This window comes from Chenopodium album, chromosome 1 (assembly GCF_948465745.1).
Source record: "Chenopodium album chromosome 1, dcCheAlbu1.1, whole genome shotgun sequence".
Classification (NCBI taxonomy): domain Eukaryota; kingdom Viridiplantae; phylum Streptophyta; class Magnoliopsida; order Caryophyllales; family Amaranthaceae; genus Chenopodium; species Chenopodium album.
The window spans coordinates 84636639-84708727 of record NC_137834.1 but is presented as its reverse complement, the minus strand read 5'-3'; the positions used below and the strand labels follow the sequence as shown (position 1 = coordinate 84708727).

The window sequence follows — 72089 nt, the reverse complement described above, 5'->3', positions numbered from 1 at the left end:
CATAGATTAGAGACAAAGAGATAAGTGGTGATGGTGATCAATGATCATACATTCATAAGTTCATAGATATTTCTGCAGCTCTGATGATCTTATTCAATGCAGACGGCTCAAGAGTGAAGAAAGTTCTTCAATGAAAGAATTCAAGTTTGTACTCTATCGTCAATAATATTAACATTGGGCCTGTCCTCAAAAAAAAAAAAAAAAAAAAAAAAAAAATAGCATTGGGCCTTCTCGTACGAGCATCTTAATTTTGGGCTTTCTCTTTTGAAGTTGTAACTTCTAAGTGTGTATTTTGGGCCTTAGCAGTTCCATTTGGGTCCATGTTTAACCGTAATATTTTTATTTTTATTTTTATTTTTATTTTTTTTTTGACAAGAGCTAAGTGTCATACAAACCTCTACCCCTTTTTCAACAACTGGGATTGCAAACGGCTAACGCGTACGATACGTCCGCCATAGCTAGTCATATTTAGAGAGTTCTTTCTGTTGTTGCAACATTAATGATGTTATACATAAAAAAAAAAAAAAAAAAAAAAAATATTTTTAATGGTTTAAATATCTGCTTACTGTTCTTAAGAGTTTCAAAAACATAAATAACACTAATGAGAACAAGGCCTTGTTCTCTTCAGATGATTTTCAGTTGAGTTCAGCTCTAATAAGTTCAGTTTAGTTCAGCTCTAGCTAATAAGTTCAGTTTAGTTTAGTTCAGTTCAGCTCTAATAAGTTCAGTTCAGTTCAGCTCTAATAAGTTCGGTTCAGTTCAGCTCAGCTCTAATAAGTTCAGTTCAGTTAAGTTTAGCTCTAATAAGTTCAGCTCATTTCAGTCAATGAGAACAAGCCAAACACTATTCATAAAAGTTAAACCATTAAATCATACAAGGAAATGCATAGATGTAATTAACATTATCTAAATAGGGCCATATTGGTAAACAAACATGTTAAATATATAATTGTCCTCATACTTCGTACTATTTATAAGTATTTTCTCATACATGTAGGGATAATACTTTCTCTTATTAATCTTGACTTCAACAGGAGCCACTCACTCTCTCTTTTGTTTTTCTTTCCTTTTATCAAATTATATACATTCTCTATTTTTTCAATAGTTTTGAATAAAATTATATCTACATGTTTCACCTTGACAGCCTTTAATGATTTATATATATTCAAAAATAATTATACAGTATCCTGTTAAATTCATTTTGTTTTATATCATTTTAATATCAAATATTTATAATTCCTACATATTGGTAATTAAAAATATCGACTTGGGTAAAAAGAGAAATATTTCAAGTATATAGTAAAATTTTACAATTGTATTTCGAGGTCAAAGCACGGTTTGTACACGCACTAGTTATAAAATTAGAAACTCGTCTATCTATGATTTGGGACTAGAGACTAATAGTTGTCCACTTGTCGTCCCAAATTAATTTAGGCATATTCTCTTCCTTACTTTCATTTAAGTTAAGCTTCATATCTTCATATAAGATAGGAAAAATTATACTAACTTCTGATAATGGTTACTCAAATTCAAAATACAACTAGATTTTATTTTAATTAAGCCTAGTAAGTTAAAATAAGTTTATACCCCAATTAATTACTTGTATTACTTAATTTTAATTTCATGACGAAACTTGATGTGCTTAGGTGGAATTTACATGCATTAGTTGAACGTCTTATTACATTGATGAGCATTTGATTTTAGCCTATTAGGGATATCCATCTTAGCTTCCATCTGATCTCATGACATAATTTTTTTTTTTTTTTTTTTTTTTACTGGCCTAGTGGCAACAAATTAAGTCATCTGAAATCTAGGAGTTTACATTAATTCAAAAATCAATCAATACTAATGATCAGCTGTGTACAACCAACAGTTTCCTTTTTTGCTAATCATACATGCATTATTGTCCTATATATTCCATTCATATATATATACACCATTATTTATAATGAACATATATAGATGTTACATATTCGTATGTAACCACTATTTAATCAAGGGTTGAGCAGAATGAGCACATGCGCAAGTTGGACATGACAAGCTAACTAGCTAAGGTTTGCCTTATTATATACCTAGCTAGCCTCTAAGCATGTATAGCTTGATGCCTACTTAATTACTAGACCAAACTATATATTATATTATTCCTTATAATCTTACTTGTATAATATATGGTCTTAATTTCGACTAGGGACATCTCGGATCCGCTGCATAAGGCGTAAAGGTAAGGGTGATAAACAAGGAATTTAGGAACGTTCCATTCAGTTTAGGTGTTCATGTGCTATTATATATGGTCTTTATTGTTGTATATTTCATATATCTCCAATTTTTTGCACGTTCCAGTTGAAACTGTCATTAACATGTACTCCCCTCTTAATATTGTCTTCCAAATTATTTATTATTTTTAAAGGTACTAAAGTGAATTTAAGGTGAAGCTTTATGTGTTATTTCCATAATAATAAAATTGAATAGAATAATTACGAATTATGATTATAATTGGTTGATGATGATTGTATTTACAATTTATGTAGTTGATTTTGCAAAAAATAAAAATAAAAATAAAAAAATGATACTTTGTAAATTTGTGATAAATCGTCTCATTTATTCGATCACTGATACGGAGTAATAATATTGTTCGTTGTATTATTGTTTTTGTAAGATTAGTTCATCCTATTTTAATCTTTTGTAGTTTTGTACGTACTTCATAAAAATTGTTCCCAGGCCATATCAAAATTAGGTTATACGCCATTTTAATTTCATATTTAATATATTTTAATAAAGAGAGTAGTTCACAAACCATATGATAATTGAAGAAATAAAAATGCAAAGGTAGCCAACAAACTTTATAAACTAATCCCCTTCCTACGTACGTAGTACCATCTTCCAATGTGGGGTACTCGACTACTTGCTCATCACCACACACACATGAGATTCCTAACACATACCTCTTAATCGAACCAAATAAAATTACAAATATATATGTTGGAAATAAAACGTGTTTTCAAAGCTAAGCTACACAACGACTTTTTCATCACCAAAGGTCACAACTCACAAGTAATAATGACAATAAAATAGTTATCATCATTGACCTGAAGAATAATGAAAGGTTTTAAAATTTATTTCCAAGTAATCAAGAGATTAAATAATCCAAATATAATGGAACAATACTCAATTAATTAATGATACATATATATTAAACATGGCTATTATAAAGGATAACTAGAGAGAAAAGATGAAAGTCAATAATTCAGTAAACAAGCTCATCTAGGCCACAAGATGGGGAAAATTTTAACCACCAAAATTCAACTTTGTTATATGGCCGACATGTAGTGGCGGATCTTGACCGAAAATACTCCGTATTAGAGGGATGGGTTTTAAATATTTTACCACTTGCTCAAAACTAATCCTGTACTCCAATATTTTATAAGTAAATATAGGTTATTTAACTTTATTTACTAATTAATTACAATAATTTAAAAGGGGCCTGACTCGGAATGGCCCCAGTGAAAGGTCCCCTCTGCCGACATGGCAAGTTCTTGCAGTCCATAGGGCAAGTAAACAACCTTTTATTTTTTCATCACCAATGAACTGATTGTTGTATGTCCAATAAGGCAACTTCGCCCGGTCATATATTAACTTTTTCAAACTTTACTCCAACAATTTACTATTTTAGTTTTTTTTTTAAAAAAAAATTGGTATTTAGACAGGACGATGAAAATCGAATCAGGATCTCCTGAAATCGGGGAGGAAGCTTTAACCACTCGAGTTATCCCTTACTCACAATAAAATCAAATTTATCACATTGTCCTACATGCATTAAATTATATGGGAGAATAATTCGTTCAGAGATTTTACAGCATGCATGCACCAAACAGAAGAAGTTGAACAAGTAAGCTAAGGGTTTCCTTAAGCGTAGGCTAAGGTATGCTAATCTGACGACGCCACTAAATATATAATGCAAATTACATAATTACGTTACTAAAGCAGTGCCATTTTGCATAATAGCATATGTACCAAAATTATACTTACTTGAAACTCAAATAATTAAAGTCTTTTGCTTTATACATAATGACGATTAGTAAACTAAAAAATGACACTTTTTGATAATTTTCTGACAATTGGAATAGAATATTAATGAGTTTAATCACCTTGAATTTGGAATAATTCAATGTTGTTGTATTCTCCTGCATTATATTTGTGCTAATTGCTTTTTTATGCTTTAATTAAAACAAAGATTCAAACGGCAAGTGATTACCACAAAGAATATAGATCCACCAACTATTATGCTTTGCTTGCACCATGATTAGTGTGTTAATGCGGAGGTTAGTATCCCATAATCAGCTTTTTTTAATGTCGCTTTTCTAAGAATATTCATATGCTATTTGTTTATCAATAAGTTTTATATATAAGATCAATGTTAATGATATTGTCTTAAATTTATATAATTATATATATATCAATGTAAAAGTACTTCATGTTTTAAAGTAGTATGCATTATAACTTTACAAGAACTCCTGTTAAAAAATAAAAAAAAAAAAATAAAAAAAAAAAAAGAATAAGCCCGTCAAAAAAAAAAAAAAAAAAACAAAAGAATAAGGTAATCTAAGTTGTTAAGGTCATATATATTCAATCGGTTCACCTTAATTAGTTTCACTTATTTTGGGATAAGGGTTAGTGTAAGAATTATTCAAGTTCAATTTACAATTTAAATGAGTTTTAATAAGGCTTGATAAAATTCAGATAAGTATATATTGTATAAGTTTTGATAAGATTAGGTAATAAGTTTGAATACCTAAGTTTTGATAAGATGGATGTATGTATGTTAAGCTAAGGAAATAATCAAGAAAGCACCCAAAATACTAAAGGATACATGGAACGTTATTAGGAGTACTTTTTTTTATTATTATTATTTACAGAGTTTTTACGTTATAATGATGTATGTAGAGCCTATTGTAAGGGCAAATGCAATTCCTAAAATGGTATAAATTTGATTATTTATGACAAAAACACATGTTGAATTCATCGTATACTTAATATTTCTCTTTTTAGTATCTTACATGTAGCCACCTTTAGGGTTATATTTATTATTACTCTTTTAATTTTGTCATGGCATATAAAAACAATTGTTAGTATGTAGAATGGATTTATAGGGAAATAAAATCATATATGTGCATCATTTAATTTGTTAAATCAATAATTCTATAAATTCAATCTGATTAAGATAGTCACTCGATTAAAATAGTAGTGCTAGTTATATTCTTAAACAGGAACAATAATAATGGAATTACAAACAAATTAGTAAGATTTCTTGGTGAACTTGAGTAAGCATGCAACAAGAAGTGCCCGATTTAGACGAAACAACTTTAATTTTATAAAAGGTACATAAAATATATTTCAATGATGAATTTGTACAGTTGATGTAGAATAAAATTGTATAAAATAGTGACCTTCGATCCTCTAATGAAGCAACAACAGTAGTAATTTGGACACTTTAGATTGACTCTTCCACTAGAACAAACGAGGTGTGGACAGCGTTATCCTAGATCTAGTAATGCAACCTTTGTCTAGTAGTAATCAAATTAATCGAGGACCCTTATATGATATGATAAAAGATAAAAGGTAACAAAATTATATATATATTTGTTTGATAAATAAAAGATGCAATGAACATGATGTTATGGAATTGATCCATAACAAATGCACGCCTCTACTTTACAATCGGTTAGGGTTTCTTTTGCATTTCCATAAAATTCTATTCATTATGAAGTTTTTTTTTTACAATTTTTTTCTATAAAAGAATTCCCTTTTGTAATTGAAAAGTAGTGGAATAAAATTTTTCTTTATTTTAAAAAAATAGACTTAAATTTAAACCTCATATGAACAAATTCAAAAATAAAAATAAAAATAATAATAATATTAATAATTAAAAAAGGATGGTTGAGATATGTGAATATAATACTTTGCATATGTACATATACGTTTAGTTTTTATATGAAACTTGTTCTTTTTTTAGTGGTGAGTTGCATAAATTGCATTAATCTTAAGTTTAGGAGACCAATTTCTAAGCAAAATTGTTTTGGAATTGAACATAGGGACCCTTTCTTGGAATAGAGACATAAAGTGCTAGAGCTAGCTTATACCTAATCTACCATGCACCATACAAATAAAATGTGTGATAAATTTAAAGTTGAAACTTTTTATTTCTAAGGTTAGTTTCTATATCTATCAAATATTCGACCTCTTGAATTTAAAGCATAAGATGGCGTATACTTTTTTTGTTAAAAAAGAGACTTCTGATTGGAAGGCGAAGAGGGAAGGAGAACCACTCAAATAATGAAGCATATGTACTGCCACTTAAACACTATAAGCTCATAAAACTATTTTTCGTTTACTTCTATCAACAATATAACAACCACAATTACCTTAAAATAATGATTCACAAGCTTCCAAACATAGAGGACTTTTAGACATACATAAATATAAAGTACCCCTTATTAGTTATTACTAATCATATAATATAAATTTCATATAATTCTTGATTAAATTAGTATGTTGTGTAATAGGGTTTCTTTGTCCAATAAAAAAAAACATATGAATTTGATTAGTTAAGAACAAATCACGTATAGTACATGCTGCTGCCGACCAAATGTAATGGAGAAATAATCATTTTTGGGTACCATGAATTTGGGAAACTTTGGATTTGTACAGTAAATATAAAAGTCAACGGGATCAAACAAATAATTTTAAATTAATAAAAAAAAAGAAGGCAAACGTGGGAGCCAGATTAGCAGAAGGACCCATGCATGTTGTACATTATTACTCGATCTCTTCTTCAATTCACTGGATAATTTTTATGTTTTTTTTTTGCCATTTTCCCATGCATTTGTCTACTGTTTTCTTCTTCTATATTACTATAATAATACATGATCAATTAATTATTTATATTATTAGTCAATTAGGATATTTTTGATTGGGGAGAAACTGAGAAGGAGCCAACAAAAATTGGTCGTTGTACCTTGTAATAACATTGGAGAAATTAAATTATGATCAAGTTGCATTGTGTAGATATTTTAGTTATTAGGATTTTGCAATCATGCAAATATGAGGACGTTCACAAAATATTAATAAAAAAAAAACCTCAAGTGTCAAAATTCAAAAGTTTACAAAATTAAATGTAGTGATAATAGTTTCATTAGTTTTAAATTACTTACATTTTTTTACCATTTAAAAACACGTGTCAAATGTTTAAATCTCAATAGTGAAATAGTACTAGGTTATGTTCTCTTCAAGATTATTTTCAGTTCAGTTCATTTCAGTTCTTAATTTCATTTTCTCATAAAATATTCAGTTCAGTTTAGCTCCAATAAGTTCGGTTCAGTTCAGCTCAGTTCAATCAATCATAACAGGCCCTTAAACTACACGAGTACTTATTATAAACTAGTAAAAATAGGGTCAAATCTCAAATGTAACTTCACATAATGATATAGGACAGAGGGAGTATGCGTATATATCATACAAGGACATTAATGGTGGAACCAAGTTGGAAAATGTGCATCTATGAAGGTAGCAGGAAGAGAATTAAGTGAAGATGTCGCGGATACGTAAACAAGATGAGAAGTGTACATACACTAGATTGGTGACGGATTTAGCAAATCAAGAAGTGGCATGAAATAATACTAATAGATCAGATAGATGGAGTTAATTAGAACGAAGTTGTCAATGAAAATAAAAAGTCAGAGGAGATGGAGTGACATCAGGTGGCGGACAGTGGAGCATTGGCAGTCGCAGCCGACAGTGCTGGTGGGGCTAATGGTGGTCATGGAGGTGTACTTATAGATAACTGTTACACCACTTTTTTTTTAAAAAAAAAAATATATAATAAAAAGTCCAATATTGTTTACTCCTTTAACTTTTCTCATTTTTTCCACTTTCTTTTTTTGGTGCAAAATATTCTTCCCTTGCCTTTTTAATGATCTCATTAGTTACCTTTTTATAGAAAAAAAAATGATCTAAGGGTCTGTTCTCATTGACTGAACTCAGCTGAACTGAACTGAACTGAATATTTTATAAGAAAAGGAAATTAGGAGCTGAACTGAATTGAACTGAACTGAATTTCAACGTAAGAGAACAGACCCTAATTTTGTATTAATTAGCAGGGAGTCACATATCTATGAGATGCAAATTACTTGTATAATTTTAATGTTAGGATAATTCATGTACTCCTTTCGGTGTCTTTAAAATTCATCATGTTTCGACGGTAATTGGCTTATAAAAATTTAAAGTCAAAACAATAAGCTACAGAGTATATTATTACTTTTAAGAAGCTTTGATTATATATATTAGGTATTACATTGAGCTTTCAATTTTTTGCAATATGCAATATTATACACATAAATTTGCTCCCAGATTCTTAATTATTACAATTAACATGTCAATTTCAACTTTTAAAACAAATAACAATAAGAATTTATCTTTCTTTTTGTAAGAGATTTTTAGTTAAACTTACATTTTTTTTTTGTTATCATTTGTTGATAATCTTAGGTGCATGGGGTTTGAGGAGAGAAGTATTTGTCATTAAATGAGTATTAACAAAACAAAAAAAATTCAAAAATTAAAACTAAAATAATAATTAAGCACTTGTTTTGGCAAATAAAATAGGGTTAAATGTCACATTAGTTAATTTTTATACCAATTTGTCACTATTTGCTAACTTTTATACCTAGTTATTTATCGCCGGTGCTAATTTTTATACCAATATGTCACCAAGGTGCTAACTTTTATACCAATGACACTGCCTGACACGAAATTTACTGAGAAACTCAAACATTATATGGTAAAACCCAACCCAATCTAATCAGATAATGAAATAAATTTGTTTGTGCAATGATCCTACTTTAACATGATATTGTATTTTTCTATATTTGATTAACATTCCGAAATTAAACAGGAACACAACTCGTTTATCCATTTTTGCCATCACTAAGTTGACCTACGGATAAGTACACTACACAACAATACGTACTTAGGTATATCCACAATAATTTTATGTACTTTTTGCGTGTTATTATTATTATAAATAATACAGTATCATTTTTCGTTTAACAAAATATCTTAAAATGAGCAGTTGAGCAGATAGGAAATGTTTATGATTGGATAAACCCATATACTATTACAGGCTAATACATACCAGGAGTACATATTGTCACATACTTCGTATATGATATATTAAACAAACTTGTATAATATGGATAAAAGAAATAAACATTATCCAATACAAAATTATAACATCATCTGTCAAAAAAAAAAAAAAATGATGCCATCATATATTCATACCACATTTCCTAATGCTTTATTTTTTTCTTACCATTAAAAAAAATGCATACCACATACCTCTTCAAAACTCTAAGATAAAACCACGATAATTTTATTATCTAATTTTCATATTTTATCCGTTTCATAATAATTAACACAATTTTATACGTATTGTTTTTTTTCTTAACTTTAATATCAATATCTTTGATTACACATTTAAAATCATATAAAAAATAATTAAAAAACTTACTTATTACTCGTAACACTTTATTTTATATACTAGCGAAAAAAAAAAAGTCAAATCATGTCAATTATTATATAGCGAATAAGAGGAATTATTATAAAATAATGTTATGCTGATGAGATAAATTCAAAATCACATGCAACAATAATTTAATTAGATAGAAAAAGTGGTTAAGAAAAGACGAGAAGTCATATAATGTAATTTGGACCGAAGAGGTCATATAATTCGATAAAACAAGGGCATATATGGCCTACAGAATATGTATTTAGGGGTTTAATTATTTTGGATGGACAAGAGCTTTCTATTCCCCACCCTGAAACTGAAAAGAACATGAAAGAAAAAAAGTACTACTAGACCTAGTTTTATTTTGGTTTTTTCTTAAAGTGGGGACGACTATTATTAGTTCTCAACTTCGCAACAACATCATTACAATTATTATAGTGCTCTTCTTTAATCGGAGAACGATATATATTATACATGGATTTGGTATGAATGTATTTTTTTTTTCTTTTATAATTACATGAGGTACGTTATGCTAATTGGATTTTTGTATAATTGAGTCATTTTGTCAATTAGCCTATGTACACTTAGAACGTTAATTTGTTTATGGTAATAATTCAACTTCATCCTCTAGTATACTCTTTTTACAAATTTATGTATGTGGCTGGCCACATGGTGCGGCAAGGGTTACTGGTTTTGTCAGGGGTTACTTGTAGGTGTTACTTGTATTCTGGGGTTACTTGTATGGGTGTTACTGGTTTTGATCAGGGTTACTTATAAGGTGTTACTGATTTTGTCAGGGGTTACTTATAGGTGTTACTTGTATTCTGGGGTTACTTGTATGGGTGTTACTAGTTTCGGCCGGGGTTTCTTGTAGGGTGTTACTGGTTTTGTCAGGTGTTACTTGTATTCTAGGGTTACTTGTATGGCTGTTATTGGTTTTGATCAGGGGTTACTTGTAGGATGTTACTGGTTTGGTATGGGATTTCGGTCTGGAGTTACTCAGAATACAAGTAACACATACAAATAACCTCATAATACAAGTAACCGTGCCGCACCATGTGGCTTGCCACACTGAAAAACCTTTGTACTCTTTTTGTTTTTGAATAATTGACACACTTTACTCATTTGACAGTAACTAACATAAACGAAACGAGAGTATTATTTATGTTTGAAACTACGAGTAGTTATCATATTATAACTTTTTTTTTTTTGAAACCTATCATATTATAACTCATTGCATTTTTTTTTTAACTTGGTATTATTATTTTTGTTGACCATTGTTTCAACTCATTGTAGTTCATATATATTATTCAAAATATGACTTAAAATTTTTTTTAAGGGTAGTAAAAATGATATATGATGTTCTTTTACGCAATGCCATGCGTTAAAATTCATGATTATAAATATATAAGATATAAAATAAAATGAATTAATTAAATGCCAATATGATTTTGTCATCAGTCTCATCACCAACTATGAACAAAATTATAAAAGAGGACTAAATATGGTTAAGTGGGGAACGTGGCCTACTCTCATAATCTTGCTTCAAAATCACACTTCACATACTTAAATTGACTTGATAAATGATAAACAAACACAATCTCACCAATGTATCATCAACTAAACTACAGATTATTAGTTTTAAAATAGTGAGGAAGTTATCTACTAGTAATTAAGATTTGAGATCAAATCTCGTGTTTATTATTGTAATCCCTTGATATCTCTTATTAGCAAAAACCCAGAAGAAAATATGGAGCCAGTGGAATAATTTGGAGCTCTTTTAATTTCCAAACAAGTCAAATAAAATAGATTTGCATAGTGCACATATACCAATTCAATTCAATGAACAAGAACATTATTACCTAGCTAGCTTACTTTAAAAAGAAAAACTTCATATACCTAGCTTACTACTATAGGAAAAAGAACATGGAAATAGTTTTGAGTACAATAAAGTCAATAATGTAGTCTATAAGTGACTCTTTCAATTCTAAGGTGGAACAGACAAATTAATCAATCAAGTGTTGATCTAGTGGTAGTAAAAGATCGACATTTCAATTTTTTGGTTGGAGATTCAATGGATTTAAATTCCTATCACGGTTTGAGGATGGGGATGCCCTTATATTTCCTTACTCTCAAAGACGCAAGTATCTAAGTGTGTAGTCCGATCCATTAATTTGGATTGGATTGATGTATGAAATTAAAGGTTCTAAACCGGTGAGTCGGTATATTATGTGCTCTTAAATCTAGTAAATATAATGAAAAACTTTCAATAAATGATGAAATCATGTGCATTTCCCTCATTCCATGGCTAATAATTGCTTGAATAGATGTGGGGTTTAATTCTTAATTGCACCATATAATATTTGATTCATTAACCCTTAATGGAAATATTTGATTCTTATTTATTTGATTTGCAAAACTAATCCCTGTCTATCGACCTTCAATAAATAATTAAAAAAAATATATATAAACAAAAAAGAAGAAGACGAAGAAGAAGAAGGAAGTTTTAAGATCCAAGCATGTGCATGTTCTCGCATGAAGGAAGAGAATGAGTATATAACAAACAAAATCGTGTAAGACTCCTATATTAATACAAAGTATAAGTAATTAAGTATTGCAAAAGGCAAACGCAAAGTAAGCAATAAGTACATTTTTTTTTAATCCTCAGTTAATGAAACACCTAATAAGATCATCAGCAAGCTAATTTTAGAGATTAGTTACACTACGATATGATTTTGGTCGCACATACAAGTAGTGTTACAATTTTCCTCAAGATAATAATTAATTGTAAAGCAAGTAATAACAAAATTATACTTCCTCTTTTTAAAATATGATGCTAGCTAGTCATGCTACCCTTTAATTTGTAAATATTTAACTTTGATTATTAATATCCACACATATTTATGGAAAAAATTGATTTTTTTTTTTTTTTGACAAAAGGAAAAATTGATAATTTTAAAGCATAAGTTGAAAATAATTCCATTCTCATTTGTATATGAATCGATTAACGATTTCTTCAAGGGGAAAAAAAATTAATCAATTAATAACTAGGTCAACTTTAGTATATAAATAAAGTGTAGATTTTTGTTTTTAACCGAAGAATAATTTTATTGATTTATGGAGAGCTGTATAGTAATATCAATTGTTCTGGACCAGGTGAGCTCCGGTTACTTGAGTCTTAGGATCCGTAAAGGTTTATCGGCCAATTAAGTACCTGCACAGTCAATGCAAATCAGCTAATCCGGGGGATTATTTAGGGATAACCGCTCCAATGCTAAAGTCAGCAATTTGATGAGAAGAATAAGAGAAGAGATAAGAAGGTGTTTTAAGAGAAAGAGAGAGGTAGAGAGATAAAGATCGATCGTACCTTAATAATGAATTATGCTTGGGTATATATGGGAAAACGACCAAGCTAGTGCCACCTATCAACATAGGTGGCAAGTTGACTTCGTAGGCCACAGGTGCGTACGTAGTCGAAAGCAGCTCTGAGCTCTCCATGTGACCGTGATTAAGGTCGTTATGGAGAGTAAGTTGATATACGTACGTAATAATGGATAACTAACAGTGTAATGTATTTTAGTGGACAAACCCTAACGATGTCGGTACTATCTTTACATCAATGTTTACAACTTTTAATTGCATATATATTATATATTGATGATTAGAATTATATATGCATTACATAAGTGACCGCTTGTTAAATCAATAATGTACTCGATCTAAAACTAAAAAATTGTATATCCAAATTTACCAAACCCAAATGTTAATGTGATTAAAATATCATATAACAAACATTTAAATTAAAACTTTGCAAATTGAAGTACTGCATGCAGTGTGATCAACCCAATGTTCAAGCAAATAACTTATAACGGAATAAAATAAGGCTATGTAAAAAATAATATAGTAGAATCAACCTAAATTGAAACGAATTACTTATCAATGGAATAAATAAGACTTTGCAAAAAGCAATATATACAGAGGAATCAACCCAAATTGAAGAGAATTACTTATCAATAGAATAATTAAGACTTTGCAAAAAGTAAAACAATGGAATCAACCCAAAATCAAAGTGAATAACTTATCAACGGAATATAACCCCAAAATAAATCATAGTACTTGGTTTTCGATCATTTATTTATTAGCATTGATGATACCAAGAGCAATTTTTTTTTTTTACTCTGGTACTCTTATTTAGACTATCTCATCACTCATCTCTCGTATTCAATTAGAATGTACCGTCATATTATTTCGCAACCATATACTATGTATTATTTTATTTTATATTGGTGTTCCACTTGATTCATCCTTTAGGCTATTCCGATTTCAAGGATCAATTCTAGGTGGTTAGGTTCCAATCCCCTTTCAATTGTTGTTGCGGGAGATCGGATCAAACACGCAATCTTCATTCCCTATCAAGTGCGTCAATCTCAATCACCACTACACTAACAACCATTAGGTATTTCACAACCATTAATGAGCCTAATTCCTACAACTTTACCCATTAAAGCTCTAATTTGTTTACCATGCATTTTTACAGTTTACACTTCATATATGAATGAAATAATAAGTTCAAATATAAGTCTAATTTAAGTATATAGTCATTGTTCTAGTAATAAGTGAAATCAAGTGAATATATATTAGTTGCATATTATATTATACAAGTATTAAATAAATTATTATATAAGTAAAAATCAAATGAATAAAACGCACAATAATTTGTCTAATAACCAACTAATAACCATCCATACATTACTCATAATAATAGAATTGAATATACGTGTATATAATATTATAATAATACTCTTAGTACGTACTAATACAAGGATAACAAGGAAAGGTGGGAGGAAAGAAGAGAGTGTTACAATTGACTTTCCAGATTGGAGGTTTACATTAAATTAAACAAAATTAATAATACAATGAAAGAATCCATCTCACTTTTTTGATTGATTTAAAGACACGAGAGGTTCACCCTTAACATCCAGTCACATCATTTTGCTAACCCATTTCATTTCTTATTACAACTTCTCGTCAACTTCTTCCTCCTCTCCCTCACTCTCTTCGCTTCCTCAATCTTTAGCTTTATTGATCATTATTTCGATCTACATGCTTGTTTTGTTCGAGTTTTCATATCCATCAATCAAATTATAATCCTCGTTCTTCGCTTTCGATTTGAGTTAGGTCTCCGTGGCTACTCTATCTTTCAAAATTAATACACCGTAAATCAAATTTAATAAAAACCCTTCAAATTATGTAACTTAAGTTTATATCTTCTATTTGATCTTACCAAAAAAAAAACCCAAAAAAATATTTTTCTTTTGATTATCATCTTGACATTATGATTATGTCTATCTAGCTCTAAGTCGCTTTTATCTTATTTTCATTGTTGTTCGCGGTGGCTAGCATTCAAACGAAGCCTTAAACAAAATTTTATAAAAACCTTCAAATTATGTAAATTTAAACCCACAATCCTTTAGTTTTCCCATCACCCAAAAAAAAAAAAAAAAAAAAAAAAAAAAAAAAAAAAAAAAAAAATCCACCAAAAAAAACACACACACACACTATGAACCCTCAAGCCGAGCCACCGGCGGAAGTGTCGTTATCGGTGCCTCCGACACCGGAAGGAACACCGGCGCCGTTGATATCGAGTCGGCGAGTTGACTCACTGTCGTACGAGCGATCTTCGATGCCAAGGTGCAACTGTTTTCCGGATGGCCCGTTGGGATTCGGGTCGGGCCCAGCTTGCTTCACTGATTTTAAAGTTCCCGACGTCACCCTCACCCGAAAGGTATCTTTTGTTGGCCCCACTTTAACGGCTTATGTTTTTCTTTTATTATTTTAATTTTTGAAAATCATAGTGTAGTAAAAAAAAAATTATATACGAGTTAAATTGCTTGCATTATAATTTTGGTTTTTTTTTTTTGTTAAAAATAACTTCCGTTAATTTTAGAGTATAATTTTGTTGTATTTCATAAGACGGGCGAGGTTTAGTGATTCACATTTCATAATGATAGAGTAATAAGTCCAAGGTCGTAAGTTTACGTATGACATAAACTCATCTATGATTTTTTTTTTTTTTTTTTAATTTCATTCTTGTACTAAATTATTTAAATAGAGTTAAGTAATGAGGTGGTACAACAATATAAAATTTTGTTTAGTTTTTATGTCACCTTCAATAATTTTGAAAGAAATGCAAATAGGTGTACGATTCTGAATTTCTAATCAATTCATTGAATTAGAATGAAAAAAATAATTATATTTCGATATAAAATTGATAAATTTAGACGCTTTTTGTTGTCTAACCTTAAAGATTTAATATTTTATAACACTTAAAGTTAAAATCAATAGTGTATCAAGATTGTGGCCGACGGTTTATTACAACTAATAGAAAAAAGTCGTCTCAATTATCACCAAGTAATAAAACCATGACTCATTCACAGCCATACATATAATGAATATATATAATACAACTATACAAGTAGTAAGTAATGCAAAAAAATAATTCTATTTTTTAACGGTGAAAATTTTAGTTTTGATGGTGTCATGTTTAGTACTTGATACTAGTTATAAAGGAAAAGGTGGCAAGAACTAATAAAATTTAACATTCTACCTATATTAGTGTTTAATTATGTCCTTAATTACAATTTGATCATCTTTATCACCAGATTCAGAGTTTCAATTATTTTAAGTAATAAAGTAAAGTCACCCGATTTTTGCGCTTTGTGTCTAAACATTGTGCTAGGTAGTAGCTACCACATGAACGCGCATTATTTGTCTATTGTTGAGGTAAAAGGTGTGAACAAATGTTGATGAAAGAGACAGCCAAGTAGCCACAATAATGATACTATGATATTATTTCGTTGTATTTAAGTATACGAATGTATAAAAATAAAAATAGACGCCTAGGCAGAGAGTGCGGAATAGCTTAACTGGTTAGAGCTTTCCTTTCAGATTCAACTTATCATGGGTCCATGGGATCGATACTATATTATCCAACGGAGAGATCTATTGTCATGTATTAGAGGATTGAACACTTGGTGTCATATTTTTGTAGTTATTATAGGAGTTGTTATATCATTTAAGCTAACGTAATGTTGAATTATTCTTTCGTTTCTAAGCATTTTCTGTTCGTAATCAGATGACTTATTTAACTAATACTTGGTGTGAGGATTATATGCTTAGCATTTAAATTAGTTCCGCGTGACGTAACGTGGGTACTGTGTAGCGTACATGTATATGCAACTTTATTGGCGGCTTTCTAGGCTTCATATATAAATGTACATAAACTAAGTACTTCTGTACTTGTTTGGTTACCCATAAAATTAAATTTGATGAAATGAAAGACTTGAAAAAATTGAAAGAACCAATGTTGGGCACGTGCAGCTAATTACTGCTTTGAGGAACTTGTTCATACTTGCTTAATTATTATTAGTATCCATTAGGAAATTAATTGGAAGAGTGGAGGGTTTATACGAGGGAGAGGGAGATCAAACATGACTTGATTAGAAGGAGTTAACAAAGATATGAAGTATATGGATTTGCATGAGGATGAGACATTGAATCGTAGGGGAAAAGGAGGAAGCTTTTGGTCAATTTAGATCAATCTCATATCAAATTTGGTTATAGCCAACTCCACTTCTGGGATTAAGGCTTTGATTGATTGATTAGGAAATTGTTAACTTTTCTAATATTCACTGTGAAATCAGATGTTATAACTGCAATTTAGATGATAATGCATTGTTGGATTACTATAAAAGGGTACAATAGATCTTCTATATTGTTAACTTCCTCGTAGTCTATCGCGAGTGTTAAGTGTGTTTAATATATGAATTATGAAGTCACAATGTCTTTTACTTAGTACTAATGATGTTGGTGTTCTAGAGAATACATTGTCATCCATGAAAATTAATGTCAATGGCTTTAAACTACTCCCTCCGTCCCTAAATTACATTCCTCTTTCTCTCTATTATTTGAGGAATAAATGCTAGAAAGAGGAATGTAATTTAGGGACGGAGGAAGTAGCTGTTATAACTAGTGTTCCAAAAGCGTTAATAAAAAAAATTACATTCGGGAATTGGATGTTACAATTAATAAGCCTTATTCAATGTGAGATTTACTAATTTTTGGTCATTTGTGTAATCAGCTTGTTGCAGAGTTTGTGGGAACTTTCATCCTAATCTTCGCGGCAACAGCTGGTCCCATTGTAAACGAGAAGTACAATGGTGCAGAGACATTGATAGGAAATGCTGCTTGCGCCGGACTAGCAGTCATGATCATAATTCTATCAACAGGTCACATATCAGGAGCTCACTTGAACCCGTCTCTCACCATAGCCTTTGCAGCTCTTCGCCATTTCCCATGGGTCCAAGTTCCTGCCTATATTGCAGCTCAAGTTGCTGCTTCGATCCTGGCTTCTCTCGCCCTCAAGGGTGTCTTTCACCCGTTCATGTCAGGTGGAGTTACAGTTCCTTCAGTGGGTACTGGACAAGCGTTTGCCCTGGAATTCCTTATTACCTTCAACCTCATGTTTGTTGTCACTGCTGTTGCTACTGACACTCGAGCAGTAAGTTATTATCATATACAATATTACAAGTTTTAAATTTGTTTTGATAGTATTAAAAGTAATTGTTAAAGAGTTTCATATACTGTTAAGGCTTCATTTGCTTTCCCTCACAAAACCATTATCTGAACTTATTTTAACTCATTGGAGCTTATCGGAACTTATATGAACTTATTTTAGCTGTAGATTGAACGTTAGTAGCCCAACTGCGAAATTGGAAATTAGTTTAACTTGTAGGAAACATATATCCTTAGGGTGGAAAGAACAAAGCCTAAATTTCATCAATGTAGCAAATGATCGGATCTTACGTCTTGCTATAGTAATAGACTTCTTTCTGATGCTAAGTACACCATCTAGGTATCTTTTGCCACATGAGTTCTAATGTAAGGAAATCTTCTAATGAGTCGTGGTTTACGTTGCAACAGGTTGGGGAACTAGCTGGTATTGCAGTTGGAGCCACAGTTATGCTGAACATTCTTGTTGCAGGGTAAGTTTTTATGCATTTTTTTTAACAACTATTGATTCTGTTGCACAATTATTGATTTAGTCAATTGGTGCAAGTAGCACGCAGGAAAAGCTATGTAATTTTTGTGCAACTTATAAACAGATTAGTTAACAGGACAGTATAAGGACAACGCGAATTATTGAACATGTGCTTTTCTTAGAAACAAGAGTGAATTTCTGAAATTGAGTATAAATTCTGTTTAATGGTGCAGTCCATCAAGTGGTGCGTCGATGAATCCTGTGAGGACTCTAGGCCCGGCAGTTGCAGCAGGAAACTATAAAGAAGTGTGGATATACTTGGTAGCGCCAACTCTTGGTGCTCTTGGAGGAGCAGCAATCTACAAGCTAGTGCAGCTTCAGGAGCATGAGGTTGAGCCAGCACGCCCTATCAGAAGCTTTCGCCGCTAGTTGAACCTTGAATTATTGTGCACCTCTACGGCCTGGCCTCCTGCCGTGTTAATACTACCCCAAAGGAACATTTGTAAAAAATAAGGCACTGAATATTTGTGCCATGAAACTTTGAAGCATTATATAAATTGACTAAGGATGACAAAAACTTGCTATGTCTTACTTAGTGCTATTGTTGGCCATCTACATTTCTTAAGGCCTTTAATTTTCTTTTATGTGCATGTGTATTAAAAATGCGGTGTGGGTTGGTTTGTAATTGTACAACGATGTTTGTAATTGTAATGTGTTGCACATTTATAACATAAAATGGTAATATAAACTTTTTTATACGTACATATTATCTATTGTAATTTTCATTTAAGTCTGGCTAATTGTCTAACAGTTAAGCAACTAACATTAAGCTAATTGTTCCTTTAACTCTACGGCCTGCGATTTTTAGCCCCACCATGGCATGCAGCTAAGCTGGATTCCAAACATAACAACACCACTCTTCAATGAATATACATACACACTTTCTACAAGAATCAAAAGTCTTTTCACATACTTTTGAAGAATCTACTTTTGTTTGACTGTCTAAATCTAGAAAAGGATAAAGTAGGGCAAAGGAGAATATATACCATGAGGCCCATAACCAAACTGAGCCACAAATGGAAGACAATATTTTCCACGAGTGATGAGTACAAACTCAGAGAAAGTAATTTAAAGTAAGTAAATGATGGTAAGTGCTACTTTGTTGTCTGATTGATGACAAATTAAATGAGTGTAACAGTAAATAAGTATTAAGTCCACAATTTGTAAGGTTTAAAGTCAACTAAAGTTTTGTTCTTTTTCATTTGAGGATGGTAAATGGGCCCATATTGCCTTGTTGGTTGGTAGAATATGGTGACCATGATAGATTTGGTTTGGTTTGGTTTGGTTTCAAGTTGTTTTCATTGTTCATACATCTGATTTTGGTGTTCATTTATTCTACCATTGTACAAAGTCACTTTGATTTCTAATCAGGTAGTGGATGGTAAAGTGGTCATAGTGTAGAGGACTTTAAGAGGATAATCACATTTAACTCGGACTTATGGAGATTGTGGAAATTAATTTTAGCAAACTACTAATTGATTTTGGCACATCCCTACGTGAGAAGACCATAGAAAATTGTGATCTCACATACAGGTGTGCCAAAATCATTTCCCAGAGATTGTATATGGAGATAACACGACTTTACAAATATTGTTTATGAACATGTCAAATCCTCACATTGGATCGTTTACTAGGATTATTCACACATGAATCCATGGCCTAAGCATGTTCGGAGTCACTTTGGCCGGTCATCCATAAGGTGGGAGTGGTAAAACACACTGAAAGATCCAGCTTGTCATATCGGCCATGTCGTGTTCAGGCCATGCTCAGGTTGTGTATGTCATGGGAGCTAATCAAACTCAACTTTCTTTCACTCTTAACACTATCCTGGTCATGATAAAGCACCATATCTTAAGTTTTGTCAACCGCTACGATTCTAGCCTTTGGCTTAATCGACAAGCTAGTTTAAGCAGATTCAAGTAATCAAACCAAAATACTGAAGATCATTTGTCTTGTTGTTATTTGATAAACCTAATCAAATCACATGAAAATCAATCACTGATTTCAATCAATCTTGTTTCATGACCTGTTAAATCTAGCAATGCTCAATCTTTGTCTTACTGATGAATAACGACACATGTAATACCAGACAAATAAATCTCATATCAAATGATAAAAACAAATTTCATTATTTTATGTCTTAAAATATAAAATTAATAAAGAACACATTAATTTCATTTCCAAACTAAATAAATAGATAAAAATCACTACATTTACAAAAGTGGAGGCTACCACTTTCTGTTCTGTACTTCCTAAAACTACCCCCTCTAATAATCTCCTTATCATTTTGTACAAAACCGTAATTTATACTCAAAGAACAAAATAACAGGATGAAATCTCCTACTAAGAACCAAAAAATTAATTTAGTACTATCGACGAATAAGAAGGTTGTCAAATAAACATATCACTTTACCAGTTCTTTTGATATTAAGTAGCGGAAGGTGAAATTGTGAGGCATCCATTCGATGATGCTCTTGCGAGATTTCCCAGATTGGCACTTCTTAAGACTCTTCTTTAGTGGATCGGGGAGTGATTGTTGGATCATTTCAATGATACCGGCTGAGCATAAGCCAGTGTCCTTGGCATATGCCTCCACTACCTTTGGCAGGACAACCTTTTGGTCCTTGCGTACACCAAAGGTGGCACGAATGTACTCATCTTTAGCAGATTCGAGATCTTGCAAAACTCTTTTCGGGGTATATACACGAAGCTATAAATTACAAAACAAGAAAAAACAGGTAAATTTTTTCAGATAATAACTCATAAGTTGGTTAAATGGAACATAAAGAATGAGTGCTGCAGTAGATGAAAAAATGGTTTGAGATAAGTAATGTACCGCAGGATCAGAGTGGCTTCCAGAACATAGTGAAAAGTGTAGTAGGGGTTCTGGATGCTCGATTGCATAAGCCTGGCGGGCATCTCCTGTTTTGAATTTTGTCCTAGGGGAAAGCAGCATGCGTAGCCACTGGAAAATCACGAATAAGAGAAAAATAAATTGAATACTCTACTAAGATTGCATAGATAAAATCTAGTCTAAATTACAATCTGATTGTCACAAAGATAGTTCATGCTGAGGCTGACACAGGAACGATAGGGGTGTAAAATAAAAGAAACGATCAACTGATAAACACACTTGAAAAAAATGTATTTGTTTTACAGAATGCCCAACCAATATACTACCCCAAAAACCTTTACTCTTTCCTGCAACTAGAAAAGGATGAATCCTCTGAAAGTTTTTGGCCGGGAAGTCTATGACAGGGTCGACCTATGATACTTGGACATGCAGACGAGTATCAGTGATTTTCCAACACTACTTTCAGTTTTTAGGTCTAGTTTAATTGTTGTATGATTTGTGTAAGTGCTAATTGTAAAGAAACGAAAAATGCATTCAAGCAGCACATTCCATCATAGAATCAGAACCCATTAATTGAGAATCTACTTGCAGAATACTAACAATTGTTGAAGAAATTAAAATATCAAAATACTGTGCTCAGATGTGAAATTTTTAGCTGAAAATTTTGGGAAACTTGCAGCTATAACTTGCTATGGGAACAAATAAGGTCCCTGCATTCAAGTTTTAGTCTAAAATAAGTTGCCTGCATAACCCTTATTTTCCAAAGGAGCAAAGATTTAGAGGATGCAAAACTAATCACACTCATCATCACTTAGTTCAACTATTTAATGACAGCTCAAAATATGAGATGTCAGACATCTTTATGCAGGAACAAAAACCAATCTAGGAACGAACCTGCCCTGGACGAGACATCCTACACCCCAGGATAGAGCTCTGAATGGTGTCAGCACTTATAGTATGACCCCCAACATTGTAAGCAGCCTGCATAGATGCAAGAGAAATTAATACAACAAAAAGTTACAGCTTCTCCATCCAAAAGAATTCTATTCACTGTCTTTTACCTTCAAGAGTAAGAAGACTCTCTTCACATTATTCTGTGGAATTCCATACGCTAGAAATGCCTACATGCACAGAGCATAAAATGTCATACAGTGTACAAAGGTCAATGTTAATAAAATTAAATAATCAAGTGTACTGAAAGTGTGATCATTACATGCATCACCAAAGCATTGTGAACATTAATCCAAAATGCAACTTTCTCCTCATGTTTCAACTGCTTCGGATCTACTTCTTGTAATTGGCAAATGAGTGACCTTAATTAAGAAAAATAAACATAATCAAGTTAGAAACAGTTGAGTTGTAAAGTCCAATTCTTTAAATATTCCCCTGTTTCCCCATCTTAGCAATGGGTAGCATACATATCATGGAAGCCTAACCTGAAATTCTGTAACATATGTTCCACTTCTCCCAATTTCTGGCTCTCTCTATATATACATGGGACCTCAACCATAGTACTATAAGGACCACTAAACTCCTTAAGCCCGTCCACATTGAATGGATTATCCAGACGCGCATCAAAAGATGAATCTTTTCCATAACCTGGACTCCATGCATCACATTGATACTGAGGAGAAAATGCACCCATCGAGGATGACGAAGAATTGGGTGATGAGAGGCCATTGTTTGCTGTAGGTGACTCTCCCAACTTGCAAAATATGGCTGCCATGCACTTCACCATATCTTCTGAAATTCTGTTAGGAGTCTCTGGAACATGGTCTGAGATACGTGTGCCAAGATGCTCAGCAAGGCTAATGACATTTGAGGCTGCAAACTGCGCAAAGAAACATATGATTATGTTATGCACAAATAAGTACTACTCCTTTTACGGATCAGGTTTCTTTAAATAATTCAATTCATGTAATTCAGAGAACAGCTAAGCAGAATGCTGCAAGTAATAAGTTCACCAACTTCATAGAAATTCAGCTTATATTCTACTGGGAAGTACATTCTGATTGACAGTCACAAGGCAGAAAGAGCTACCTCAGACATGGACAATGGCTGAGAATGACATGCACGCAAAGCTTTAGCTACAGAGTCCGGAGAAGGCCTAGTAGGGTGTGCTGTACGATGTGATAAAGAGGAGTGGCAGCGATGAGCATTAGAGTCAAGTATCTTGCTTTCACCGGTTTCTTTGAATGTGTTAGAAAGCGTCCTAGGAACTGGTTGAAATGTTGATTGTTCAACCTTTGTTGCAGTTTCAGCTGCATCTTCATCTACAAAAAGTCGACGTGGAATAACTGGAGGAGACTTGAGTCTTTGATCTTTGACAGTTGGAGACGTAGAGGATATTTTCTGATTCTTTACAGTCGGAGAAATTGATGACGCTTGGTGATCCTTAGCATTTGGAGATACCGTAGACACCTGCTGATCAAAAGCTTTTCTGTACAGTGACAGAAGGTACTGCTCCAGATACCCAACTTCCAACTCTAGCACTGCAATTTCCTTTATCAAATCTGTTGCAGGCTGAAACCAAGTAATAGGCAATTAGGCATAGAGTGAAGAATAATTACAAAAAAAACATCAAACTTAAAGAGAATTTCCTTTTGATTATCATATAATTTGTAGTACCTACCTTTGGAACTGTAGACGGTTCATTTTTCTCATAGGAAGACACTCCAGAGCCTAATGCATTTTCTAAAGCACGCCGAACAGCGAATTGGTCCTGCAACCTTTTCTCGAGTTGTAGAATCTACAAACAATGTCAAGACAGAAAATAAGTAACCGACAATCTGATAGAGGGATTATTGAAGAAAAGGGACCTCAATGCAGAAAGTTTAAGCAGAATTCACTTCTGAGCTCTGACCTCTTGTTTCAGTGAATGAGTTTCAACCCTTGGAGATTGCTGTTTCTTAGCCTTAACAGAGCCTTTAAGTCGTCCGACATCCTGTTATCCAATCAAATTAAAGCATCAAAATCAAATAAGAAGTGGTAAAACAAGAACACAACACCCATTGAAGTAAACTAATCAAGCCGCTAACCATTTATTGAGTTAATATGGCAGCTATTTCTGAAGAAACATAGGGAAATTCACAATTTGCACGCTCGAAAAAAGAAATTACCACTTTATACAAGCATTGGTAGTATGATACATCAAAAGATAACCATATCCAAAGTTACATAAAAGAAATAATAACATGAAAAAAAGGCATAAAGTGCACATCATTATCATCATAATCCATGAAAATGGAATCTGATAAGATTCATGAAAGTTTATAGTCAAACAAACAGTATATAATAAACCAAACTAAAGCATTATATACCAAGCTTCTTTATTTATTTTTCATAAAGAAATTATGGAAAGGATCAAAAAATCAAACTGGAAAGAAGAGAAACTAAAGAAAGAAAAAAGGTGAGCTTACCAACTTTAGACGAGGAGACTCTTCAAGGGAATCACCATTCTCAACTCTTCTTTTATCCGGAAAGCTGACAATTAGAAAGCACATTAACTTCAATTTAATTCCAGATGATTAAACTCTTTAGTATCAACAATTTCACCCATTCACAAACACAATATACAAAATATTCTCTCCTCAATTTCTTGAATTCCTTTTTCAAAGCAAAAAAAATAATAATAAAGCAAAAGGTAATTACTTTACAATACCCTTTTGAATTTAATGAAACACCCTTTTAAATTATTGTAAAAGAGTTTTAAAATGGTGATAAAATAATTAAGCAAGAATCATTAGTGTATATATCCATAATTAGTGAACTCAACCTGCTTTTCCAGCATCTCATATCTCTAAAATTTGATTCTTAATTAACAAAATCTCCTTTTTTGTACTGAATCTTTATTTAGGATTGCTAAAAATGAAAATCTCAGCAATTAAATGGGGACCAAACCAAAGGGTAGTAGGCTAGTAGCAGACTAACAGGGGCAAATTAATTAGGGCATATTGTAGATAGTGAAATTAAATGGGGTCATGAAAGACAAGTACTTGAATTTAATGAGTATTCTTCCAATCTCATATTGTCTGTCTTAATTCCTCTCACTAATTTCAGTGCCATTACTCACTTGTAGCAACACCCACTTCAACAACTCATTACTAACCCACAACAACATTGCCAAAGCCTTAGTCCCAATAAGGCAAGGTCAGGTCGGGTTGGGTCGGGTCAAATGCATGAACCAAGATTTTATCTCTGAATAGTCGTCCACAAATATACTTTCCATCCATTACCTTTTATGAAGTGTCACTAACACAAAATAAAAGTTACTTAGACAAATCAAAGACTTCACACCTAAAAATTGCAAACCCATAAACCAAAAACCTAGAATATTACTAAATATAATGCAAAATTGAAGATTTTAGCTTACCTTTTTGAACGTTTGTGTCTTGAAATCATTCTGAGTGCCAACATTTGCCCATCTCCAATATCTTCCAAACCCATTTCTGAAAAATAAAATAAAATAAAAATTAACAAAAAAACAAAATTGTGCTAATGAAAAAAAAATGTGATTTTTGAGTAATAATGGTCAAAACAAAAACTTGGAAAAATCAGAAATAGTAGTAAACCAAGTTACCAACCTAAGTTTGAAAAATCAGAAATGAGTATGAACTATGAACCAAACAGCAGAACGAACCAAAAACGGGTCAAAACCCGGGTTCTCAAAAAACCCACCAAAATCAAACTCTTATACTTCTCTAAAACATTCAATTTGCTGTTTTCATTGAATTTACAGCAAAATCAAACACCATTAGAAGCAAATCATGTGAAAAAAATCAGAGAATGCAGAAAAAAGAGAGTGAGGGTGTAATAATGAGTAAATACAGGTGCCACTAAATAAAGATTATCCCTTTTGACCAAGGATTTTATATCTCTAATATAGTGTATTTCTCTACTTCTCTTCTCAAATGAATGGAGAGAGTTTACCAAATCTTGTAAACTTTTTGCAAATACTGCCCTTTTTGCATCAAAAGATGGTGAGCAGATTTTATTTTTTTATTATTGTTTTAGTACAATAATCTATGTTACTATTACCAATGGTTAAAATGTCAAAGGATCAAAAAGGCATCAGTTTTACTTAATTGGAATTTGGAAAGGAGGAAGGGAGAAAAAAAAAAGGTAGTAGATGACAAATAAGAAAGAAAATTAGCACTTGGCAATGAATTTCTGTTTAGTTAAATACAAATGTTTTTTTATGTACGCAATCCTAGCTCTTAAGTGTATGCTACAAGTTCGACGGGTTTTCTTATATACAATCGGTTGTATCAAGTGCATAATATATAAAGTATGATACTATTTATTTACCAACTCGGAGGAGTACATGCTTGTACATTTTGAATATGTAGGCAAAAAAAAAACGATATTGATTGTACTACGTATAACATAGGAGATAGGATACAATCATACAATAGTTATAATAAAAATAGTGAAAACTCAAGACAGTTTAATGGAATAGGATGATAGGGTGCTAGCAATTTAACAAGTATGTTTTGTTAGTACGTATATAATTGGATACATTACTAACATTGGTAACGGTTTTACCTTATGCACGGTGTTACGTCTGACAAGCCTATAGTTAGAATGATTATGCAATGTTATGTTAAGGATTAGTTAAGTTAAATTAGATTAAGGAAAAAGATTAATATGACAACAATGCAAATAGAAATAGCCCACATTCTATTCCTTGTTAGGAAGCAAGTGGGAGTTGGTGACCGTCCCTCACTTCTCTGTCTTGTCCTCTTAGCATGGTTTCTTGCATTTGTATTGGCTTTGTAAGATGCTACTATTTCAGGGACTTGGACCCCTAGTCTTGCCTATGTACTTCCAACTCATTTATCTAGCTAACCTAGTACTTTTGTATTTATGGTCACTAATTATAAAAACATATTTAAGGGGGAAATTTTTCTTTTTTTTTTATAGGATTTAGTTTATAATTTTTTGGAATAAAGCTAATTGTAGAAACTGGTGTAGGAGTTGAATAAATAACATACTTATGGAGGGAAAAAAAGGGTTAATTAATTTAGAATTTGTTATCATATACTTAGTAGGTTTATACATGTACGTCATTGAGGTCTATATAATTGATCTAAAACATAATTTATTCTGTTAACGTACGTAATCAAGTATATTCATACTCAAGTGTTAATTAAAATGTATGATTATGATCAAAACTTATTTAGCAGTTTTAGCGTATTTTGTGAACATGTAAATATGCAATTATTGGCAATTAGTGATGCAACTTGTTGCTTTGGTTGGAAGTAAAAATTATGGAGTACATTAGATCTCTTTAATATCCAATCAAGATACTCAAAACTTTAACTTATGCAAGTAAATAATATTTTGTTAATCGATTAACCCTGAAATCATAACTTAAACACAATACATGATAAGTGATATAATTTCATGTACATGTTAGAGTGTAAAACACGTTGTAAGACTTGTAACTTATTATGTTAGTCACAAACTCACAACTTAAAAATTACGTAGTAAAAGAAATGAAAGAGATGAAAATACTACAACTGGGTGATTTAATTAATCCAATCATTACAATTTATATACAATTTGTTGAAAACTAAGGGGAAAGTGAATCACCTTTATAAATTTAATAGTAGAAAAAGGACAAGCACTAACAAGATGTAAATATGGTTATTTAATGAATTAATTAGAACTAGTGATTCATCATCTTTTATATTTGGGTACAAATATTTCCAAGTATTATTCAATGTGAATTATTTGATGATAAAGAGTCCAAAGTGACAGCTTCAATGGGATCATTTTTCTACACTAATTTAGTACAAAGCAAGCCAACAGTGGTGTTAGTTAAGTTAGGATACCACTTCTGTCGTTGACTTTAGTTGCTTTCTTTTACCTGAATTGTCAAAGAGTCAAATCACTTAGGAAATCTATAGTAGTCTTTGTCGCTCAACTTATTTCATCTAATAAGTTGAATTACAGGCCAGTAATTCAGTATTAGTGGAACTACTGTATAATTTCTATATAATTTTAATTAGTATTTTTACCTAATTACATACTCCCTTGGTTTCTCAAAATTTGTGTTAGTTGACTTTCTAGTTGTCAACACATACTATTAATCATTAATAACCTTCAATGTAATCAACCCAAGTCAAGCAATTACATATACTTCGGGCCTGTTCTAATTCAGCTTAATTTCAGTTCAGTTCAGTTTAGTTTAGCTCTTAATTTCCTTCTCTCATAAACAACTCATGGCCTGTTCTGTTCAGTTCAGTTCCTAATTTTCTTCTCTCACAAACAATTCAGTTCAATTCAGCTCCAATCAGTTCTGTTCAGTTCGTTCAGTTGTTTTCAGTAAATCGGAACATGCCCTCATTTAAGCTCTATTCAGTTCAGCCCCAATCAGTTAAGTTCAGTAAATCAGAATAAACCTTTCGTATTAGAAAAGAAGGCAAGTACTCCGTAAGTATTTTGGTACGAATTAGTAATAGTTTAAACGGCTATTTCACCAAATGCCACTAAGCACTTTAAAAAATCACCAAATGCCATCGGACTTTTCAGAATTCACCAAATGCCACTGAGTTTTTAAAAAATTCACCGAGTGCCATTAATGACTAAAGGCAGTTAACTCCGTTAGTCATTAAGGCTAATTATGTCACGTGGTGCATTCTAATTGGTTCACTTTATTATTATTATTTTATTTATAAAAAAAATTAAAATCAGAAGTTTTTTAAAAAAAAAATTAAAATCGGAAACAAACAAAAAAAAAAAAAAAAAAAAAAAAAAAAAAAAAAAACTAAACCCCAGCCACTCTTCCCACGGCACCACCGCCCCTACGCCAGCCCAACCCCTTGCCCCCACCCCCATCGGCGACCAACATCCTCTTTGGTGTCGGCGGCCACCCTTCCCCCTACCCCTACCATCTCCATCATCCACTTCCCCCCCTTAAACCACCATCCTCGACACCCTAAAACCCCAAAATTGAAATTTCCAAAATCGAAACCCTAAATTTCGATTTTAAGGTTTTCGATTTTGGGGTTTAAGCGAGGTGGTTCAGGGGTTGGAGATGGGAGGGGGAGGGGCGGTTTTGGTTTGCCGGAGCGGGGAGGGATCATTGGACGCCAACAGTGGGGAGTGGAGGGGGCTTCGAATTTGGGATTTAAGGTGTCGAAACCCTAGATTTTGATTTTTGGGGAGTTTAATTTAGGGTTCCGGCGGCGTGGTGGTTGAAAGGGTGGAGCTCAGAGGGGATGAACTTATTTGAGTTCTCCGGCGTGGGGAGGGGGGATTTGGTTGTCGGCGGTGGGGAGAGGAGGGATTTTCGAGAGAGAAATAGAGTTTGCAAATCGCAGGAATGGTGGCTGGGTTGCGTCGTCGGTGCGGGCTGGCTAGCCTGGGTCGCCGACGCGATTCTTTAGGGATGGTCGCCGCCGCGGTGGGGACTGGCTGGAGGCGGGGATATGGTGGTGGCAGTGACAGACGGTGGTTGGGGCTGGGTCATGGTGGGTGGTGTTTTTAAGTCTTTTATTAAGTAAATAATTTACTAATTTAATAAGCAACCAATCATAAGCCACCATGTGGCATAATTAGCTTTAATGACTAACGGAGTTAACTGCCGTTAGTTATTAATGGCACTCGGTGAATTTTTTAAAAACTCGGTGGCATTTGGTGAATTTTTAAAGTGTTCATTGGCATTTGGTGAAATAGCCGCAGTTTAAATTACAATGTTAATCAAATATATACTTCGTAGTTTGAATAGATAAGAAGTAAGTATACTACAATACCTTCATCCGAATTTGCAATTATACAACAACAACAACAACAACAAAGCCTTAGTCCCAAAATGGTTAAGGGGTCAACTAACATAAATCGTCATAAGGAACCTAACCATATAAAAAGGGACATAATAAGATAATCCGTCTGGATTTGCGATTATATCAATGTTTATTTATTGAAGACCAAGTGAACCTATTTTAAATTATAACTACTTTATTTAATTTAGTCCATTAATCATATGTTAGCAACATTAATAATCTAAGTGGTAAAAGAAAGACCTTCTCCCAGTCGAATGAAAATATGATTTTAATAACCTTTAGTAGATCTGTAGATTTAGGTGAATATTGAATTGGATGGGAAAATAAGAACCTTTATTAATGATTCTAATTTAAATATTTTAAATTAAAATTTACAATATACGCCTCTTTTTGTATTATTTATTTGTTTTTCACTTTTATTATTTTATATTTATTCTAAAACATATGTTGTGTTTCTCCTTAGTTACTGTGCATTAAGAAACCAAACTATAGAGTTCATTTCAGACAAAAAAAAATGAAACTTCATCCAATCCATTTTAGTTAACTTCTAGTTAGACACATACATCAATTACATCACAATTGCATTTAATTTGTACATTCATCATTCTTGTCCACAATTCTTTTGAGCAAAAATAATTTCAAATAGGCCTACATTTTCCCTATACAGTCTACATAACAAAGTAATCCAAGTAAATCCATCCAAAAATCAACACAACTCAAATTACCCTACTAATTTATGAAAGGTTTACATCTCAAATTATTAACTTTGTTGAATAAGACTCAACATTTAGATCTATAGAAAATAAAAATAATAAAAACAGAAAAAAGGCAAAAAAAACTCGAGTCCTCCTTATCAATGTGTCACCTAAAAAGGGCTGAAAGAAAAGGAGGTTAAAAGTGACATTGGATGCTAGCAAATGTAATCAAGTTTTGTGGGGTTTTCTTTTGTCTAAATCTCATTTTATCTTATTTTTCACCCTTTTTCTTAATTATTTATTAATAATAAAATATAAAAAAAATAAGAAAAAGAAGGGAAAAAGGTTAAGTAGATTCCGAAATTGTCCTTGAGTTGTAAGTAGAGTAACGTTTGTCATAGAATCCTTAGAAATAAACAAAATGAAAAAATGTAAATAAAACAAAAAAGTGTTATAATAAGGTTCTGTTTGTATTTTGGTTAGTATCCTCTTTTTGTCGTCATGTTTTGCGGGGGATAAATAAAGCTTCTTTTTTGTTTTACATTTTATTTTTTTATTAAATTTTATTTAATTTTTTATTAATTTATGTTTGATGCACCCACGAATGAAGATTGATTTTGCAATTGGGTGCAGTATCAACCACATGATGTAATAATGTTATATTGGGCTCCATCAACAGCTCTATAATCCAAATTATTATAGGATAATTATTTTTTGATTGTTTAATTAATACAAGTATGTCTTAATACGTTTATTTTTAATGTAAGAAAATTAATAAAGTAAAGTAAGATATTGAATATTTGGCAGTTGGGTTACCTTTCAAATGGTATTTATATAATTGACTAATTATACATGATAATTAAACATTGAAATTTTGTTTGATAATAAATTAATAAAAAGTCCCTTGATTAGCTAATTATGGACATAACCACCCCATGCTCTAGCTTTGATTTGATTCATATTCTTTGCATTTCTGGTTTCTCTATTATTGTCTACAAGGTTGTGTAAACATCATACTTGACAAAGATTTGTCCATAATCAAAGAGTACGTAGCAAGTAGAATTTTTTATGTACACCCGGGTACACGGTGCATCCAACTAAACAAAGATTAAGTTTTGTTCTTAGCTTGATGATTTAATAATCAACAATCATCCAAGTGACTAAGGGCCTGTTTACATTTACTGAACTAAACTGAACTGAATAGAGCTAAAATGAATATTTTACGAGAGAATGAAATTAGAAACTGAACTGAACTGAACTGAAATTAAGCTAAAGTGAACAAGCCCTAAAAACTACACTTGGATGTACCGTACACCCGAGTGTATATAACAATCTCTTCAAACTCATATTATTAGTCTTTATCATTATTTTATTTTATTTTTTAACATGAGCTCAATAATTAACATGCTTTTTATATAATACAATTATTGCTGCATGTTGAATTTACTAGGTATATATCACACGGTCTTATTTGATCATTTATTTATAAACTATACTTAAGGAAAAATGTAGTCAATCGAGAGTAACCTAGACTCCACATGGTGCAATCTCCACGAACACATTATATGAAATTTACTTAGGGCCTGTTCACATTTACTGAACTAAGCTGAACTACACTGATTGGAGCTAAACTGAACTGATTGGAGCTAAACTGAACTGAAATGAATTGAACTAAGCTAAAATGAATATTTTAGGAGAGAGGAAAATTAGGAGTTGAACTCAACTGAACTGATTGGAGCTGAACTGAACTAAACTGAACTGATTGGAGCTGAACTGAACTGAACTGAATTGAACTAAGCTGAAATGAATATTTTATGAGAGAGGAAAATTAGGAGCTGAACTCAACTAAACTGATTGGAGCTGAACTGAACTGAACTGAACTGAATTTAAGTAAATATAACATGCCCTTAATTTACGTAGAAAATACATACCACCTATGTTACATATTATGTGCAACTTTGGAAATTTTCATATCTAATAATAGCCAAAAGTTAAACATGATAGGTAGTAAATTAAAAACTAGCTATCAGAGTTCTTAATGGCCCGGTATTACTACAACAAATGGAGATGAAAAGGACTTTAGCAACTAAGATATTACACCAATTGTGATCAAGATATAGCAAACTTTTTTGGTTTTCACACAATTTCAAAGTATATTCCTAATAAATTTTAAAAAATTGGAAGAGCATAGAATAGTCCAAATATCATAAGATACACTCATGAGGTCATACCTCAATTGCTTCAAAATACTTGAAAAACTTTTAGTTTCTACTTTCTACACCATTTATAAAGTAGTTATATTTTACCATATATTTTTTTCTATATTATTATTGTACAAAAATACGAATGTTATCAAGTACGAGTACTACATTGATGAAATTCACTATAATTCCATTTATAAATGTCTCACATAGAGAAAGAGGAGAGAAATGACCAGGGAGTTTCTCTTACAATTACTAATTGGTTATAAGTTTGGAAGCTTTATTTTTAGACTTTATTTGTACATTTTTATTTTTTATTTTTTGGAAAAAGAAGTATTATAATTAAATCCCTTAATTTTTGAGGTTATGAAATGACCAATATAAACTATATAGTACATAATACTCCGTATTATTTTTGAGAAGACATCATTCAAATATAATTAATAAATTTTGTCATTCAAATCTATAATCTATTATCTATTATACATACTAAAGTAATCACCGTAGGAACACTTGGCATGATTTTGTGAAAATTTTTCCCTCCAAAATACTTTACTTTTTTTTTAAAAAAAAAAATCTATTGAAAAAATTAAAATTCTTTTAATAAATTCTTTTAAAAGATAGACATTAATAAATTCAATTTTTTTCTTAAAAAAAATTATTACAAAAGCCATTTAGTTTTAATTAATTGTTATTATTTATAAATCATATTTTATAAATCCGTGCTTGCACAGGACTAAAACTAGTTAATTAATAAGATAAGAAAATTAAATAAACAAATAATATTAAATTTTTTTATGTATTAACAAATTTCGTGAAATTAGGAAACAACTTCAACTTTTTTCTTTTTTGAAGGGATGTATATGATTTCTCCGATTTATCTACATTAGAAAATGAATTGGTAAATATCAATCAATTTTGTTAGATCAAACACTGAAAACCATTTATCACTTGTAGCATGTTCTAATCATGTACACACATCATTCATAACTTTATTTTTGTCGTTTAACAATTTTTTATCAAACTCGTTTATTCTCTCCATCAACGAATTTAATTGAGGAATCGCCTTTCTTTCACAAATGCCGGAAAATATCGATTAATGCTAATACCAAAAATAAATGGAGCCCCAACATCTTTAGCATGTCCGCCAATTAGTATTGTAAAAATCTTTCCATTTTTATCCAACAACCTAGCTCCCGATGATTTTGACGCATCTCCAATACAAAATTGCATATAGTCAGTTTAAACGAGATTGGTCTAAAATTTTTGGACGACAAAAATAAGGTTATGGATGATGTAAATCCACGATTATAAACTGTTACAAGTGATAAATGGTATTTAGTGTCTGACCTAACAAAATTGTTTGGTATTTACCAATTCATTCTCTAAATGTAGATAAATCGAAGAAATCATATACATCCCTTTTAAAAAAATGTTGGAGTTGTTTGCTAATTTCACGTAATTTGTTAATACATAAATAATTTTAATATTATTTGTTTATTTAATTTTCTTATCTTATTAATTAATTTTTTAAAAATATCTAGTTGTTAGTCATTATTAGTGAAATAAGTATGCCAATTTTCTGAATTCCCACTTTGGTTCGAGAGTAATGCCGCTTTAAATTCACCAGTCGCGAATCAAACCGTAATACGATAATTTTCATAATCAAAATAGGGTTCGAGCATATGCCCACAAGTAATTATAATATATAACACACCCCATATTGTTGAAAATAATTGAACCAGTGCCACAATTCTGATCCAAGTAACCATTCTTCATGTCACTTAATACTATTTGAACATATTTAGGACGAATGTTATTGAAATAATAATTTAGTCATTCTTCCTTTTTCACCAAAACTTTATCATAACTTATCTAATTATATGAACAATTTGCAAATTACAACAATTTAAAGTTCGTATTTTGCAAATTGCAGCCATTTTATTTTATTTTATTTATTTATTTATTTTTTTTGCAAATTGCAGCCCAAAAGTTCGTATAAATTGTAAATTGAAGCTCAATTCAACTTTTTTTTATCGGTTAACATGTCAAAAAATCTTCGTTTAAGGTTTTAGGGGCCATTTTAGTTCTTAGGGGATCGAATTGAGCTCAGAATTAGCAAAAAAATAATGTAAGTGTCTCATTTTTACAGTTTCCCACAAATCGAAATATTTTTGTTACGCAAAACGAGGCACTTACGTTATTTTTTTTGCTAATTTCGAGCTCAATTTGGACTCTTATGAGCTAAAATGACCCCTAAAACCTTAACCGAAGATATTTTGACATGTAAATCGATGTAAAAGTTGAATTGCGTTGCAATTTATATGAACTTTTGGGCTGCAATTTGCAAAAAAAAAAAAGTAAATTAAATGGCTGCAATTTGCAAAATATGAACTTTAAATGGCTGCAATTTGCAAATTTTCCTTACTTCATAGAAATACTCATCCTCGATCATTAGTCGGTACTTATTTTTGTTAGAAAATACTTCGTACTGTGTCTCATCCTATGTACCACCCACCATTATTGGTTCATATCATTTTAACTATCCCTTTTCTTGATTTATTTTATAATAGAGATCATAATTTGTATTCTAGTTTTTATCTCTCTTTCTTTTCTTATGTTTTTATTCAACTCCATCCTTTATTTTTCAATTTCTTTTTTCCTTTCTTTTGTACAACCTCCATAACTCTACAAGAATCATATTTTTTGTGCTTAATTACTTCAATTCATTCATTTTCCATAAATTAAATATCAAAGTACAAAAATTTCAATTTAATGAAAAACTACATGACAAGTAATCTGGCTATGTTGTCATATCCAGTTCTACTAAATCGATGATATAATTTGAGTGTACAAGTGTTGTGGCAATTATATATATTGTAAAGAAACTGGTGTCTCCATTGTGAGTATTTAGTAGGGATGACAACGGGTCGGACTCGGAGCGGATTATGCTAAATCCGACTCCGACCCGACAGGAAGTCGGAGGTTAAATACGACATCCGACTCCGACTCCGACTCCGACATCCGACTTCGACATCCGACTCCGACTCCGACTTCAGTATCCGACCTCCGACTCCGACTCAGATCCGACCCGACTCCGAGTTTTTTTTTCATTATTCAACATACTTTGAGATGTTGGGCTATTTGGGCCTTCACAACCCACACCCAATGCCACCATGACCCACACAAAAATCCACTATCTATTGGAGTCGGAGTCGGAGTCGGATAATCCGTTAAAGTCGAACATTTGTCGGAGTCGGATTTTTTTCTCGGATTTTTTTATAGGATCCAACTCCGACCCTCCTCCGACTCGGAGTCGGATTATTTTAACAGAGTCGAACTCGGATTACTTTTTTCTCGGACTCGAAGCGGATATTTTACCTCGGATCGGGGCGGAGTAGGGTCGGATCTGGACTAGATTGCCATCCCTAGTATTTAGTTAAGTATAATAGTGAGAGAATGACTTATGAGAAGCAGCCATCAGAACTTAAGGTACTCCGTAGAAAGAATTATTTAAGAAAAATAATAGAGTTGAATCAAACGTAAATGTATACAAGAAAAGAGATATTAGTACTTGAATATAAATTACGTAAATTCTATTTAATTTTAGGAAAAATACAGTTTAATAATCCCAATTTTACTAATCTTATCGTATTTGGCAAGCTTTTGAAGATTTCTTAGCTTGAGAAACAATCCTTGGGCCAAACAAGGAGTTCTCGAGTAATAGCCTTGTTTAGAAGCCCATCCTAGTTATAACTAAAATAAAAACCGCTTACATCATCACTGTACACATGTCAGTTTCTTATGAAAAAATTTTCCTTCAAAATTGTTTAGGACATCATTTATATTATATTTTTCTCCTTCCAAATTCAATATTAGGAAAATAATTTTTAATAAATAAATTAAAATGTGAACATCAATTAACCAAAAGCGTATTAGTGATATTTCTCTTTTAAAAACGCACATTTTGTGAATTAATTATTTTATATTGTATTGAATTTTTTATTCTAATTCGTGCATCGCACGATTAATTACTAATCTAGTATAATTAATAAATTTATCTTACCCCACTCATCGAAGAATAACGAACAACATTCAACAAGGAGCAATTCTTTAATTAGTTTATCAAAGAACAAAAAGAGCAATTCTTTAGTACTTCAAACAACATTCAATTCAATTGTTTTTACTTAGGAGTAATTCTTTAATACTTCAAAAACTACAATAGAAAATATGGTGTTTAATTGTTTATGATCGATAATTATATGAGGAAGTTTTGGATTTATCCAGTGCAAGTTTTAAAAGGTTTTGGCAAATGAGCAACCCAAAGCAATAGCTACCATACTCCAACAAATAAACAAATAATGGATCTTCTATTTTATGCTTTTTTGTGGGAGTCAGATTTGTGGTTTCCAATGTTTCCTGTTGAAATAATCCAAATCTTGATCTACTATAACTTTTTTTTTTACTCTATGGTTTTTATTAAATTTTTCAAAGAGTAGAGCAAATGTAACGTCCATCTTGTTTGTTTTCAATAAAAATTTAAACTCAACGTCAAAATACAAGATAAAATAAAATATTAACAGTGAGAGACAGTTTATGTTTTGTGGTTATATCGGTATCATCTTGCACATCTCTAGATAAAAATATGACTAGTTACTACTTTGAAAGAAGTAGCTCATTGCTAAACATCCAAATCGTTATTACCAATTGTACCACCAAAATCACTAAACAACAAATACAAAACTAATTGGAATTGTCATTGTTTTAACTTTTCTATGATAATTAAATTAATTTGAAATGATCTTAAGTATTAGTAGTATGTTCAATTTTTTGTGAATTGTGAGAATTGTGCTCAACAGTACCGAGTAACTTGTGCATACGGAGTATAATAGTTGACTTGAATAACAACAAATGGATTCAAATTAGATTATTAGAGAAGTTAGTTTGAATTTAGGTTGATTTACAGTAAAAGTAAGCTTAGATGATTTTAATTTAAGAACAATTGATGCGGTATTTGTTCAGATATGCTCATGAATAATTAATTAATTTCAGCAACTGAAAAATCAAGTAGAAATTTATTATGTGTATTTTAAGATATAAGAAACTATTTATGATTAGGGATTTACAGAATTCGATGCAAATATGAATTTGAATTAGTTAGATTAAAATGGTTTGTTCTAAGGGATTTCAGTATTCAACTCTTGAAAAGGCCTTGATAAATGTTAGAATTTGGTCCAAGTAGGCCTATCGCCTATTCATTGAACCAAAGATTGGAAATATAAATTCAAAACTTGAAGACCAGATCGATTCTGCTTGGATCAGTTTTAGAATATATTTTTTTTATATTTTTATAACCTTAGGAAAAAAGAGAAAGATAAATCTAAGAAATAAGATTGTTATTTGTTAATGCCAATTTTAAATGTCTAACATATGATAGCTCATAGTATAATAATATTTATAGTATTTTTAAGGTAAATAATAAATATAATAGAGGTTGTGAAATGCAAAAATCGGTTTGGTCCAACATTGATATTTAAGTGATTTTGTATTAGATTGGACTAGACTGAAGACCAAAAATTAAACTTTCTTGACTCAAAGACTTAACTTGTTAGGACCGGTTCTCTTCAGTCCCAACCAGTCCGAGAACCGGTCCGGTCCATATCGGTTTTTGAACTCCAAGCCATTGATGAAGTTCTCATAATGATTTGTTGTAAAGGTTTAATTATGGTAAAAATTTATCATTGCTTTTTAGTGATACTATTGATTTTAATTGTCATACGTTTTACATCGTTTGTTTTTGCATAGTATTCAAAATATATGAAAATATATATTGTAATAGAAATCGTGAATAGAAAAATGCTATATTTTGAAATCGTAAATGTCTCAACACAATCAAATAGCTTCTAAATAATTATGTTTGAAAATTGAAATAATCTTTAAGCAAATAACAAAAACATCTATGTACACTTAATTCACAATAACCTGTCAAAAAAATAAAATTCACAATAAAATAATTGATACAGAAGACCAATGGCGGATCTTGGAAAGTTCTAATATTTATAAATAAAATAAAGTTCTTAAAATTCATTAACTAATTGATTACAGAATTTATTGAGGATCGGGCTCCAAATGACCCTGGTGGGAGGTCCCCCGCGTAAAAGACTAATACTCAACAAAATAAAAACAAGGAATAGTTTTCACTATTCGGCTCAATTTATACAACAAAATAAAAATAAGGAATATTTTTCACTGTTCGGCTCAATTTATATTTTAGGCATGTGCACATTGAGAGAATATGTGAATATTTGCCGTAGGCTTCTCATTTATCAAAGATTAGTATATATACAAGATTAGGCGTCTAGGTTAAGCTACGCTAAACTAGGAAAGATATACACTAAATATATGCAAAGATAATTACAAGAGATTATTTCCATAATCTAACACACCCCCGCAGTCGAAACAGTAGGACTACGAACGCTGAGACTGTCCCGAAAATCATCAAATAAAACCTTAGGCAGACCTTTAGTGAAAATGTCTGCAATCTGGTAACGGGATGGAACATGTAGTACACGAACTTCGCCGCGTTGAACCTTCTCACGAACAAAGTGAATGTCCATTTCAATGTGTTTAGTGCGCTGATGTTGTACCGGATTACTAGAGAGATAAATCGCACTAACATTGTCACAATAAACCAACGTTGCTTTCGGAATAGGGAGAAATAGCTCTAGCAACAAATTCCGAATCCAGCAGGATTCATAAACCACATTAGCAACCCCTCTGTACTCTGCTTCACAACTGGATTTAGACAAAGTGGGTTGGCGTTTCGAAGACCAAGAAATCAGATTATCACCAAGGTACACACAATACCCTGATGTAGAACGACGAGTGTCCGGACACCCGCCCCAATCTGCATCCGTGTAAGACACAAGAGACGACACGGGAGATTTATGTAGGTGTAAACCAAAATCTGTCGTACCTTTAATATATCGCAGAATGCGTTTCAACGCATCCATGTGCTCAACACGGGGTGAGTGCATAAATAAGCATACTTGCTGAACTGCATAAGAGATATCTGGTCGAGTGAAAGTCAAGTACTGCAAGCCCCACAGAGGCGCCTGTAAGAAGTAGGATCATCATACAAAGCACCCTCCTTACTGCAATGCCCCACAGAGGCGCCTGTAATAAGCTTTGGGACATGAAGGACATTTTTGAGTTGGAGTGTGTTTTGATTAAGAGATTCGTGACCATAACCTTTAATTGGAATTTTGCTACCATCACCAACAATAATAGAATTATGAATGCTATTATTTAATTGAACATACGAAGACAATTTACCTTGGGAATTTGTCATGTGAGACGTAGCACCCGTGTCCATGTAGTAGTTCGGATCGGGAATAGACAATGTATGCATTGCTTGCTCAATATTGGTTGGTGCATAACCCATAGAAGAAGGTGGATTGGTCACATAGTAGGCTTGTTGAGGACGAGGCCCAAGAACGCCGGGTTGAGGCTGCCTTGCGGACCATTGCTGTTGGGTTGGTCCCTGAGAAGGGTAGGGACATGGAGGCACGACCCAAGACCCTTGGTTCCAATATGCCCATGGAGGGGGAAGCAGCCAGGGAGCTTGCTGTGGCGCGCCCTGCTGCTGCTGCTGGGGTTGGCCCGACCAGCGCTGCTGCTGATTCTGCGGCGGCTGCTGGTGGTTGCTCCGGCTGGCGGCGGCTGGCGCGCCACCCCCTTTCCCTTTACCGCCCTTGCCTTTGTTTTTCCGGCTACCTTGACAAGGCTGCCCCCGAGAAGAATTTTGTGAGGATTCTCCTTGACCCTGCTGACCCGTGGAATTGGCATGAGAAAGAAGCGCCTCTTCGTGGGTGTCGTGGGTGATGTCGGTGGCATTACCTTGCTCTTCAAGCTCGAGCATGGAACGGAGAGTATCAAAGGAAGGCAGAGGGTTCATATGGCGGACTGATGTTCGAAAGGGCTTGTACTCCTCTGTTAAACCCTTTAAAAGCTGAAGTGCCATACGATTATCGGAGACTTGATCCCCAACATTTTTCAAGCTATCCGCGAGAGACTTAAGATGAGTGCAATATGCCTTGACGCCATCAAATTGCTCCAGCCGAGTATTTGTAAATCGAGCATCAAGTTGCAAAGCTCTAGCAGACTTGTTATTGAGAAAGAATTCCTCCAACCGTTTCCACGCATCCAACGCTGAGTCATCATTGTCAATAATCGAATTCATAAGGTCCGGGGAGATGGTATTATAAATCCATTGTCGAACGATGTCGTCAAGGCGTTGAGTAAAAGCTTGTTCAGCAGGGGTGGGTTCAGTTTTCTTGGCCGAAGGATCCACCGGAGGTGGAATTATGTGCTCGATCACCAAATTCGCACGACAATGAAGTTGGAAAAGAGTCGACCAAGTGTTAAATTGCTTGCCCTCATAATCTAGAGTGATGGGGATACAAGACTTGATGTTGTTCACAAGAGTTGCAGGATGAATCTTGCTTGATTCGGCCATGGAGGAAGAAAGAATAGAGCGGAAGAAGAGAGAAATAGGGTTTTCAGGAAAGAAACCTAGACTCGTGATACCATGAGAAAATATGTGAATATTTGTCGTAGGCTTCTCATTCATCAAAGATTAGTATATATACAAGATTAGGCGTCTAGGTTAAGCTACGCTAAACTAGGAAAGATATACACTAAATATATGCAAAGATAATTACAAGAGATTATTTCCATAATCTAACACACATTACAATCCATAAGTCGTAATCTTGTTCAGTTGTTCCTTTGTTACAAATTTCCATAAATCCATAATCCATATTCCATTATCATGCCAAAATCATTTGTTTCAAATTACGTCATATGAAAAATAAAATGCAAATCCACACACAATAATGGCTGATTGCCCCTGATTGGTATTACTACGTATTGTTTTGTTAATAAATTTTCAGTGGGCCTATATTACACGTGACTACGTAAGATTATGGTATAGCCGTATAGCGCATACAAGCCCAACTATTTTTTTATTTGTTTGTTTGTTTTTTTTTTAAGCGTTTAAATTTTTAGGCTCTTTGCTAAGGCTTGAACTTATGCCATACCCATGGACTTGATGCAGAAGAAGTGAAGAACAAGCAGCCAATGCTCGTGCGCCTGTCTTCGGTGAAGTAGCTTTAGCACGGCGGTGCAGCATTTGGCACGGGTGTGCAACTCGTTCCAGGAAGTTCGATGTGCACAGTTTGCCATCAGTGCAAGATAATTGAGAAATGAAAGACAAGCCTCTAATGAACTAAGTATGGCATAATGGGCTTACATTTGTGGCAATCTAATGACAACCTATTTTAGGCTTGTCCAGGAAAAGTTGTTACGATATGATTACATGTTAAGGTGTCTAGAATAGAAATACTCGTAATTTATGGTTGAATTTACCCTTACTAAGATTGAGTGGTGAAAATGGTCCGAAAATGCCCAACTTTATAAAAGCACAATTTCTAGTATACTCCTGGAGTACCATGCACACGGTACTCCAGGTTTTATAAAACTCATAATATTTTGATGTTAACGCTTTGTTACTTCAAATTATATATGTGTTATTTTAAAATACATGTATGTTATTTTGCCATTTTTCTCATTTATTTTCATCCTGCACTCACTCTCTCTTCCTCTCAGTTACTCCAACTCAAAATCATACACTTTCTCTCTCCTTTCTTCTTCCAAGTTTCTGGGTTTTCTAGGAATCAACCTCACTCTCACTCTCTTCCTCTCACTACTCTAACTCTAAATCTAACATACTTTCTCTCTCCCCTTTTCTTCTTCTAATTTTTTTTTGTGTTTCTTAGAAATCAATTGATTTGAAGGTAGTTTAAGAGTGTAAATATGTTTATGTCTAGAAATTTAGTATCTTCTAAAGTGTTTGATTATCTTCAAGATGCCTTAAAACTCAACACTGCTAATGTTATTTTGATGTGAATTTATTATTATTTCAATTTATATCTATGCTATTTTTATATAAGTACATGTTATTTAATGTAAATTAAAAATAGCATGAGTTGGGGTTGAAGTAATATATAAGTAAATAACATATTGTTGTAACAAAATAACACAACATTTAAACAATATAACATAAAGTGTACGCAAAATAACTCAAATATATTGTATAAGGAGTACCATGATCCATGGTACTCCAGGAGTATATAATACTAATTGGGACTAGCATGAAATTATACCGAGTATTTCATATCTACTAACATCATAATATTTTTGAAACAATAATCTATGTACCTATGAACCAAAATAACCTCCTCTATTCAATGAGCTTCCTTCAACCATAATGGTTCAAATGCTTCTAGTTATAATTCACATCCTTTTGACCAACCATAATTCACTAGCAATCTAGCATACTACAAAGGACTACTTTTCTACTTCTATTCTCTGTTCACGCAAAATATAACAATAAGAGCCATCTCTTAATAAGCCGATATTATTAGAGAGTGAGAGGATATGGCCAAGGATGTTTAAGCCATTGAAGCAGATGATATTCAAACGGATTTCCCACATGGCAAAAAGACTACAACAGATATGAGGTTTATATATGGTGCAAGGCTAGAGTGGTGATAAGAGAAGCGCCAGCTACGAAAGGAGTCTATGAGCTAGCAAAAGATCTGCAGTGATGTAACGACAAACTTTCTTTGCTTCTTTTCACCCCACCTTTGCATTTTCCTACAGATTAGACTAAGGAAGTTTCTAAGCTGATATACAATCAGCAGTGATGGAATGACAAATTTTCTTCACCCAGCCTTCGATGAATCCTACTCTCGAATCTATAGCATACATCCAGCACTGACCAGAGAAATTTTGGGCTCAGTGATCTGCCCTATGTTTTTCGGCTCCAGAAACAGAACCTTTAACGATTGATACTTCACATATGTGCTGACATAATACCTCAGACACTTGCTAATCTACATAATGTTTTAAAAACACGAAGGATTGATGTCTTCATATGAAAGGACTCAATTTATGGCGTCTGCAAGATATCACAGCTAACTCTGCTATATTTCCTCAGCTGCTATCTTTCCTCAGCATGAACATGCAACAGGCAGGATTCTTTTTTCAGGATCTAAATTCTTCAGTGTTAGTCCTACATACTGGAGACCCGATTTGATTGAATTTTGGACAACTCAACGTTTGCTGGGAGCTGTTTCCCACTAATTACAGTTCAAAGAGGTATAGATAAGTAGTACAATACTGTAAGCGATAATCAGATATATTCTCTGAAGTAGTCATGAATGTGAACTGTCAACCAAAACCTCGATTGCTCACAAGAGAACAAAGAACAATCACCAAATAAGAGCACACAGCAAAGCCAGCAAGTAGTAGGTTCAACTCAAGTACTCAACAACATGGCTTTTAAGGCATTCGTCCTCAATCCAAAAGGACGGGCTAATATCTACTACAAGTACATAAGAGATAATACAGACTAAAGATAATTACGTTCTCAGACTATCTAACTTGGTAAATAATTAGTATATCTATTTCACTTATTCCCTCTCCACATTGCTACAATTCAGCTGATGACCTAATACAGCTTCACCAATGTCCTGTCTCCTCTTCCCATCGGTACATCATCATTTTATCAATTAATTTCCGATTCCATTAAGAGTTCAAGAAAAGTCATCTCCAAGACATTGGAATCCTTTTACCTAAACTTTCCTTTTGGCTTCTATCATAAAAAATAATGGAGACCAAACCCTTGGATTTGATCTTCTCTACTGTTTTGGCTTCTTGCTATTCAGTCAATCTCCAGTTGCGTGGTACCACTATTTACAAGGGTTGTTGGGTAAATCAAAGAATTTAAATCATTTCAACTCTAGTTTTTGGCAGTCCAAGATGGGATTTATAATCAAAGAACAAAGAGACAAATAAAAGTCGACCAAATTCAGCTCATATATGTGAACTGAGGAGTATATATTCTTTGGTCAGAATGTGCGGCTTCTTCTCAAAAGTTAAAAGCTAAACTCAATTTCGAATGGAAGAATGGAAGCTAAACTCAATTTCGAATGGAAGCTAAATTAGACAGGAAAACTACTTATTTTACATTAAAAGGAGTGTCCATTCTATAAAATACTTCGTATATCATATATTTTCGTAATATGCCTAGGAGCATAGATGCAAGAATAGAAGATATAACAATTTGTCTCCAAAAAAAAAGAGGAAGAAAAAGTATAACAATTGAGTACTTAGAAGTTAGGGTATAAAATAAAAATTAAAAAAATAAATAAAAAAGGGGGGGCCATGGATGCTCACCATAGGTAGAATGAATACATTAGCCCCAAACTAAAAAAATCCATACAGCATACACTATCTTCACTTGTTCATTCCCGAATTTGAGAGTAATCTTAACTTAAGATGGGTCATGATTATTCCTTCAAGAAGAATGTATAGAAGTGTAACAGAACATTTTCCAAATCACAAACTTAATTAAATTGCTAGGGTTCAACATCCAAATTCATATCAAACATCATACCATATTGGTAGCATCATCCTTGGCCAGACACTTCATCTCAGAAAACAACCACAAATTACCAAGTGAGTCTACCAAATACGAGTACTAACATAACAAATTGTATCAGGCAATCTAAATATAAATTTAATTGCCATGAAGAAGATGGGGAAGTACTCCACAATTCCAAAAAAACAACCTAACATATAGACAATGTCATAACTCATAACTACATACAACACTTGGATTGGGGGGAACCGGGGAAGGGGGCTAAAATAGTTAGGTCCTTCACTTGCCCCCAGTCATGAAACTCATGAGTAATGTCGGGCCAAATTCAGTTCCATATCGCCTCATAACCGTTTCAGTAACTTTCACTGACAATTCCAGCAGAACTCAGGGTCATTCTCTTCTTGTAAAATTTCAGCTAGCATACTATGCTCAAATCCTTACTTAGTTACTTGTCTTCCACACTTAAAATCAGTGTTACACCACAAATGAGACGTGATTAAAAATAAATTATATACTCAATGCATTCTATTTTACTCCGTAGAATAATAATGAATCCATGATACAATATATGGAAGCTGAGACCCATCAGCCATACCTTGAAACTGATATATAAAGCTTGAGCCAAAATTCCTTCTAGATAACTCCTTCCTGTTAAACATAATCAAATTCATTTTAATCATCAACGAGTTAACACATGAATGAATCATACAAGTTTCACAAAAACTTCTTAATATATATATTTGAATATGTCTTTATATGCCCAAAAAAGGAAGAATCCCTACACAAGCCACACCTTAATAATAGAATATTAGTGTAACCAGAACATCATTTAACCACACATGCTTAGTAACATTCTGGTTCTAATTTCATTCCCACTCTGTGTAAACCAAATACCCATTTAGGTGATATATTATGTCAGCTCTTAAGCTCTGAAATCCAGGGTGATTGTCAATATCAACAATTGTACTGAACAGACATTATTGTAAATCAGGCCCACGTGTATGAGAAGCAAGACTAATGAGTTCCCAAAAGACATGATTGTATATAAATTAGTAAATAACTACCAATGTAAAGCAGCAAAATCGATCAACGTTCTAAAGTCACTATTTGAAGACTGGAATATTAAACTTAGAATTTTACATATTAAATGAGGGGGTTTAATACAGAAGAATACAAGCAGTTGAACACAAGAATTTCAAGCAAACTACCAGATGTCTAGCAGCACATATAGAGCAATAATAGTCCCACATCATAAAAACTCTCATACTATCAGTTCCACAAAATTCTGAAAATCAGGGTTTCTATGAAATCTCCATATCGTTTCCCAAAAAAACTGTTAACTAGGGCTATTATAATACTTCTAACAGTTTTCCTTCATAATAAAAATAATTTTCCCTATAGTAAATGTTGCAGGGAAAACAATATTTCTGCTAAGTGAAATCATCGTGAACAGCAACATAGTTTGAAGATTAGTCTATAAACAGCAAAAATGTAATTCACATGTTAACAAGAAGAGACCAGATAGAAGATAGGAACACAATTTTGAGTCATTAAAAAGAAAACTCAACCTTAAAACAGGTCCATTTGGGATCGTCATATACTAGCATGATTCACACTACTATCCCTTTTAGCTGAGTGGTCAGCATCAACTTCCTTTGATTCATTATTTGAAACACCCAAGGGGTTCTTTTTTTTCAATCTGTGGAGATATTCCTTCAGCACAAGCTTATCTCCTCTTGTAAGTCCAGTTACACCAAACCCATCAGGGTCCTGCAAGTGCATATTGTTCACAGGATTCAACAACTCCAAGCTGGACCTGAACATCCTATCTTTTCTCAGAAACACACTCTTGGCATCGAACCAGGCTGCCCAACCCTCCCTCAGTGGTGAACCATTTGAACCCAATTTTAAGAGAAGCGCATCCTCAATGTTATTAACCTTTACCACTTTCCTTCTCACCTCCTCATCTACAGGCATATCATCTGAACCAAATGCAACCTAGTCAAACAAATCTTTTCCTTTTAATCAGAGAGATCCGTATTAAGATACATAAATGATACATTTTTATAAAAAATTGAAATATATATATATATATATATATATATATATATATATTAGTTAAAAAAATAAAAAATAAAAAAAAAAAAAAAAAACACTAAAAAAGTCAGCAACTTCCAAGAAAAATCAACTTAGAAACCGGACTACAAACCCCTCTCCCCCACAATTTCAAAAAAAAAAAAAGAAAAAAAAAAGGCAAGATTTGAAATAAAAAGGGTTTGTGGTGAGGGACTTTCAGATCAACTAATAACATTTATAGGCATTTAGCTATCCAGAGTTTGAATTCATGACAAAATATACTCCCTCTGTCCCATATTATAGTTCCTGATTTCCTATTTTAGAGACCTAAAATGTTGTTCCTGTTTCTATTTTTAGATAGTAGGTAAAGACCCTCATACCCTCATTTTTTTGCAACTTTATTCATTGTACTTCCTAAATTACCCTTAAATTTTCTACTTGCTTTGTACTTTTTTCACTTTCACTCTCTAACTTTTGTCTATAATTGTACTTTTTAGCTTTTTTATGTACTTCATTCACTTTCTCCTCCCATTTCTTAAATACCGTGAAAAAACACAAACAAGAACTATATATTGGACGGAGGGAGTAGTAAAGTACCCCATAGAAAATTATTAAGAGAAAAAGAACCAACCTTGCTCAGCTTTTCCTCAGAAGCAGTCCCAGCCTCAAACATCGTTGCATGAGCCTCCCACTGGTCAAACTCATCGATAGACTTTCCATCAAATGTACGACGAATAACATGTGATGCGTGATCAAAGAAGTAACCAGAAGATACAGTAGATGAAATCGTAGTATGCTCATTCTCCTCCCCTTCAGATTCTAAACCCCTCAGGATTTCCTCCTCATTGGAAACCTTGGAGTCATCATCGATGACATCAAGCTCATCAATTCGGTCGTCTGACAAAGTGGCTCTTAGGTCAGGATCAGAGTCTTGAAGTAGTGGATCCTCAACAGCAAAAAGATCGTCAAAGACTGCAACTCCATCATTCAGGAAAGAACCCCTCCGGTTTGCTGTGAGGCGATTGTAGAGAAGAGTGACTGAAAAGAGCAGGAGCATAGCTGATGCAACTGCACACAATTGCACTCCATACTGATTACGACGTCTTGTACGGAGTGTTCCAAGCATCTATACAAAACCAAACTTGAATAGAATCACTAACAACTTCTACAGCTAAGACTCTCAACCTAGCCTCTTAATAAAGGACTATATAGATTATAGACTGAAACAAATCTTCAACGATTAAATGCCATAAATTCCTACCTTCGACTTAATTTAACTCCAAATGGCCTAATTTATACTGGTATACATATTGCTATAAGTTGCAGCTACTTTCAAAGTCAATTAGAGGATGAACAGAAATGGACTCATTTAGCTGCTAACGAAAGAAAGCTATTTACAGAAGCATGCAGATCATGTGATTTAAAAATGCTACAGCCAGTACAAGGTACTGAAATGTGAGCTTTGCTTTCCCTTTGGAAGAAAAAACTGTCGAACAAACTGAATTTTCTACAGCCATTCTTGTTTCCTTATTTTATTGAAAAGTTGGAAAATATTAAATATGTTTTGCTACTCAAACTTAATTATGTGTTAAATTTCGAAACAATATGAAATGGGCCTAGGGTTGGGCAATCCGAACAAGGAGGAGGAGAGCTTGGTCCACAAACAAGGCTTAAGAGCTTCCATACTAAAACCGGTTGGCAATAGTAGCAGTTACTTCTCTACCTTAAGTGAAACCACGTCTCCTCTTTCTCCAATGTGGGACACTCACAAGTGGGCTACAATGGGTTTCAACATTATGCTAAGCACTCAATTATATATATCCATTTAGTGCAAATTTTGCTTGTAAGTCGTAACTATTGCAAGTTTTAACTCGAGGAAAGAGAGAAGTGTACCTCTGAGGCTCTGATAATACTCACACAACTAGCTTCTCCAAGTAAGTCCTGAATCCTGATTGCACAATGAAGTGCCTGCACACCAATTTTATGATAAACATATCATCAATTGATCGATCAATCGCGTCTACTGATGATTTACATTCTCTTTTATCAATGTTAACACAATTACTCAACACCGCGAAAAACAACTTCCAAGTTAGACCATGAACTGAACCAATATACAGTATTTCTACCTTCATTACACCATTAACAAATAAACATCTTGCTCCAAATTTGTAATTATCAAACAATTGGATAATATCCCATTATCCCTACAAGATCCAGGTATATGTCCGAATAATTAAGCAAATTACAGTCAAAAAAATTCCAACTTTTTTGGCAAAGAATTTTCCAACAAAACATTACTGTAATTGATTAATATAAACTTCAGAAATAGTACATTTGATTAATTTTCAATCTTAGAAGTTAAATAAATGATAATTAAACATGAATAAAACCAAGAACACAAAAACAGATCTTTATTACGAAGAAATAACAAACAAGATAAGTAAAATAAATTTAAATAAATTACATAGATCAATTGAGAAAATAAAAAATAAAAAAGAGAGAGAAGGGGTAGTTACCAGTAAGTTAAACAAGAATGGCTGACAAAAATCTACGCCATTGTCATTATGATCTTGAATTGTCCTGAAACTTGTTTGCCAATAAAAATGGGAAAATTATTGGACAAATTTTGATTTACAGACAATTAAATCGGGCCAGCAAGCCGCCAAGCGCAGCAACGGGCTAAAGTTAGACTTGGATTTGAGTAGATAAATCATTTCCGGTCAGTTTTGATTTAACTTAGGGTCGGTTCGGTTCACCTTATTTTCGTGTAATACGTAATAAGTTCAGGATAAATTCAGTTCAGATTTAATAAGGGTTACCAAGTACAAATTGCAGCTAAAATATGGAGCAAGTTTTAATACTACTAAAATCTAATAAGTTCAGATAAATTAAGGTAAGTTCAGATCAGTGACAATCAGGTGAATGAGACACACCCTTACCCAGTACGGAATTTACTAATCAATTGGTTACAACTAGGGATGTCAATGGGGCGGGTTGGGGCGGATTGGAGCCTTCCCATCCCCATCCCCACCTAAAATTTTCATCCCCATCCCCATCCTCGTCCCCGCGACGGGTCCAAAATTCATCCCCATCCCCGCCCCGGTGGGTACAATTCCAAAACCATCTCCGCCCCACCCCCCACTTGGATATCCATCCCCATCTAAGACCCGCTTAATCCCCACCTAAGACCCACCTCCAATACACAATCCAACACATTTAATACTACTTATAAATTACAACAAATAAAATTATTATTATTAATATTACACACTTTTTTTAGTTATAAAATTAGTGTATTACAAATTATTATATCTACTATTTTATTTTACATATTTTATATATATATAAAATAGTATAAAAGTATAAAAGTTTGTTTTATAAAATATATAGATGTGGGTGTGAGGTGGGGATAAGGCGGGTACGAAGTGGGACGGGTGGAGTGAGGCGGGGATGGGGCGGGTACAATGTAAAATCCACCCTGTCCCATCACCCATGAAGGGTACGGTTTTTATCCTCATATTGTCCATAAAAAGTAACTCAAATTCATTATACGAGTGAATTCAGGTAATTTAGAAATAAGTAACTCCATTTACGAATAACCCCTATCCTATTGCATTTTGACAATTACCACCTATTATTGATTCCATTTAATCAATTACCACCCACTATTATTTTTTTTGGGAAATTACCCCAAATTTTTTTCTTAACATCAAAAGTTCAAATCTATTTGGCTCTCAACCACCTTAAGTTTATAAGTCGAACCATTAGAGGGAATTTCAAATTTGAGCTCTTCTAAAAAGTGTTTTAGTACTTGAAACACTTTCAATAAAATTTTTAGGTTTTACTAAACAAGTAAATTAGTTCTTTCAAATCAAACTTCTAATAGATATGAATGAGCTAAAATGCTCCAAACAACTCAATCTCAAATTGGTCTTTGATTCATTTTCCCTCTACTCCTTTTTTTAATTTATTACCCTTTCTTTTGATTTTTTAAGCGAACCCTTAAGGTTGATAATGAAAAATGAGAACGAATCCCGCAAACTGTAAAATAGATCCATTGAACACTTTCATTTTGTGACACACATCAAAATTTAAAGACTTCTTCTTTTCCACAGTTTGGTTTTCTGACAATATCAAACCTCAAAACTAACTAACCAATCTTTGCACTATAAGTTGCACAGAAAATTTCCAATTTCACTCCAAATTCATACAAGTACTGTAATTCGCAAATCAACACTCAAAATTGTCTGAACTGATCTACGGAGTATTTCGTCAATTACCCATTTTTTTTTAATTTTTATTTATTTTTTATTTATAGAAAAAGATAACTTAGCTAAAAGTCAAAATTACCCCTAAAAATCTACAACAAGCTTACAGCTGCCTGTCCCACACTGACCCTACCATTAGTCCATTAACCTGATTATCTGATATCCTTGCAACAGTTTCATAGCCGAAACCAAAACTTAACCCAAAAAAATAAAAATAAAATAACAAAAAAAAAAAAAAAAAAAAAAAAAAGCAAAACTTTGATTTACGAATCTCAAGGGTTATACCTGGAAACTTCAAACCAAATTACAGAATCCATAGTTAAAACTTTAAAGTGCCCCAAATTTGTTTTCCAACATACCCTAAATCTGTAAGACCAATTTCTGATATTTTCCATGTTACAGAAAATTTAATTCAAGAAAACAAAAAAACCCACAAAAAATAATAAGGAAAGAAAAAGGGTACATTTTGATTTTATAATAATTGGCCTGGCTAACCAAAGTCCAAACTTTTGTTAAGAGTTAGAGAGAGAAACACACAAATTCGAAGAGAGAGAAAGAAATACCACACCATACCATTACCATTGTCAGACCACCAATTTCATTTTCAACCCCCTACCATGGCAAAATAAAGGTACACTACATTTTTCACAACATTTTTTTAATCTGCAATTTTTTTTATATCTAAGTTTTTATGTCATATAAATTCATTGTTTGATTGTTTCTGCATTTTTTAATTTTTGGGTTAGGATTAGAATGTTACAGTATTTTTATAAAATTTATGTCACGTTGTTTTGTGGTGGGTGACCCTTAAAGCTAAGCTTGCTTCCCCGTCACTACCAACAAACCCAAAAAAAAAATAAAAATTTCTTGGTCTAATTATGAGAATAAAACCCCATTAATCATATTATTAGATTTGAACAAACCCAGGTACAATTAAATTTTGCCCGCTTTTATTTTAAATTAATTGGTTTATGTTTTAGGATTATTTAATTTTTAAGATCTATGCCTAGGGTTTTCACCTGAAATAAACTTGTTCTTAATTTACTAATTCTAGGGTTTTAGTTCATTGGATGTGTAAAGTTTAAAACTTTATATGTGTTTCAATTCAATTTAGGATTTTGAAGTTGATTGGATCTTGTTAATTATTTTGTTGGTTGAATTGTTACAATTGGGTGTGCTGAGTTGAAAGGTGACATGCACAAGTTGTTGTTGTTGTACCTGTTCTTGAAAATGTTACTCTTAGTTCATAAAGTTTACACCTTTGGGAATTTATTACATGCACAAGTTCTTGATTGTTCATTAACATGCTAGTTTGTTCTGAAAGTTTATACCTTTCGCTCGAAAATCGGTTCCGGTGTTTCTTGGTGGGACCGTGGAATTGGATTGTGTCACTTATATGAACAGTAATGTTACCTGAACTGTGCATTGCTTGGGTACCTCCCTCTCGCAAAACAGGGAAAAAAGGAAATGGTAGAAGAACAATTTTTTTTTTTTTTCAAACAAGAGAGAAGAACAATGAATTCTATATTTTCGTTAATCACTAGTGCAAGATTGGGTATGAAAACACAATTCACTGCGTAATTTAGTAATTTAGGCCATAATGTGCCACTTTCATGTATTAATTTGCCTTTTTTGGTTCACAGTTTGAGGCAAATTCAGTAACTCTCAGCGATTAATAAGGTAAGTATTTGATGATATTCTCTTTGTAATTGTGTCTATTGTATTATTTTATGATTTTTGTAAACAATTTTTTTTCGTTGTGTAATAGCTATGATAAGTGTCACTATAAAAGCCTCATTTCTCCTAGTTATTGTATGGAATTTTTTTTTATATAAACCAGAGTTGCAACAAGGTGTTTTTTTGCTCGTTTGACGATTAAATGAGCAATAACCATCCTCATTTAGTCATCAAAATAAGCAAAAAATACCTTAGGTGCACGCACTGTACACCCGATTGAATAAAAAAAAAGAAGACGATAGAAATAGTTTATTGTTTGTAGAAAGGTCGGGAAAAGCCGATTGAATTGATAACGAACCTAAGCAAAAATGGTTTAGTAAATTTGTCGACATGAACCCGACCCGAAATTAAATAGGTTAGGTTAAGATTTAAGAAGTAGAATTTTCAACTAGAAAATTACCTATGTCACCGAAATAATATATAGGTCAGAACCCAAACTAAGGGGCAAACCAAACATCCTTTTAGGCCCATATATAGCAGCCAATCACCCTTTGAAAACTACTCCCTGCATGACTACCTATGTTTACAACCGACTAGCCCTAGGATTATTACCGGCTTCCCTTTTTTTTCACCCTCTCTTTCTCTTTCTCTCTTCGCTTATTCAATGGCGGTGATTTAGCCCTTTTACTTTCTTTACAAGTCCTCAGTGTTGCTATTCGCCACCTTAATCGCCCCTATTGCTCCATGAGTTCACACCAGCCCAAATATGGGAGGTCAAATGGGTTTGAGTTGTCCATTTACTTCCTCGGTTATTTTAATATTGCACCATGTTACTTTCACATTTGCTAATGCACAACTTTGATGTTAATATGTTTAACTCTCAATAAGTACATTTTATTAATAGCCGATATTTTGAAAGTATAAAATAAGAAGATTCTAACAAGATTCTAACATGATCTTACATAACTATATTATTTATTACATATAAGTCACAATAATTTGTCAAAGGAGAGCATGTGAATAGTGTAAAAGTCAGCATGATGCAATATCAAAAGAACGGACGAAGTCCAAAACTTTAAACAAAAAATAAAAAATTTGGGTTCAAAATGTCAACATGAATCCGATTTGGAAAAAAAGAATGTTAGGGTTTAGAAATTGTACCTGAAAACTTAAATATGTTAGGTTTGATTATGTGGTAGTCGACCCGATCCTAACACAAAACCTACCTAGCACGACCTGGTTGCCAACCCAATTTTTAGGGGAAGTGGGAGAAACTAAAAGGGTTTATGCAATTAAAAATGAATATAATAAGTTGGTGTACTACCAAAATTGTAGTTAGTGGATGATGGTCCCCACACAAATGATAAGGCTTTTGTTTAGGGACAAGAACTTCGGGACAACGGGGTTTTAATTTAAGGCAATGTATAAAAAAACTCAAGGCGCAATAAAGGTCCTGCACCTCGGCGCTCCTTGGCCGCGCTTCGGTGCGCCTCTTGGAAGTCAGTCAATCAATCAAAGCTTTTATTCCATGAGTGGGGTCGGCTACATGAATCAAAAGCAATTATTCCATATAGTCATCAATAAAAATCTTCCTCCATCCCGTGCGATCAAACACTTCATTCTCATGCAAATTCATATGCTTCATATCCTTCCTAACTCCTTCCAACCAAGTAATTTTCAGTCTTCCTCTACTTCGTTTAATCTCTCCATGATCCCATTCTTCGTACCTGTGCCACCTGCTCCATCTTACATGCCCGAACCATCGCAAACGATTTTCCCTTATTTTGTCTGCAATGCCTGCCACACCCACTTTCTTGCGAATAACTTCATTTTTGGAAGTGAAGCGCACAATATAAAACAGTTAAAGAAATCTGTTTGATTTTTTTTTTTTTCCCTTCAGGTGTATTATTTAGTGAAGAGATTTAATGGCATTGTGGTTTTTTTCTTGGTGATATGGAAGTTCTGAAGTGTCCTGCCCTCCACTATGCTGAAAATTCTTGTCACTCTCAAGAGAAATCAGTCATGGAGTTTGTGCAAGATTCAGAATCAAATAGTGTTAAGCATGCCGAGCAAATTCCTTTAGAAGAGAAGGAAGTGGATCATTTTCTGCCAAGTTTGAAAGTGGCCATAGGCACGATGCAATGTGATGGTCAAGTCCAAGATGGAGAAGCTCTTACGTTAGAAGAGAGATCTAATGGGTCTACACTCTCTGGTTCTGATTTGTTAGGCCAGAATGTGTCTGGGGTAGTTCTTGATCATGATGATGATAACCTAGAGGAGCAGGTCCAATATAAAGAAACTTACCTTGATTTTCAGAACTCCCATGTAGATGTGAACACAATTGAAAGTGAGCCACATTCTGAAAATAAAGAAGATGAGTCATTAATATCAGCAACCAGGTGGCCTGAGCAAGATGAATCTCTTGCATTATGGGTTAAGGTATGGTTTCTTTCACATGATTATTGCAACTTTGCCAATCACGTCTCACCCATTATACTGAATAGTTGGACTAAGCTGTTAGGGTTTAACTTTATCTTTAAGTTTTTAGTATTTCATATTCTTGAATTTTGTCTTGAGGATGTACTTGAGTGTTAAGATTAAGATTTAAAGTTGTTGCTTTGATTTTCAAAAACTGTTTTATACAGTTTTAACAATTTATTTTGGAATTGTGATAATTTGTCCAAACATTTTACAAAGCTTAACTTCACGATCTTCTATGTGCCTAAATAACTCTCATGCGTAACTTAAAAGTTTTCTTCTGTCATTAAAAGAAATTTAAGAAAGATTTGTGGCCTTGTATTAGAAGACATGTGATTCTTTTTCAAAACCAGATAGTGGAGCTAAACTTTCTTTTCTAATGTCTGTCTTAATCTACTCCGCAAGTATAGTGGAGAGGGAAGTGGCAAGCTGGAATCAAATGCGAAAGGGCAGACTGGCCATTAGCGACTGTGAAAGCAAAACCAACTCATGACAGGAAGAGTTATATTGTGATATTCTTTCCACACAAAAAGAATTATTCTTGGGCAGATACGCTGCTTGTTTGTGCAATTGATGAGCTTCCGCAGCCTATTGTACACCGGTCACATAAAGTTGGAGTGCAAATGGTTGAAGATTTGACTGTTGCACGGCGCTTTATCATGAAAAAGCTAGTAATTGGCATATTGAGTATTGTTGACCAGCTTCCTGTTCAGGTGCCAATTCTGTGGTCCTCTTTTCTTCTGACATTTCTTAACATATCTCTTCTTATGGTACAGTTAATGCTTGTAAAAATTGAAATATGCAATGTCTTGTTACATGCAATTGATATCATGATTAGTGCTTTGAGATATTCTCACTATTAGCTGTTTTGTAATGGTGATTCAATTGTCTTAGGTGTTGCTCGAAACTGCTCGTGATGTAGTTGTATGGAGAGATTTCGCTGCAGAGGCTTCTCGCTGTAAAAGTTATCCTGATCTTGGAAGATTGCTCTTAAAGCTTCAGAATGTAAACTTCTAATTCTGTTATTATACTATGGAGTACAACCCTTTTTCTCTATATGTTATTCACATGTCATTTTTTGCTTTATTATTTCCATATGTTAGCTGGTCTACCTGGTTCAAGGAGATTTTCTCGTAAACCATGTAAAATATAATCATATACCAGTAATTCTTTTGTATTTCATTATGAGTCAAATAGATGGATACTTCTGCAAAAAATGTAGACCTGCTATCTGCAACTTCCTGGTGGTAATTACAGTTGCTAAGAGTATGCCCATTAATGATCAAGTGCCTTTAATTGCTCACCAATTTTTGTTTAGTCCCTTTGTCCCTAAATAAAAGGCCTATTTCCTCCAAAACTCTTGTCCCTAAATAAACGCCCAAATTCTCATTTTGGGTGGAGTCCTTCATCATTAACTTCTCTCTCTCATTAACCCCTCTAGCCCAGTGTATATTCCCTTCACTTCCCCTAAAATTAATAACTATTCACACTACTGTATTTTTATTCAACTTTGATCAACAACATCCCACTACAATTCCTCTACTAAACCCTGTGGCCAAGAAATGTAGGGATTTATTTAGGGACAAAAAGGGAGTAGTGAATTGTGAGGAGAGAGATGGAGAGAAAATGAGTGACTAAATATTTCTCTGTTCACCTTCCCCCCCCCCCCCCCCCCCCTCTCTGTTCACCTTCCCCTCACACAATTTCCCTCAAAGTAAAGTAAAGTACAACCCTTGGTCATGGATTGGCATCCTCTAATTCCTACATTGTTGAAGTGTCAGGTCATTTGAGGCTTTGAGCTGTTTTAAAATGACGTGGACCTAATTGTAAAGCAACACCATTTTCTTGTTTGGTGTGGCTCATGGGATTTAGATCTACAGGCTAGGGTTTTTACAGCTTGGAGTAGGGTTGTTACAGCTCGGGGTAGGGATGTTACAGCTCAGACTTTGGTTGTGTTCTAGGTGGTGTTTGAATTTGCAAGCCGTTTCTAGCTCTATAATGTAACTCCTTGTGTAATATTTGAGTTGCATTATTATCTGCTGAACTACTTTCTTTTCCTTATCTAATTGTTTGATTTCATGTGCTTTTAACTTGAATTGATACTCTTCTTATTCTCCCTTCTCTCCTCCTTTGCTACAGATGGTATTGCGCCAGTACATCGATGCTAACTGGCTGCAACATTCTTTCCAAATGTGGGTAGATAAGTGCCAGGATGCTGTCAGTGCTGATTCCATTGAAATTCTGAAGGAGGTAATTTCTTACCTCAAAAGAATTTCTTTGTATACCATTGGATGTGTATATGTGAGGATGCTCCTTAATATACAAGAATTCTTATTATAAGAACAATTAAGCATGACCTCAGGTTGCTTACTAGCCATCAGTGCTATATGCATAAGTTCGGTGGAATTTAATGATACCATATAAAAATCCGTGTAGAAATTAATTGGTAAGGAAGATTTCTTTGTTCACCCACTCTTGATTTCACTCCCTCTCTTCACCTTCTCTCTCTACATAAGTTGAAATTGCCTTCCAAGTGAGTATTGACGAGCTGCAGGTAGGCTCCTTTACCTTGTCTGATGTTGGTAAGACCCTTGTGGATCTTACTTGTGAAGCCAAGGGCCATTGCTTTTGAAGCTTTATTGATTTTGAGCTGTTGGCCACCGTCGAGCTTTTATTGCCCCCGTTTCTCTCCCTTGATAGTTTTTTGGATTACAGCTTACAAATAAAGTTTGGATTAATGGATCTAACTCGTGTAGCCAAAGGCCATTGCTTTGAAGCTTTATTGATTTTGAGCTGTTGGGCCACCGTTGAACTGTTATTGCTTCCATTTCTCTCCCTTGATAGTTGTTTGGAGTATAAATTTCAAATAATGTTTGGCTTAACTTACATTATTGTATGGTATGAATGCTGTGATGGCCATGATTGTTGATGTCACTTCCAAGACTGATAATCTGTTGCTCCCTTTCTTGGAATTTTTGAACCTTCTAACGTCTGTTTGCTTATGTCCATTTTATAATTTGTTGCTTCAGGAATTGGTGAATTCTATTTTGTGGAGTGAAGTCAATGATCTTCGAGATGCCCAGGGACAGCCTGCATTAGGTTCTGAGTGGAAGATGTGGAAGCATGAGGTTTTGAGAAGTTTCTCAATAACGCAGTCTGTGTCGGGTGGTGGAGGCATAGAACAGCCAAGCAAAAATTGCGTAGAAGATTTTAGTGTTAGTCCATCAATGACGAGTCTTCAAATTAGCCGGAAGAGACCTAAGCTTGAAGTTCGTCGTGCAGAGCCACATAATGCTGTAGGTGAAAATAAGAGCTGTCAGGAAAATACCATTGTTGAGATTAATTCGGCATTTTTCTCTGATCAGAGCACTATGAATGCTGATAATGCGCTCTTGCCTCCTAAGGAGGACCTTTTAGGCCAGACAGTAGCACAAATTTCCTCGCCAAGCAATGCCGTAGATGGATGGGATGGGGATCATGGGGTTGTGGTCGATACTTTAAACGCAGAGTCTACCCAGAAAGAAGATAGTAGGCTGCTACCCGTTAATGGAGTGGTTGAGACAAAATCCCCAGCTTCTAGAGTTAATAGTCGGAAATGCATTGCTTTTATTGAGGCTAAGGGAAGGCGGTGTGTAAGGTGGGCTAATGATGGTGATGAATACTGCTGTGTTCATTTGATGTCTCGTTTTGCAACACAATCTGTCAAAACAGAGACCTCTACACCAGCTGAATCATCTATGTGTCAAGGAACTACCACTCAAGGTACCAGGTGCAAACATCGCTCTCTCCCAGGTACCTCCTTTTGTAAAAAGCACCGCCCCCATGGTGATGGAACAATGCCCCCAAGTTCACCTGGAAGTCAGTTAAAGAGAAAACGTGACGAGTTGCTAGACAAGTCCGAGAACACATGTAAGGATATTGTTATAGCTGGGGGAGCTGAAAGACCACTGGAAGGACATTTGAACACAATTATGGAGGGAAGTAACTCTAATGGAGGAGAACTTGAACTGATAGTGCCTGAACAACATGCTGAGGATTCTAACAATAAGAATGTAGAGATAGCTTATTGCGTTGGATTGGGCATGCATGAGGGCCATTCAAACTGTTTAGAAAGCCCTAAGAGGCATTCTTTATACTGTGATAAACATATACCAAGCTGGCTGAAACGTGCTAGAAATGGTAAGAGTAGGATAATCTCCAAAGAAGTTTTTGTGGATCTTTTGAGGACATGTTCCTCCCAGAAGCAAAAAACTCATTTGCATCAAGCATGTGAGCTTTTCTACAATCTCCTTAAAAGCTTATTATCCTTGAGAAATCAAGTTCCCAAAGAGACTCAATTTCAGTTGGCGTTGTCTGAAGCTTCTAAAGATATACATATAGCTGAACTTTTAATGAAGCTAGTTTCCAGAGAAAAAGAGAGGTTGACAAGGATATGGGGCTTTAATTTGGAGAAGAATTCACAGGTTTCCTGCTCTCCTGTAGAGGAATTAGCTCTGGTGCCTGTAGAAGAAGAGGCTTTTGATGATGGAAGTTTCAAATGTAAAATTTGCTTTGAAGAGTTTTCTGATGATCAAACACTTGGGACACACTGGATAGACACTCACAATAAGGAAGCACAGTGGCTTTTTAGGGGCTATGCCTGTGCTATTTGTCTCGATTCTTTCACTAACAGAAAGGTTCTTGAGACACATGTACAGGAGAGACATCATGCTCAGTTTGTTGAGCACTGCATGCTTATCCAGTGTATTCCTTGTGGCAGCCATTTTGGTAATTCTGAGGAGTTATGGTCACATGTTCTTTCAGCTCACACCGAAGGTTTTAGACAATCAAAAAGAGGGCACAACGGTTACCAATTAGTGGGTCCTCAGCATAATCTTATTTCCTCGACACTTGCCTCTGTTGATAATTCTGAGAGTCAGAGCAGTATTAGGAAGTTCATTTGTAGATTCTGTGGGTTAAAGTTTGATCTGCTACCTGATTTAGGCCGTCATCATCAGGCAGCTCATATGGGGCCAGGTTTGGTAAGCTCTCATCCAAAAAAGAAAGGCCTCCGCTTTTATGCTTATAGACTAAAATCAGGAAGACTCAGCCGTCCCAGATTCAAAAAGGGTCTTGGTGGAGCATCTTATAGACTCCGAAATAAGGGTAGCTTAGTTTTAAAGAAACGATTACAGCCTGTTAATCCTATTGGTGCTGGACGAATAAATGTGCAGTCTCATGTAATGGATACTGCTGGTCCTGTTAGACTTACTGAGGCTCAGTGCTCAGCTATTGCACAAATGTTGTCTTCTGAAGCTCAGAAAACAAGAGCACGTCCTAGTAATAATGAAATCTTATCTATTGCTTGCTCTGCTTGCTGCAAGGTTAGTGTTCAGAGGTCACTAGAGCAGAAGTATGGAGAATTGCCTGAACGCTTATACTTGAAAGCTGCTAAGCTTTGCAGTGAACATAATACTCCAGTAGATTGGCATCAGGAGGGGTTTAATTGCTCGAAAGGATGCAGAACACAGGAAGATCATATTTTGGGGTCTGTTTTGCCTTGTCCCATTAATGAACGTGGAAGACTAAATTCACCACCTCCAAATCCACAAGAGGAATGCGAATTGGATGAGTGCCACTTTGTCATGAATCCGCAATATTTTAGGTGGAGACACTTACAAACTACCATTATCTTGTGTGATGATATTAGTTTTGGACAAGAAAAGGTATCAGTTCCTTGTGTGGTAGACAAAAACTTGCTAGATTCACTTCATAATCCAACATATGACTTTGATGGGCAAGCATTTTTCATGCCATGGGAGAGCTTTACATATGCGACTAAGCCACTGTTAGATATATCCCTTGAAGTCAATATGCAGGTATCTTCAAGCATCTCCCTTTGAATTTCAATTCTGCTTTACTAGATTATTAAGCTTCGAATCAGGGGAATGTTTTCCCCACTTGAAAACTGTTTATGTATGTTTTAAACAACTTTCAGTTTACACCAAATTTATGAGAGCAGATAGGATTTGGATAGAAAGGAAGGAAATATAAGTAACTTCCTGAATCATGCATTTGTGGAAGTGTGAAATGTCAATCTTACTTTTGGCATTAGAGATGTGTGCCTGGACATTTGTGAATTAATAAAATTGCTGGAAGTTGTGCTTTACCTACCTCCACTCTTCTTTGAAGATAATGCCTTGACGTCAAACTTGGTTGAGTTGATGGGCAGGGTAGCCCAATGATAATAGGGCTTGGGCTAAATTAAAGGGTTCTTAATGGACAAGGCTCTTATTGGGTTGGGTCAATGTAGGGCCAAAATGTTTGTCCAATTTAATAGATTAAGAAAATAGATAATGTAATAAAAATTACATAGATATTTTCGTATTCATATATACTTCATAATGGTTTTGTCCAATATTTATTTTAATTGATAATTTGTTGGCCCGTCCATTATTGACCCACTATTGACCCGCATTGGCCCTATGAAATGTGAACCTCTTTGACCCGGCCCGCAATTGTCCCGCACCAACCCTGACCCGACATGTCCAATAACTAGATCTACATGTCGTTAAAAGCTACTCCTTCCGTCCTTTATTTTTTTTGCTCCTTAGAGGTAATGTTACTTTATTAATACTCCCTCCGTACTTAAATAAATGAAACGTTTTGACTTTTGCGCTATTAATCTAAATCACTTTGTGTAAATATAGTCTTGTGATTATTTGATTTATACATAAGAATAAATATAGACTTGTGGGTATTTGTTGGAATCGTCTCAATGAATAGTTTATTAATATTCAATTGTTATAATTTTTACTTATTGATAATTAGGCCCTTTTCACTTCACCTTTAAAAATCAATATGCAGTAAAATAGTAAAAATAATTTCAGTTCACTAAAATCAGTAAACTTAAAGAAGAAATATAATAGAAAATCAGTAAAAATAATTTCAGTTTAGTAGAAATGATTTTAATTCAGTAAAATTAATTTCTGGTTCAGTAAAAATAATTTATCTTCAGCAAAGATAATTTCAGTTCAGCAAAAATAAGATGAAGTGAATGAGACCTTAAAGATATTATCATTCAAAGTGTTGCATTGACATACGTGTACAAGGAAAATGTTTCATTTATTTAAACATGGAGGGAGTATTTGGTTGGAAAAGATGATGAGAGAGAAAAACGGTGGGGTTAATGGGGTGGTTGTGAGAATAAAGGTATGATCCCATGTGTCCAAAATAGAATTGGGCAAAAGTAAAGGGACAAACTAAAAAGGAAATTGGGGAAAAATAAAGGACGGAGGGAGTAGCTTAATTTCATTGATTGAGAACAAAAGGATCCTTTTCTTCTTCTCCTTCCCCTTTATTTTTATTTTTTATTTTTTATTTCTTATTTTGTGTGTGTAATTTATTCTTGCTTTCAGAATTTGCAGTTAGGGTGTGGCTGTTCACAATCAACTTGCTATCCTGAGACATGTGATCACGTATACCTGTTCAACAATGATTTCGAGTATGCGAAGGATATCGATGGAAAGCTTATGGAAGGAAGGTTCCCTTATGATGATGAAGGTCGACTAGTTCTGAAGGTGCTCATTTTAGAGAATACGAGCTCTTTACTCTTTGTATTCTTTAATCTCATTGGTTATAGCTTTCGTGTAGAATTAGTTGCAACTTAGAAATGACTAATTCTTGTGTTCCTATTTATTATTTCTTTTAAAATCCTTTTTTATTGTTCTTTGCTTTCTGAAAATACCTAGTTTGCGATAAATGTCCTTTTCAACCTTTATTTGAGATTGATATCTACCACTTTTATGTTGGTCTTTAAAATGTTGATGCAAACTTCATCTATATAACCCTTATTACTCTCTGTTCTTTTTAAAACTTGGCTGTGTTACTGAAGTAATTAAGATTTTCTCCAATTCTTGGTGATGTGCAGGATAATTATCTCATCTATGAATGCAATAACTTGTGTAAGTGTAGTAGCAACTGCCCAAATAGGGTATTGCAGAACGGGGTTAGAGTAAAGATGGAAGTCTTCAAAACATTGAAAAAGGTTTTATTTTATTTTATTCTATTATTTAATGTTTTGAGATTGTTTTGATGATTGGAGCATCAATTGACTCTTCCAGCTTTATTGACAGGGTTGGGCACTCCGAGCCGGTGAAAATATTTTGCGCGGCACATTTGTATGTGAATTTGTTGGTGAAATATTAAATGAACAGGAAGTAGACAGAAGGCGCAAAAGGTTCATATCATATCCATCGTCGGTCGCTACCTTATGGAATCGCTATTGTGCACTTACATAAGTCCTTTTGTGTTGTTAGGTGTAAAAATGAAGGTTGTGATTATATCTATGACATGGCGACCCATACAAAGCACATGAGTGAATTGATTGAAGGGGAAGCCAAGTTTTTTATTGATGCTACAAAATATGGAAATGTTTCGCGTTTCATAAATCACAGGTGAGGAAGCAGTGGTCCTAAGCTACTTGGTGAAACATTATTTTTTAATCTGGCACATATTTTAGGTTAAATAACTTAGCCTTTTCTTTTAGATTCACTTTTTCATGAAAGGGGCTACATAACATGCCTCTGATGAATAGCTGCAAAATATTGCTATGTATGATATGTTATTGCATAGTGAAAAATTAAGTCTGTGTATACTTGTTATTGCAATATTGCTCTTGTCAAAAAAATTATAGGTTGTCTATGAAGGAAAGCCTGTTTGTTATAAGAGTTAGTTAAAAGATCTTCATTGCTTACTCATTTTCTTGGAGTCTGCTAGATCTAGTGATAGAACTTCTAGGTGTTGGTTTGTAGATTCTTTAATTTTCACTCATTTTGGGCACAAGAGTCGTGATTTTTTTTTACTACGTATTGAATTTTTGCCTTCAGTCGTATTAAACAAAGACAGGTAGATGCGTCAACCTGTTGCACGAGACAAATTGAAGACAAGAATCATGTATCATAGATGATGCTACTATTGTGCTACTAATCACATGCAATAGAAAGTTGACTAGTGCAAGTGCACATTTTTGAGATATCTAATACAACCAGATTTTAAGTTTTTGTTAAATAGTATGTTTAATCGTGCCCTTTTAAATGTTTGCTTCATACTCCGGTTATAAATCTAATTCCCTTACTATGTGTTATCTGATTTTGTTGCCTGGTGCTCTAATTATGTTTTCTTGTGTAGCTGCTGTCCAAATCTTGAAAGTCACCTAGTTCTTGTGGAAAGCATGGATTTTCAGCTTGCCCATGTTGGTTTCTATGCAAAACAGGATGTAAGTGAATATTCCATCAAAAATGATAAGTATTGAATGATGAAGTGATCTTTTATAATTTTCTGGGGTACTCTTTAAGAGAAACTATTTTGCAAGTGGTTTTCTTATTTATTCTCACCTTTTCATATTAAGGCCTTGCTTAGAACGTACTCCGTAATAATTTAGTTAGGGGTATTGTCTATTGTTGAAATTTCTATAATTATATGGCAAAAATAAACTCTCTCTTAGGCATGCTTAATTTTGTGTTGTGCGTGTAAGAAGAGAAAATAAAGAAAAGGGTGATGGATTGAGTCGTGGAGGTGGTGGTTTAGGGAGGAAGGGGGGGGGGGGGGGGGGTGTTCCTTGAACCCACCACATCTACCCAATCTTCCTTCTCTTTATCGTGTTCTCATATATACCGTTATATGTTTACCGCAAATCCAAGCATTCAAATAATCTTGTATCTCATATGGGTTAAGACTTAAGAGTCCTCCACCACCGCCACCTCCACTTCCATCCATTAACAAATTCCTGTAATTTAGCCCTACTAGCTTTGAACCCATGAACATACTTATGTTATATTGTTCCCTGAAAATTTAAGTAATCCGCTGTTGTGAAGATCTACCGACATTTATTTACCTCAAATCCAAGCATGCGATAGAATCATTCTAACCTTTAAATTTTTTTACTTTTTTTTTTAACTGCTTCTGTGGCACTCTACGTGCTTTTAAAAAGTTAATTGATTGATGAACAATTATTATAATTTTTTTCCAACCTTCATTGCCATCACTTTTCACTTGTAACTTGTCTATATTGGGACAGATATCTGCCGGGGAAGAACTTTGTTTTGACTTTCACTATCAGCTACAGGCTGGAGACGGATGCCCCTGCTTGTGTGGAGCTTCGACTTGTAGGGGTCGCCTTTACTAATAATTATTAGCATCAATGCCCAGGCAATCAGCTGCATCACAGATGCTGATTTTAAGGGCCTTTGTAATGGTCTTGTAGTCGCGCTGCTAAATTTTCCATTTACTGCTTGAATAGAGCTGAGCTATGCAGTCGGGAGCCTATTGCCTTCTTGTAAATTGATTGTACCATTCTCTCCCCTTTCGCTTCTTTGTATATACAGTTTTCCGTTTCTATTGTCTGATTAGTTGCATTTCTAGAGAAGCAGAGAAATTTCGTAGTATCTTTGGAGAAATTAGTCTCTTGATTTTAGTTTATATCAGTGATTCTACTGGAGTGACACTAAATATGCAATACAACTAGTGAGTTGCTCCTGTAAATTCTAGCGTTGGTAACAATTTACATACCCTATTATCTGTTTCCTTTTGTTTGCCTGATAAACCCTTTGCAGGATTGAGATGGCGACGAATTGAGGCGTGGATGAGAGTTCTTGAAATTGGATGTTCAAGTTTTTTTCATGTAATACAGTTGTTCCAACTACCAAGTACTAATGATCGTACTCGTAACTCGGAAGTATTTTGTTTGTAAGAGTATCAAGGGCTAGTCTTTCATTGTACAATTCCTTTGTTGCTTCCTATTTGTTGTTGTAAGTAATCTAATATGTGAATCAGGATTTGAATACTGAACTACATCAAAGGTGCATTTTTTCCAAGTATTTTGAGCAAATTCTGTATCTCAAACAACATGATTCCACTATACATACATTCACAAGAACATTATTATCTATTTATTGAAATTAGACATAAAAATAGAACGTTTTGTAGCAAAATTTGGGACATTATCTTCAACAGCTGGATAGATTAGAAGATTCAAAACATCATCTCTTTTTCATGATGCAGTAGAAAGACAAGGGAGAGGCCATAGCTAATCCCCACCAAAATTGCCATCCCTACAATAACATCACCCAGTTAACTAATCGACCCCAACAAAAACTTATATACAACGGATGTATTCTATCCAAAATATCAACTTCAGAGAACATGTGCTTGGCCAAAAACATTACCACATTCGATGTATGATCCGAGTTCCATATTCTTTCTAGGATCCATCTCTGACGATAATTGCAAAATCATAGAAGAAGTGACTAACCCACTTCCAATCTTTTCTCTAACCAATCTATGTCTCATATCAAGAGACCAAATCCCAATCATGTCACCAAAGTAGTCTTCCAAAAGAACCTTAATAAGCAAGAATATCCCTAGCCAAAGTGTTAGTTTACCTGTTGATTTACTTCTTTTTAATGAAACAGTTGCTAAGCTGCTCATCAGGTTAACATAAGCACCACAAGAATACAGAGGAATCCAGAAATACCAATCTATAAAACACAAGAAAATATTAATTAATACTGTAAAATCATAATGAATGTGCTTAAGTTATACTATAGTTTATTATGTAAGGTTAAGGTCATGTTAAGGGAATAAGGAATACCTGGATCATTAAATTGAACTGATGCAGAAACAAGAAAAAGGGCAGCCATTAGTGTAGAGCTTATTCTGTAGAGTTTTGCCATTTTTTATTTATATATTTTTGACTTTTTAGGAAATAAAAATTCATCTAAGATTGATATGATGTATGAATAAGATATGATATTATTATATGTTGTCAATGATTGTTTATGGGTTTAATGGAGCTAGTAAAATTGAAGTCAACAGTTGTTAAACAAATTAGAAAAGAAAGTTTTATATATTGAACTCTCAATACTCTAGAAGATAACAAAATAATATAACATAATGTGTCTACCCTATGATAGATTATGATTAAGGGGTTTGTTAAGGTTTGTAATTTACTATTTCACAATAAATTATGAGAGTAATAGTTATCTCTTTTGTTCAATTGGCTTTTATCACCACATCTTCATTTAATAAAAGAATGATTGGCCTATATGACAACTATAGTCTATAGACTGGTGGAGCAACACCAAACTATAAGGGATGTATAGGCGCACACCAACCTCTATTTGGGTGCATCCTTTAAAACCCCGTCCTACTCCCCACCCCTTGCTTTATCGTCGCCTGAATTTAGAAAATTTTACTTGTATACAGTGGTATTTTTTATGATACTAGTATGCCAGATGTAACAAACATTATAGTTGGTGTTGTCTTGTACACCCGCTTTACATAGTATTAATTCTTGTACCTCAATGTTATATTTAGTGTCATACTAAAAGCCAATTTTTCATTTTCGTTTTCATTTAATGATCGTGGCTAATATTTCTAGACTTTTATATAATACTCCGCCACCCTCTCATTTCATTCTAGTTACTCCGTATGAAATCTTGCTAGATCTGTTTCAGTAAAAATATTTCCGAAAGCGAAATAATGAGGCCACTATACTACTATAGTGTACGAGTAATTGACTAAAAAGATTGAGATTTCAAATGAAACATGATGCATCTTGCATGAAAGAGAGAGGTCGTTAGCCTTGTAGGCAAGCAACTCACCAGTACAGTAGTACTTATCTTTAATTTCCTTGGATAACATGTCACATGTCGACAGCGATGAGTGTGAAATGCCAAAATATAGACATGCTTGCATAATTTTCAATTTTCAATTTTCATGTTGATGTTTTTCAGTTTTTTGACATTAGCTTTGTCCCTGTTTCTTTCATGTCTGCAGCTTCTTGCACCCAACCCCCTTTAACCCAATCAAATTTGGGAGAATCATTGCGTTGGTGACTAACTAGTTTTTCATTTTTAAGTACGGATGTTACACCGACACGTCGTCCTTTCCCTTCTTCTACAATCAAATTATATTCTATTGTCGCGCAATATTCCCCCTATACGTATCATCTTATCATATTCGCGTCATGAGTTAATCCGTTCAGCTTCATGTTAGAATCGAGTCATATTCGTATCTATTGTAATTAGCACCTTATTACTATAATATATCAATTGAAACATTGATATATGTAAATCAAAATCGAATAATAAAATATCAATACATTATTATCTGTATTCTTTCTTAAAAGAGTATAAGAGAGTAACCTTAAAAAACAATTAAAAAGGAATGAAAGGATCACACATGTATAGCAGGTAGATTACACAAGAAAGTGCAAAATGAGAAGAAAATGTCAAAAATGACATCAATATAGAATGAGATAGAAGAACTTCAAAAGTATAGTATAGCTTAAAAAAACAGCAAAATATAAATGAATGAATACAAATAAAGGTCAGGAAAACGCCAAACCACATGCAGTTATACAAAGACAGGTTGGGCAGCATTATTAGAGAGAAGGCCCATCTATTCTCTTTAGTAACTGCATTATCATCATTCATCTCCCTTTTATTATAAAGTTTATAACCGCATAATAGATGATGGATTATAGATGATGGATGATGGATGATGGATTATAATCACAAAGTTGAAGAATCCTTTCATCATATCTTCGATCTTATTCATAACATAACATTTTAGGCCCATTCTTTGGTCCCTGGCCTACTACTTTTTCATCACTCAAAAATCGATTTTAGAGCACCACTAAAAAAAAGCAAAATTAAAGTTCTAAAGATCATACTCTTAAAAAGAATTGTATATTATTGCTTTTTTGGGGGGTATAGAATGGTAGAATATTGCTTTGCTAAGGTGAAATGGTACATGTTATTTCTCACTAATAGTGGATTATGAACGATTATATTTATTAGGCAAAATTGGCTGCAACACCCTAGAGTATGGCTTAGGTGCACTATTTATTAGGCAAAATTGGCTGCAACACCCTAAAGTATGGCTTAGGTGCACTGAGCACCCTGAACTATGTATTGTAGTCAAAACACCACCGACTATGGTGTTAGGTGCGACGCGAGCCTTAATGAAAATTTTTGGCCACTTATTTCATCGGAGGAGATGAATCCATGCGTGCTAAGTGGATGGAAGACTACATAGTTGTTCTAGAGAGTGAAGATTCGCCTCCTCCTGGCGAAATAAGTTGCCGAAAATTTTCATTTATGGCATGCATTGCACCTAACACCATAGTTAGTGGTATTTTGGCTACTACGCAAAGTTCAAGATGCTTAGTGCACATAAGCCATAGTTCAGGATGTTGCGGCCAATTTTGCCTATTTATAATGATGATTTTTCTTAGGGTGTTGCCTGAGAGTCGTTGCTTACTCTAATATTCTCTTATGATATTACTAGCCTTAAAAAAAAAGCTCTCAGTCTTAAAGCATACTATGTTTTTCTTTACCCTCATTCAATCACGATTATTGATTAGTTTCCTTAGCTTGGCAATACCACCAGAATCCGAAATAATTTTTTATTTTTTCCTCAATGGTAGGACAATTCCTTTGATAAGTAAGTTTACTTTAAAATTAAGTTGGTTCATCTAGCTAGCTCAACCTTTCAATTGAAATGGTAAACTTATTATTACATAATCTAATGATGAGCACATTTAGTCATGCAAAATTACAAAAATCTCTAATACTTCAAGCAAAAGTGGTAAGTCAATGGTGGGGAAATTGGCAAATGTGCGTTCTTATAAGAGTGGCAAAGTTCGAGTAGAAATAACATTTTAATACAACTAGTACTTTATTGCATTGCGTAGACGGCACAGGACATCTAATTCTTCTGACTTATGGAATTAATTTTAAGCAGTATCTTTATTACAATATTATATGCAATTAAGAAAAAACAAATCACCTTGTTATAAGCAACTGAATTAGTTTTTTTAAAAAAAAAACAACTGAATTCATGAGACAGAGTGTGAGTCAGTGAATGTGAGAGTGCATGAGATATTCCAAATTAATAGGATCCACATTATTTTCTCTCTTTCGACATGTGAAGCTAACTTAAGTACTCTTTCCGTCTCTTAAAAATGTACTACTCGTATAATAAACTTATCTTTTACCTACAATTTTCTTAGATGATTGGCGTATAGTACGGAGTATAATTTTAGAAATTTAAGACTATAAATTTACACTTTGTTGGGCATATAATTTCTAAATTAATTTGAAGCACCAATTTAGGATGTGATTAGAGTAGAGTTGATCAAAAATCGGGCCGGGCCAGGCCTTAACACAATTTATCGTGCCCAAACCCGTAAAAAAGTAGCGGACTTGTCGGGCCAAATAGGGCTTTTCGGGCCGGTTTCGGGTTTTTAACTAAAAATGCGCTTTTATGCTTGTCCAAACCCGCCCTATTTTCGGGCCGGGCCAATGTTGATCACCTCTAGATTAAAGGTTTTGCGAAGCCCTGAATAATATAATGCCAAAAAATATTCTATTGAGGCCATGTTAAATGCAATTAAGTGTAGTCTGTCCTTTAATCATTTATCTCTTTTTACTCCAACAAAATTAGATGTGCAATTTATTAGCGTATTGGTCCAGCTACTTCCACTAACATGCCAGTTCAACTAGTTAATGACTCAATGGTTAACCATAACAGAAATTAAATATGCATTTTATGTGCTCAACTAGCTGATAAATGTGCTCATTTACGCTGCTCATTTGTACATTAATGCAATTACATACATCGAATTAGCCTTCTTCTGGAATTAATAGTCCAATTAAATGTCTTGTTGAAGAATAGCTAAAAGTTTGTATTCAATGGGGATGTTTTGGGAATTTCTAGGAAAATAGGGGAATTTTTTTTTGAGAATATCATGATCAAAATTGTTTGTCAATATTAACAACATAACATTTTTCTTAAGTTATGACTAGTCGTACAAAAAGACGAACCTTACATATATATCC

The 72089-nt window shown here is 33.5% G+C and overlaps 5 protein-coding genes across 11 annotated transcripts; 2 read left to right on the top strand and 3 right to left on the bottom strand.

The window, feature by feature from the left end:
* Positions 1-14537: 14537 nt before the first annotated feature.
* Positions 14538-19358, top strand: LOC145623936 (putative aquaporin NIP5-1). The gene is made up of 4 exons (XM_081676856.1): positions 14538-15341; positions 17697-18116; positions 18539-18600; positions 18830-19358. Exons 1-4 carry the CDS (start codon positions 15117-15119, stop codon positions 19023-19025), a joined length of 903 nt encoding a protein of 300 aa, XP_081532982.1. The 5' UTR covers positions 14538-15116; the 3' UTR covers positions 19026-19358.
* A 1397-nt stretch (positions 19359-20755) lies between these two features.
* On the bottom strand, positions 20756-26590 carry LOC145623913 (uncharacterized). Of its 4 annotated transcripts, XM_081676835.1 has the most exons (12): positions 26094-26590; positions 25883-25958; positions 24930-24993; positions 24374-24454; positions 24143-24259; positions 23551-24033; positions 22947-23341; positions 22724-22823; positions 22572-22631; positions 22405-22491; positions 21493-21621; positions 20756-21366 (listed from the first exon to the last, which is right to left on the bottom strand). In XM_081676835.1, exons 2-12 carry the CDS (start codon positions 25954-25956, stop codon positions 21061-21063), a joined length of 1896 nt encoding a protein of 631 aa, XP_081532961.1. In that variant the 5' UTR covers positions 25957-25958; positions 26094-26590; the 3' UTR covers positions 20756-21060. The 4 variants fall into 4 exon arrangements, with proteins under 4 accessions (XP_081532961.1, XP_081532968.1, XP_081532954.1 ...); XM_081676842.1 differs by lacking the exon at positions 26094-26590 and having other exon boundaries at positions 23551-24023; positions 24139-24259; positions 25883-26017; XM_081676828.1 differs by lacking the exon at positions 26094-26590 and having other exon boundaries at positions 25883-26016.
* Positions 26591-45668: 19078 nt separating this feature from the next.
* On the bottom strand, positions 45669-50485 carry LOC145623898 (uncharacterized protein At4g19900-like). 2 transcript variants are annotated; one of them, XM_081676813.1, is made up of 5 exons: positions 50299-50485; positions 49673-49747; positions 48411-48905; positions 47272-47701; positions 45669-46351 (listed from the first exon to the last, which is right to left on the bottom strand). In XM_081676813.1, the coding sequence occupies exons 3-4, from the start codon at positions 48903-48905 to the stop codon at positions 47297-47299; spliced, it is 900 nt and encodes a 299-aa protein (XP_081532939.1). In that variant the 5' UTR covers positions 49673-49747; positions 50299-50485; the 3' UTR covers positions 45669-46351; positions 47272-47296. The 2 variants fall into 2 exon arrangements, with proteins under 2 accessions (XP_081532939.1, XP_081532944.1); XM_081676818.1 differs by having other exon boundaries at positions 48411-48847.
* A 1749-nt stretch (positions 50486-52234) lies between these two features.
* Positions 52235-67042, top strand: LOC145559589 (histone-lysine N-methyltransferase SUVR5-like). Of its 3 annotated transcripts, none has more exons than XM_081620998.1 (13): positions 52235-52681; positions 53694-53730; positions 55628-56166; positions 56616-56918; positions 57100-57210; positions 58345-58455; positions 59235-62063; positions 63603-63764; positions 64115-64231; positions 64320-64423; positions 64503-64640; positions 65374-65461; positions 66263-67042. In XM_081620998.1, the coding sequence occupies exons 3-13, from the start codon at positions 55681-55683 to the stop codon at positions 66368-66370; spliced, it is 4557 nt and encodes a 1518-aa protein (XP_081477124.1). In that variant the 5' UTR covers positions 52235-52681; positions 53694-53730; positions 55628-55680; the 3' UTR covers positions 66371-67042. The 3 variants fall into 3 exon arrangements, with proteins under 3 accessions (XP_081477124.1, XP_081477128.1, XP_081477129.1); XM_081621002.1 differs by lacking the exon at positions 52235-52681 and adding an exon at positions 52695-52977; XM_081621003.1 differs by lacking the exons at positions 52235-52681; positions 53694-53730 and having other exon boundaries at positions 56046-56166; positions 56611-56918.
* An 8-nt stretch (positions 67043-67050) lies between these two features.
* LOC145559610 (uncharacterized) lies at positions 67051-68041 on the bottom strand. The gene is made up of 3 exons (XM_081621013.1): positions 67835-68041; positions 67410-67721; positions 67051-67295 (listed from the first exon to the last, which is right to left on the bottom strand). Exons 1-3 carry the CDS (start codon positions 67914-67916, stop codon positions 67216-67218), a joined length of 474 nt encoding a protein of 157 aa, XP_081477139.1. The 5' UTR covers positions 67917-68041; the 3' UTR covers positions 67051-67215.
* Positions 68042-72089: the final 4048 nt, after the last annotated feature.

Coding starts and splice junctions, on each gene's coding strand:
- LOC145559610 (XM_081621013.1), bottom strand. CDS start 67,916: ATGGCAAAACTCTACAGAATAAGCTCTACACTAATGGCTGCCCTTTTT. Junction 67,722..67,834: donor AGTTCAATTTAATGATCCAG/GTATTCCTTATT, acceptor TGTGTTTTATAG/ATTGGTATTTCTGGATTCCT. Junction 67,296..67,409: donor CGGATCATACATCGAATGTG/GTAATGTTTTTG, acceptor ATGTTATTGTAG/GGATGGCAATTTTGGTGGGG.
- LOC145559589 (XM_081620998.1), top strand. CDS start 55,681: ATGGAAGTTCTGAAGTGTCCTGCCCTCCACTATGCTGAAAATTCTTGT. Junction 57,211..58,344: donor TGCTCTTAAAGCTTCAGAAT/GTAAACTTCTAA, acceptor CCTTTGCTACAG/ATGGTATTGCGCCAGTACAT. Junction 62,064..63,602: donor CCCTTGAAGTCAATATGCAG/GTATCTTCAAGC, acceptor TCTTGCTTTCAG/AATTTGCAGTTAGGGTGTGG.
- LOC145623936 (XM_081676856.1), top strand. CDS start 15,117: ATGAACCCTCAAGCCGAGCCACCGGCGGAAGTGTCGTTATCGGTGCCT. Junction 18,117..18,538: donor TTGCTACTGACACTCGAGCA/GTAAGTTATTAT, acceptor ACGTTGCAACAG/GTTGGGGAACTAGCTGGTAT. Junction 18,601..18,829: donor CTGAACATTCTTGTTGCAGG/GTAAGTTTTTAT, acceptor TTAATGGTGCAG/TCCATCAAGTGGTGCGTCGA.
- LOC145623898 (XM_081676813.1), bottom strand. CDS start 48,905: ATGCTTGGAACACTCCGTACAAGACGTCGTAATCAGTATGGAGTGCAA. Junction 47,702..48,410: donor CTGAGGAAAAGCTGAGCAAG/GTTGGTTCTTTT, acceptor TTGTTTGACTAG/GTTGCATTTGGTTCAGATGA.
- LOC145623913 (XM_081676835.1), bottom strand. CDS start 25,956: ATGGGTTTGGAAGATATTGGAGATGGGCAAATGTTGGCACTCAGAATG. Junction 24,994..25,882: donor AGACACAAACGTTCAAAAAG/GTAAGCTAAAAT, acceptor TCTAATTGTCAG/CTTTCCGGATAAAAGAAGAG. Junction 22,632..22,723: donor ACAATGCTTTGGTGATGCAT/GTAATGATCACA, acceptor CTGTGCATGTAG/GCATTTCTAGCGTATGGAAT.